Raw genomic sequence first — 72089 nt, forward strand, 5'->3', positions numbered from 1 at the left:
GTGGCCGAATCTTGCTTGGAGAAGAATGTGGCTTAGGTGGATTCTCATCTCGGTAGATCATTGCCCACACAACGCCCGGGACAAGAAGAGGAATATGGTAGAAGATCAAGAGGTTATTTGCTTACAAAGAAAGATATAACTAGTAATCGTTTTCCGCATCATACTAGTTTTCTTTGTGTAGTTATTTTTGGAAATACCAAACACAAGAGGCATATGATTCTAGAGTTTTCGGATTTGTTTCGAAGTTGTGTTTTTTTTCTTTTATTTTTCGAATTTGTGATTCGATTGTTCTTTTTGGTTAAACCTAGAGTTATTTAAGGAAATTAAATATTAGCTTTCCTTAAAAGGCTTTGTCTAGGCGATGGTGGTTGCTCCCATATCCAAGAAGGTCATGTGCCTCGCCATGCAGTCCTAGAAGCCAATTTTGGAAATTAATATTTAATGAAATTAATAACATAGGTGGATTTGAATAAATAGTGTTAAGTTCCGCTTGCGATTCAAATCTAAACCATTAAGAATAGATAAGTTAAATTTGGAATCAATGATGTTAAGTTTCGTCTACGATTCCTAATTTAACTTCTAAAGAACACAATAGGTTATTTAAGGAAAGGTTCGACACTTGTACAAAATTTTTGTACAGTGAAACCGGTATGATTTTCCTAGGACTAACCAACAGGCGAGGCACTAGGCCTTCTTGAATATGAGAGCAACCACCACTTCCTAGACAAAGCCTTTTAAGGAAAGCAAATATTTAATTTATATAGGTTTAACCAAAAGGAACAATCAAATCACAAATTCGAAAAACAAAAAACATAAACTCGAATAACAAATTCAAAAAACTAGAATCTAATGCCTCTTGTGTTTGAAATTCATACAAAGAAAAATAACTAACATGATGCGGAAGAAAATTACTAGTTATACCTTCTCTTTGTATGCTAATGACCTCGAGATCTTCTGTCGTATTCCTCACCTTGCCTTGGACGTTGTGTGGGCGACGAACCTCCAAGATGAACACCACCCAAAGAGCTTCTCCTTCTTCTCTATGTTTAGGCCACCACCACCACCAAGGAGCAAAAGAGAGCAAAGGGAAAAGAGAGGGAGAGAGGGTCGGCCACAAGAGGATCACCAACAAGAGAATAAGAATTGTTATCTCATGAGGACTCCCCTCTCCTTCTTTTATATTACTTGCCCAAGGCAAATAAGGGAAGACTTTTTACAAAAATTAAAATCTTCCTCTTGTTTTTCCTTTTTCCTTTTTATTTTTCCTTTTCTTTCCTCTTGATTGATTCAATCATCAAACATAGTTTGATTGTCTTGATTGGCCGACCCTTGCTTGGGCTCCAAACAGGGGTGGCTGACCACATCATCAAGAAGGAAAAATAATTTTTATAAAATTTTATAAAAGAAGAAATCCTCTTATAAAATTTTACAAGCTCTCTTTCTTACAGTGAATGTTAAAAAATGAAAATTTTAAAAATTAAAATCATGTTTTAAAATTTAAAACTTCTCTTCTAAAAATTTCCTTTTTTAAAATGGTTACAAAAATAGAAAATTTTAATTTTAAAACTTCTCTTCCTTTTTACTAAAACCATGAGGATGGTTAAAAAAGAAAAGTTTTAAAATTTTTAAAACTCTCTATTAAATCATGTGACCTAATTCAAATAAGGAAAGTTTTTCATTTTAAAATTTCTCTTTTAAAATTTATAGTTTTCTACAAAGAGAAGATTTTAAAAATTCAAAACACCCCTTCACTTTTGAATTAATATAGTCGGCCCCTTCTTGCTTGGGCACCAAGCAAGGGGCCGTCCCCTTAAGAGAAGATGGTGGCCGGCCCTTGGCTTGGTCACCAAGCCTTGGGCCGACCCTCTCTTGGACACCAAGAAGGGCTTTTATTTGAATGGACTTGAGGCTTTAATGATGCTACGATAGAGACCTAGAGGAGAAATTGGTTTTGGCCTTCCGATGAGCTTGAGTATCCCGTGTTCGCCCCGAACACACAACTCAAGTTCATCAATAATAGCTCATTCCACTAGAGAGTTATTATTGCACTACCGCACCAATCCCAAATTACATTATGGGCTCCTTCTTATCATGAGTGTGCTAGTCTCCCTGTGTTTAAGATAACGAATGTCCATTAATTTAATTGAGTTACTAACAACTCACTATAATTAATGTCTTAGTCCAAGAGTAGTACCACTCAACCTTATTGTCATATCGGACTAAGTCCACCTGCAGGGTTTAATATGACAATCTTTATGAGCTCCTCTTGGGGACATTCTCAACCTAGATTACTAGGACATAGTTTCCTTCTATAATCAACAACACACACTATAAATAATATCATTTCCTAACTTATCTGGCCTATTGTTTTATGAAGCTAAATCTCACCCTTTGATAAGTTAAAGAAATAAATACTAAATATATATGTTTGTTATTATATTAGGATTAAGAGCACACACTTCTATAATAACTAAGGTCTAGTTCTTTTATTAAGTCAGTATAAAAAGAACTTACCTAAAATGGTCATACTCAATACACTTAGACTGTACTAGTGTAATTTATTAATCAAGATAAACTAATACCTAATTACACTACGACTATTCCAATAGTTTATTCCTTTCCATCTTAGTCGTGAGCAACTATTTATAATTTATAAAGAACTGATAACATGATCTTCTGTGTGTGACACCACTCACCATGTTATCTACATTATAAATTAATTGAACAACTACACTTAACAAATAAAATGTAGACATTTGACCAGTGTGATTCTTTTATTTCATAAATAAATATTTACAAAAGCTAGGCTTTTAGTATACACTCTAACAATCTCCCACTTATACTAAAAGACTAAGCTACCATATCTGCTGCCATACATTTGATTCCCATCCCCTCCACATGCCGATCAAAAGCTTTCGCCGGAAGGGCCTTAGTGAAAGGATCTCGCGAGTTATGCATCTTGACTTGATGTAACTTCTCTTCCTCGCTTGCGATGTCTCAGTGGTGTACTATATGTATATTACTCGCCTTATGGGCTCGTGGTTCCTTCGAGTTTTGCATACCCTATTATCACAATAAATTGTGATGATTTTGCAATCAGAATCACATCTAAGTCCATTAGGAAGTTCCGACATACAACTTCTTTCGTGGCCAGGACCTTCACATACTCGACTCATGGTTGAGTTAGAAATGCTTAACACCTCCAACACTCCTAATAGCTCCACCTTCTAAAGTAAACATCAGGAGATTTCTTCATGTTGTCTATCCTGGAAGTCTTAATCCGTAACCCACGAGCAAATCTTGCTTAGTACTAGCATACTCTAGTCCTTCTAAGGTACGAAGCATCGACTTGTCAGGTTACTCGATATCTACTAACCATGCCCACGATAAAGCAGATATCGTCGTCAAGCATAGCATTGGTACATTAGGCTTCACAAGCATAAGAGGCTGCTTCATGTCCTCTATCTCCTTTGATGTCTTGAGACATCTCTTTAGATAAAGCTACTCCATGCCTAAAATGTAAGAAACTTCTTTGGAGTTCTGCATGCTAAAACGAGCAAGGAGTATCTATATAAGCTTGATAGAATGACACACATTTTCTTGTGATCCCTTATGACTTTGATCCCAAGAATGTGCACATTCTCAAGTCCTTCATATCGAATTGTTTGGATAACCATACCCTACGTCTAACACTTTGACATTGTTTCCAATTAACAAAATATCATCTACATATAGTACAAGAAATACCACCACGTTTCCATTACACTTCTTGTATACACAAGACTCATCCGGACACTGAATAAATCTATATGGGGGATCACTTCATTAAATCGGATGTTCCAAGATCTTGAAGCTTGCTTTAGTCCATAAATAGATCGATTCACTTCACACTAGATACTCTTTTGCCCTTTCAATGAACCCTCTCGTTGTTTTATGGATGTTTTCTTCAAGACTTCCATTAAGGAAAGTCTTCTTGTGATCCATTTGCCAAATCTCATAATCCATATGAAAAGAATGAATAAAAGTATCCGGATAGACTTTAGCATAGCTACGAAAAAGTCTCCTCATAATTGATTCCTTTTCCGAGTATACCCTTATACCCTTCGCAACAAGCCTTGAAGGTTTCTACCTTCCCCATCTCCTTCTTTTGTAGATCCACTTGCATCCAATGGCTTTTACACCATCTGGTGGTTCACAAGCTCGCACTTTTATTAGAATACATAGACTCTATTTGAATTCATTGCATATCATCTATATCTTGGATGTGATTATGTTGATGTTCGTGTGGATGCGGGATCCAAGTCCAAGACTCCCCAACATGAATCTCTCAGGGTTGTTTCTCATAACCCTCCCACTACCGAGATACTATCGGTTGGGTATCGTATGTGACACGACAGTCTCTTGTGTACTTTGCTCTTATACCGTTGGTGCACAAGTGGGCATGTCCTCTTAGAACAATTTTACTTTTGGGCTTGTCCATTATATAGTCTTCTTAAGCGGGTATTGTGAACAATGACCTTTCCCGTCTTTAGACTATTAAACCACACCTTCGCTCCTCTAGGATAACCAACAAAACACACGAACTTGCTCAGATTCAACGCTTCGTACTCTGTCTTTAGATTACCCAAACCAATATCTTAGATCGGGCTTACATTCTCCATTGGGGTAGAGAGTCTTGACTTTAGAAGGTACTAAGTTTAGAACTCGCTTGCTTTCCAGCGTATCCCCAAAACGAATTTGGTTGAATAACTCATCATCGATCTAACCATTTCTATAAGAGTCCTATTCCTTCGCTTCACACCATTCCGTTGAAGTGTACCAAAGGTGGACAGATTAAATCACCTCGATAAGTAATTCCTAAACTCTAAGAGGTATTCGCCACCACGATCGGACCGTAGTGTTTTGATACTTTTACCAAGATGTTTCTCCACATCTGTACTCTTTGAACTTATCAAAGCACTTAGACTTACGCATCAAGTAAATGTATCGATTCCTCGAATAATCGCTCATAAAAGAGACAAAGTATTCGAAACCACCTCTTTCTGGATAACATATTCGAAATGAATGAACCAATTCTAACACATCTGGCTTCTCCTTGCCTTAAAGGTCTCTTGGTCATTTTACCTTCTAAGCAAGATTCACATTGGAAAGTTTTCCAACTCTAATATACCCAAGAGTCCATCACCTAAGCCTTTGAATCCTACTTGTATTATATGACCAAGCCTTAGATGCCAAATATATGTTTGTCATCTAAGATTCTTTTATCTTATTAGAGTTAGATGTGTTATTCATTTCATTTCCATTTGTTGCTTTATGAAAGAAATTGATTTAAAGTGTATATAAATAACCACCAATGTACCGTAAGATAACTCTATTTTTCTTTATAACCACATCGTTAAAAGAAAGCAGAATATCCATCCAAATACAGGTTTAGAAAGCGAAATTAAATTCTTTCTAAAACGTACATAAAGACAATTTCTTAAAATCAAGCTTCTATTCCTATCAAAAGATAAGTAGACATCTACTACAACTGACCCACCAATTGCCCATGTAGACAGCGCTATCTCTCCTTCAAATAGTCATCGGTTTCCTAACCCTACAAAAGAGTTGCAGTGAGTGATCAAGTCGTGATTCTAAAAAGTAGATAACATTGCTAAATATATTCCAACTACTAGAGAATAAGATATACCTTTATTGTTCTGATTCCTATGAGGGCAGTCTGCCTTCCAATGTCCAGCCTGCTTGCAGATGAAGCACTTGCCCTTCGGCTTCTTCATTCCAGCTTTTGGTCCTGTCCCTAGAGGTTTATTCACCTTCTTTGCTGAAACAACTTGTTTTTTTTTCTTCTTGCCTTTCGACTTAGAAGTAAAACCATTTTCAGTATAGTGAATCTGAGCACTGTTACAAAATATACCTTCTGCTGCCTGTAGTTCTGTCAGAAGTTCCGCCAACGCATACTCCCTTTAGTTCATGCGGAACTGCTCAAAACTTCTGGGTAGCGTTTGGAGAATAATATCGACCTGGGTTTCCCTATCGATTTCACCTCCAAGAACTTGTATTTCGTTCAAATAAGCCATCATTTTGAGAATATAATCCGTAACGAGTGTTCCCTCCGACATGGTGGTTGTCATCAACTTTCTCATTGCCTCTTGCCTAGCAGTCCGACTCTGGTGCCCAAAGAGTTCTTCGAGATTGTTCATTATATCATAAGTCGTTGGTAAGTCCTGATGTTGATGTTGCAATACATTTGACATTGAAGTCAAAATGTAACACCACGCCATCTCATCTGCCTTTACCCATTTCTTATGATACTCAATCTCCTCTGGGGTAGAATCATTGTTAGGTGTTTCTGGGTATACCTCTGACAGTACAAACTTATAGCTTTCAGCAGTTAAGATAATATCCAGGTTTCTTTTCCAATCTATAGAATTGGGACCAGTAAGTCCGTTCTCTTTCAATATAATGTATAGTGGGTTGAAAGTCATCCTAAGAATCACAAAATAAACTTTGGTCAGGACTCTAAATTTAGAATAATATTGATTCCTCAAACAATACTATTTTAAATTAACCAACACCTCAAATCACCGTGAATTTTGCATGCCACGATAGTGTGGACATATACAAAATCAAACATTTGAAAGAGAAGGTTTTACCCATTAATTTTATTCTTGTCATCCTAACTTTTGACAAATAAAATTAATAGTTGATTTTTCTTTGGTCACACAAATAATAGCAGTGACTCCGATGGGGAGGACACTATTAGACGTGCCTAAGTGTATACCATTACTTAACACTTAGTCCATTAATAAGATTGTGTCCCTTCCGATGGGGAAGATCACACGCTCTTGATTAATTTCCTATAGTCATCCAAAATGGAAGTTTGATCTAGTGATCCACAAACAAACTCATCCGATATGGAGGAAGGCAATCAGAGCCAACGCGCAAGTTTGTTTGCATCACTTACAAACCAATAATGGAGACCGTGGAATTTATTAAAATTCCTCTCCCACTTAGTTATTTAAAATTGAGGATTTTAATCTATGCTAGCAAATCATGCACACATACATCACAGTAAATAAAAGTAATAAATTTGAAAATTAATTTTCCAACTATTATGATCTTTTTCATCACTGTCTTCAGTATGCTCCAACCCTAGCTACTGCCATCTTTAGCCATCGCCATTGGGTCCAGTCATCGCATCTATCTTGCTTCTTATTCCACTGCGCCTCTGGTCTTCCAATAGCACCACGCCTTGCAAGAATACGCTCCGCGACAAATATAGAATTTTACATATATCGATCATATATTCCACAAAGGAATGTACATGTAATCTAGATCGAAAAATAAAATTCTAAAAACCTAGGGCTAATATAGCTCCTGTTATATTAGTTAAATACAATCATGCACACACAAAATAATACCCTTGACATGTCCAATGGTCCAATCACACACAATATCTATATGTCATAATAGTTGGAGCCTGCAACCACAAAGTTAGCACATCCTACTATTATCCTGCCTAAATTATGTATGACATGTGCATAATTTATTTGAAAACTAAACGCATAGAGGCAAACCCTAGCTCTGATACCAATTGTTGGTTAGTCCTAGGAAGATCGTACCGGTTCCACTGTACAAAAATTTTGTATAAGTGTCAAAACTTTCCTAAATAACCTATTTGTATTCTTTAGAAGTTAAATTAGGAATCGCAAATGGAACTTAACATTATTGATTCCAAATTTAGCTTATCTGTTCTTAATGGTTTAGATTTGTATCGCAAGCGGAACTTAACACTATTGATCCAAATCCACCTATATTATAGATTCAATTAAATATTAATTTCCAAAATTGGCTTCCAGGTTAAACATGGCGAGGCACTAGGCCTTCTTGAATATGGGAGCAACCATCATTTCCTAGACAAAGCCTTTTAAGGAAAGCTAATATTTAATTTCCTTATATAACTCTAGGTTTAACCAAAAGGAACAATCGAATCACAAATTCGAAAAATAAAAAACACAAACTTGAATAACAAATTCGAAAAACTAGAATCTAATGCCTCTTGTATTTGGAATTCATACAAAGAAAAATAACTAGCATGATGCGGAAGAAAATTACTAGTTATACCTTCTCTTTGTATGCTAATGACCTCGAGATCTTCTGTCGTATTCCTTGCCTCGCGCTTGAACGTCGTGTGGGCGACGAACCTCCAAGATGAACACCACCCAAAGAGCTTCTCCTTCTTCTCTATGTTTCGGCCACCAGCACCACCAAGGAGCAAAAGAGAGAATAAGAATTATTATCTCATGAGGCCTCCCCTCTCCTTCTTTTATATTACTTTCCCAAGGCAAATAACGGAAAACTTTTTACAAAAATTAAAATTTTCCTCTTGTTTTTTCTTTTCCCTTTTTATTTTTCCTTTTCTTTCCTCTTGATTGATTCAATCATCAAACATGGTTTGATTGTCTTGATTGGTTGGCCCTTGCTTGGGCACCAAGCAAGGGTGGCCGGCCACATCATCAAGAAGGAAAAATAATTTTTATAAAATTTTATAAAAGAAGAAATCCTCTTATAAAATTTTACAAGCTCTTTTTCTTAAATTGAATGTTAAAAAATGAAAGTTTTAAAAATTAAAACCATGTTTTAAAATTTAAAACTTCTCTTCTAAAAATTTCCTTTTTTAACATGGTTACAAAAATAGAAAATTTTAATTTTAAAACTTCTCTTCCTTTTTACTAAAACTATGAGTATGGTTAAAAAAGGAAAGTTTTAAAACTTTTAAAACTCTCTATTAAACCACAGCCTAATTCAAATAAGGAAAGTTTTTCATTTTAAAATTTCTCTTTTAAAACTTATAGTTTTCTACAAAGAGAAGATTTTAAAAATTCAAAACACCCCTTCACTTTTGAATTAATATGGCCAGCCCCTTCTTGCTTGGGCACCAAGTAAGGGGTCGTCCCCTTAAGAGAAGATGGTGGCCGACCTTTGGCTTGGTCACAAAGCCTTGGACCGACCCTCTCTTGGACACCAAGAAGGGCTTTTATTTGGACGAACTTGAGGCCTTAATGAGGCTACGACAGGGACCTAGAGGAGAAATTGGTTTTGACCTTCCGATGAACTTGAGTATCCCGTGTTTGCCCCGAACACACAACTCAAGTTCATCAATAATAGCTCATTCCACTAGAGAGTTATTATTGCACTACCGCACCAATTCCAAATTACATTATGGGCTCCTTCTTATCATGAGTGTGTTAGGCTCCCTGTGTTTAAGATAACGAATGTCCATTAATTTAATTGAGTTACTAACAACTCACTATAATTAATGTCTTAGTTCAAGAGTAGTATCACTCAACCTTATTATCATGTCGGACTAAGTCCACCTGCAGGGTTTAACATGACAATCCTTATGAGCTCCTCTTGGGGACATTCTCAACCTAGATTACTAGGACACAGTTTCCTTCTATAATCAACAACGCACACTATAAGTAATATCATTTCCCAACTTATCGGGCCTATTGATTTATGAAGCTAAATCTCACCCTTTGATAAGTTAAATAAATAAATACTAAATATATATGCTTGTTATTATATTAGGATTAAGAACACACACTTCCATAATAACTAAGGTCTAGTTCTTTTATTAAGTCAGTATAAAAAGAACTTACCTAAAATGATCCTACTCAATACACTTAGAGTGTACTAGTGTAATTTATTAGTCAAGATAAACTAATACCTAATTACACTACGACTATTCCAATGGTTTGTTCCTTTCCATCTTAGTCGTGAGCAACTGTTTATAATTTATAAAGAACTGATAACATGATCTTTTGTGTGTGACACCACTCACCATGTTATCTACATTATAAATTAATTGAACAACTACACTTAACAAATAAAATGTAGACATTTGACCAATGTGATTCTTTTATTTCATAAATAAATGTTTACAAAAGTTAGGCTTTTAGTATACACTCTATCAGATAGGACATTAGCAAATCCGCTGATGAGCATGGGAGCTAGCATCCTGTTGTTGTATGGAGTTTTTTTGTAGTAGGGTCCTTGGTTATTTGTATACATGAGTAGTTGACATAGGTTATAGTAGTAGCTGAGTCCATTTCGAGCATTTTTGGTACACCACATAAAGATCTGCTGACCATACATTGCTCTAACACAGATTGTATAAAACTGGGGAGGCTACTCTAGTTAGCACCTTGTCAAGCTAAGGTAAACAACCTTGATAATTTTTTTTAAAAAAATACATAATTTAGGGATAGCAACATCATGGGATATCATTTGGAGGGGTATGTGCATAGACAGTTGGAGATGAGGCATCTCACTACACTGACATGGCCGATGGAGTATACCTCCTCATCAGATACACCCAGATACAGATGCTTCAGATATAAGGAGACCACTTTAAAGATAGCATATATGGACATTGGAGACTGGAGTGGGCATACAGATGGACATCTAGAGTAGAGAGCTAGATAAGATGGAGGACACTTCAAGGAGCATCTCGTCGACATTGATGAAGTTTCACTAGATTTTTTTTTTGAGAGAGTGTAGTGTGAGAGATGAGGAGAGAGGCCACGCCAGAGCATAATGTGGAGTGTGAAGACTCTATGAGGGAGAGTCTTATCTTGATGATGAGGATGTATAGTGAATATATTCACCTTGAAATGATCTATCTAGTCAGCAATAAACGACTTATGGTAAAGATGTTTCAAATCCGTTTATGATTGAGATTTTGTCAAAAAACCTAAGAGGGTGAATATACTCATCAAAAAAATCTATCTAGTCCGTAGGAAATGGCTCATGATAAAGACATGTTAAATCCATTGATAGTTAGTGACTTGCTAAAAGTGACTATGGGAACGTTGTGGATGCAATTTTTGGATGCTCCCATGTATGTCAGTCGAGACCTTGGCTTATGGCTTGAGCTAGGGGATGACACAGATACCATACTTGTAGAAGATGGAGGATGATAGAGATGATGCTAGACCACATGTGGGATAAACATAGATGATGTTAGGCCATATGCAAGATAAACAAAGATGTAGAGACACATGTGAGTTAGAGAGGAGGCGATGTTTCTACTTTGAACTAGATACGAAGCTTGGTCGACACCTCATCTTCTATTCCCATATCAAAGATGAGTGATGATACCCGAGTGAGTACATGCAGTCGTGTAACTAGTGCTAGGTTGCATTGGGCTTCAACTCAATTTATCCCTATAATTTTTAGACTTTAACTGTTCCTTTTTCGCCAGTTGAGAAGCATGACGTTCACCGACACCAATTACCTCGCGCTCTTTCCAACGCTAATTGTTCGTAATTTAGCCCAAGATAGAAAAAGATCTTTGCTACGTCATTAAGCACATATACATTATACTACCGTTTGTCTCCCAGATTTGATACATAATATGAAGGGATCTTGGTTGCTTTACATGTATGTGTATTTTCTTTAATAATGTATATTTATCTTTTTCTTAAAAAAATAAATCAAGAATGATTTTTTTAATACAAATTAAATATAATTAAAGAGAAATCCTAGTAACCACTCGTCCCAACACCTTCAGCATTAGGGATGATAATTTTATCCATGGGTTTGGAGCCCCGTGGAGAAAATCCGAAATGAGGACAGGGATTTTCGATTTATTCGAGGATGGGGACGAGTTCGAGGACTTTTTCGGAGATGGGGTCTGTATGGGGAAATTGTCCTCATTCTCGAATTCATTTCGAAAATAATAATAATAATAATAATATAATATTATTTTTAAAATATTAATATTAAAAATTTTTAAAATATTAATAATAAAATAATAATAATATAAAATTAACTTGAGAATGATGGTAGAGATGAAAACGAGGATGAGGATTTAATCCATGATAATTTGAATCCTAAAAAATAAAGATAGGGACAAGGATAGAGATAGAGAGATAGGATGAAATTCGAGGGCAAAAATATAGATGATAAATCTACACTACTGAATCGAGGGAGGCCCTTTCTCTCTCGTGTCTCTGCCATCTCCCTTTTAATTTTACCCTCCAGACTCAACTAATCCACATCTCTCTCTTCTTCTCTCTCTCTCTCTCTTTTTAGGCTGCCTTTGAGTTCAGCCTTTGTGTCGGACCACGGTCACTGAAGGCGCTGCTCTCCGGCTAACTTCCAGCAAGCGTCTCCCGATGGGGACCCTTCCCTCCGACGACGACGAGGAGGAGTTCGTCTCCGACCTCCACGGCGACCAGTGCGGCACCTACAGCCCCAGCGCCGACGTCAGCGAGTCCGACTCCTCCAGCTGCTGCCTACCCTCTGTCTCATCTACTGCCGTCGCCGCAGGCGCCTCTAGCTCCTTCACCTCTTCGCCCCTCGCGCCTCCCCTCCCCCCTCATTTCCTCTTCTGGGACCCCAAGTTGGAGAAGAGGCCGACTGATTTCTCCGGTTTGTGTTTTTTACTATGTTCTTCGCCTCTTCTCTACTGAACTGCGTTTGGCTTCGAGATCTGAGGAAGTTATGCCCTCCCGACCTTTCTTCTTCAGAAGTGGAGATGATGAAGGAGAGATTCGCTAAGCTTCTTCTCGGAGAAGACATGTCCGGCGGTGGGAAAGGAGTCTGCACCGCCCTTGCTATCTCTAATGCCATCACCAATCTTTCTGGTGAGATCCATCTTCCTCCATTTGCCTTGCATCTCTCTTTTTATAACACACACACACTAAATTTGTGTACTCAGCCACCGTGTTTGGGGAGCTGTGGAGATTGGAGCCCCTGGCGCAGCAGAAGAAGGAAATGTGGGTGCGGGAGATGGATTGGTTGTTGTCTGTGAGTGATTCCATTGTGGAACTCATCCCTTCCATCCAAGAGTTCCCTGGTGGGGGCACTTTTGAGGTGATGGTCTCCCAGCCTCGGCCTGACCTCCACATGAACCTTCCTGCCCTCAAGAAGCTTGACGCCATGCTTATTGGGATTCTGGATGGGTTCTTGGACACTGAGTTCTGGTACGTGGATAGGGGGATTTCGGTTGCTGCTGATGCAGATGAGGATGGGAATGGATCCTACCCATCTTCTTCCTTCGGCAGGCCATCTTTGCGACAGGAAGACAAATGGTGGTTACCTTGCCCGAGGGTCCCACCCAAAGGATTGCCAGAGGATGCAAGGAAGAGGTTGCAGCAGTGCAGGGACTGTGTGAGTCAGATACTCAAAGCAGCCATGGCCATTAATAGTGGGGTGCTCATGGAGATGGAAATCCCTGATGTCTATATTGAGACCTTGCCTAAGGTAAAGTTCAATTATGATTTACCTTATTGTTTGATCCATTCTACATAGAATTCAAAGCAATATTCGAATGACAACTTAACTTTGTAGTCTTTGGATGTGCCTGGTGGCATATTTCGCATGGCTTTGAAGCTCAACAATGTTCATGATTGCCCAAGACCTATTGATTATCATTATAAGATTCTATGAAGTGTGGTTGTAGATATTATTGTTCATCATACCAATAAATTAAATGTTGTTGTATGCAACTCAGATCATACAGCATATTTTTAGACTATTCGTAGGTTATCTTTCCTTTGTTTTATCTGCTGAAGGCAAGAGCAAAATTCACCTTATGTTGTCAACAACTTTGGTGATAATATAATATTAGACCCGACAATAACCTTTTGTATGCTATGTATTACCTTCGAGGTGAGTTCATTTTTAAGGCATTGGAAAAAAGGGTGTAATTATATGAAAATAAGTTCTATTAAATATTATTGATCAACTTGATAAGCTAAGGACATAACATGTTTACTGAGTGGTAGCGGAGCTAATTCCAAATGCAGTAAATGTGTTTCACAAGTTGGTCTGAATGGCAATTAATTCACTTGGAAATTGGTGGCATCTGTTAGATTTCATTTAATTACCCAATCATATACAAAGAAAAATGAAGTGTAGAATTTGATAATTAACGGACAAGTATAGTCCCATTATTTTGGTTTTTGAGGATGACATGAAAATTCTTTTCCTAAGCAATGTGAATTGGTCGAAAGCAACATTATTAGATTGTCCTTGTCCTTTGAAATGTGAATCGTGAAACTGGTTGGTTCTAATTTTACAAATGTGATGTGATAAGGAGAGTAGGCTGATGAAAACATGAGATGTTGAAATGCTGCCAGCTTCCCATTTTATGAAATACTCATGCAGGATACTTGAAATTGACTCAGATTAAGAAAGGGGAACATGCCCATGCTACTGGAAGAGGAAAAACTGCAGATGGATCTAGGTTGGTGCTATAGTGCTGCCTTTTAGCAGGTCTGCATTTGGATTAAGGCCAATGTGCATGTCATAACCTTTTCCTATAGTTAAAATTTAAAGCGGAAAATGTGTTTCACATGTTAGTTTCATCGATAATGTTAAATGAGACTAGCTTCTCTTCACTTGCAAAAAGAAATCACTGAGGAATCTTGAGGAATTTGAATCTTTGAAATAAGATGTTGAGCATGTAATACTAAAACCACATTAAGTATTAAACCAGATGCCATAATGATTCAGGTTATTAAATACAAGAACAAGCAAATCTTAAGTAGGGAAACCTTTAATAATAGATAGCTGCATGTAACATTGGTTAGCAAAGTTATCTGCTAGGCTTGGACCTAGTAGGAGCATTGAGTCATTCAGTTGAGAGTACGACTACCAGAGATTCATAACCTGGTTCCTGAAATTTGATAGGTCAAGTGATGAGTATGGCAACTGGAAATAAAACAAAAGCCCAAATTTCAACACGACCATGGAGTATCTGCCTACCGTACATTTTGGCCTCTTTAGTGTTCCTATATGTGTCTCCAAATGTTAGTTCAAACCAATTGTCAATAATTTGCAATATCTAGTGCCTTCAGAAAAACCTAGTTTCCTATTAAATGAGAATTTGCAGAAGTATAATTTAATTGAAAGAATGTTTATGTTAAAGAATATTGTTATATCATATAAACTTGAGCACGACCTATCTTGTTTAATTCTAACTATGAAGTACAAACCAAATGATTTCTTAAAGTTACTACATATCATCTAAATTTTATTTGCTTGGTTTGAAACAACAAATGTTGAATTTAATATCTCTTAAGGTGGGCTCACATGTGTCAAGAGACTTGCGATACCGAAACCTGTCAAATGATTTAACTTAAGGTTATTGGGTTATCGGATGTGGGTTCAATGTGTAGGACCCTTTCGTTCAATCCGTTATTATCTATGCGCTGATAACGGATTGAATTCCTATATAAGGGTTTAGGGTAATCTTGACAGAGCTTTTGATTCCCTATTGACCTAGAGCTTTTGGGCACCGTCATCCCCTAAGCCCCTTGAAAGACCTTCCTTTCTACTGCATCTTCTTCCACAGGAATTAAGTCGACGACGCTAAAGACAAGGAATGACTCTTCAATCAGGTTCCTTGTCTATTATGCTTTCTTATGTCATGTCATGTTTACATCATAACTAGATTTTGATTAGGTTTCTTGTTTTTCTATTTGGAATTCTTTATTTGTTCTTAGAAATCATTAGGTTAAGGAAAACAATTAACTCTATTCATGATAGTAAAGGTTGAGTTTTGCATCGATCTTTATTTTTGTATGCTATATCAAGTTCTTTTAGTATAACACAATTTTTTTGATTATCGAAAAATATGTAAGAAAGAACTAGAATAGACTTATTTTCTGAGTTTTTCGTGTTTATTTGAAGAACACAAAACACGAAGAACGACGGAAGAACTGCCACATTTAACCTAATTTTTAGGTCAAATTGCGATGGCTTAATCGATTGGTTCGGTTGGACAATTGATTACCAAGCCTAAAATTATGAATTGAATCATCCGGGATCGATTGAAAATTTTTCCAATCAATTAAAAGTCTTGAGTCGCGATAAAATCTTGTTGTTAATTGATTAAGAATTTTTCCTAATCGATTAATTGGTTAAAATCATGACAGACTCGATTGGAATCGATCAACTAATCGATTAGTGCCTTCAATCAATTAGGATTGAAGTCTAATCGATTAAACAACCTTAATTTTGCGACAGATCGATTATCAATCGATTAGTTGTTTTTTAATCGTCCATTGATTTTTAACTTATTAAAAGTTAAATGGTAATCAATTAAGATTGTTTTAATCAATTAAGTTTGCTTTTAATCTATTAAAAGAGTATTTTTACGTGAAACAATGCAATGCATGCATGTGAATCGATTATTAGATTTCATGAATCGATTAAAAACATTAAAATAGTGAAAATGCTATTAAAAGACATTAATAATGTTTTAATGAACATGCATGATAATAAACATTGTTTCATGAGATTAATTGAAATTAAATAATGATTAACTTATAGAACTTAAAGGAAGCTTTTTCAAGTACCCCGAGATAGTTTTGATGTGGTCAACCGAGTTAAGTTAGGTCCTGTTATGTTTGATCTTTGTGTCTAAGTTGCAGTAGCTTAGGAACATAAAAAAGTCTAGCGGAAGATATAGCTAGTGAAAAGGATGGGAGTCGACGAGCTTGGTGCATCCGAGGCATGAGATACTGCAGAAGAGTACACCGACGGACGAGAAGGACGTGCACGACGTTTTAGGGGCGAGAAGCCGGGAAGGAAGTCTGCTTGAGGAGGTCGTTGGGTTCGGGTGAGCTCAACTCCGGTTAACGGGAGCATCACCTACGCGAACAAGATCAGCTAAAAGGCTAATCTAGTTTATGGAAGGCGCCTTCAATAGATTGGAAGGCGTCTTGCATGAACAGTGTGAAGACGTCTTCCAACATGTTGGAGGCGCCTTCAATAGCCGTTCGCTGAAGATAAAATTTTATCTTTAGCGGATAAAACTTATCTTGTTGGAGATGCCATGGACCTCCTTGGAGGCACCTCCGAGCAATGGATAATATTTTTTAGGAGCTATAAAAAGGTCATTGGAGCTAGGAATTAAATAACAACTTTAGTATTTATTTTCTAATATCTTTCTGAGCTATTAAAGAGTGTAAGAGACTTCTTCGCCTTCAACGAAGGAGATTTTTCTAGTGCTTTCATTTGCCTTGGATTAACAATCACTTAGGTTGTAACCAAGTAAACTCAGACCTTTTTTCTTATTATTTTACTAATGTTAATTGCTTATAGTTGCTTAATCTAATTGTGCATCCTTGCTAAGTAAAAGCAAAAGATTGTTTTATTCTAACTTTGATCGTAGGCTATTCACCCCCTCTAGCAGGTCACACCGGGATCAACAATTGGTATCAGAGCGAGGACGCTTAGAAGGATTAACCCGCCGACTGAAGCATATAAGAAATGACCGGACCAAGCATCTATCCGCCTAAGTTTGACGGGAAGTTCATGACTTGGAAAAAGAAGATGGAGATATTTTTCAAAATTGATTTTGAATTATTGTTAATAATGAAATATAATTTTGTAGCACTAAGGATCAGCAAGGAGCCAATAAATAAGAATATCAGTGGACGTAGAAGGAGCAAGCTGAGTTTGTGGCAAACGACAAGGCATAATTCCATCTGCTGAGTGTTTTACCATCATAAGAAATCAACCGGATCGAACTCTACGAGTCAGCCAAAGAACTTTAGGAGAAATTTTTGGAATTTCATGAAGAGACCTCGAAGGTGAAACTTGCAAGACGGGATTTGCTCTGGAACCAAATCAACAACTTCCAGATGAAAAAAGGTGAAATAGTTGCACATCTACACGCGAGGATCAAAGAACTGATCACCGGACTCATGAATCTCGGAGAAACGGTAACAAATCGAGACTCAATAAGGTACGCATTGAATGAATGAGCGTTGATCGTAGACGCCTATTATATATCCAAGGACCTAGAGGTTAGTAGTTTAGAAAATCTATTTTTTACCTTTGAACTACATGAATCTAGATGTGCAGGAATTAGAAAGAACAAGGCGCCAAACAACGTCACCCTGAACAAGGGTTGAGTTAAACACTGACACTTCTTTCGACGAAACGAAAAGGCTTGTAGTAATAAAATTCTCAAATTTTTTTAAAATTAATAAATTCAATAAGTCTCAAGCTAAGAAGTTTACACGGAACAAAAGACTAGTTCGATGCTATAACTGTAATGAAGAAGGACATAACAAGGATGATTGCCCAAAGCTGGAGACAAAGGAGAAGAAAAAAGAACCAACCAAATCGAAGCACAAAACCTTAAAGGTAACATAAGACGAGTCATCATCAGAGTCCGAAGTTGAAGAGTATGTCGGACTAGCACTGATAGCAAGTTACCCAGAGAAGAGCATCGACAAAGGGGGAGCTACTTCAGAGGAAAGCAGCAGTGAAGGGGAAGAGTTAAATTTCAAAATTGACATGGTAAGTGAGGTATGCCTACTTCCTCCCAATCAAGTTTACGAAGATATTAAGTCCATGTCTAAATTGTTATGCAAATTAAAATAAAAAAATAATAATTTGAAAAATAAAATTTTAGAATTAAAGGAAATTTTAGCACATTCATGCCCATTAGAAATGTATGGAAAATAAAAATTGAAAATAAAACTTTGAAGGATTAAGAGGAAAACAACAGTGAAGGGGGAGAGTCAAATTTCAAAATTGACATAGTGAGGTATGACTACTTCCTCCCAATCAACTTTATGAAGGTATTAAGTCCATGTCTAAATCGTTATACAAATTAAAATAAAAAAAATAATAATTTCATAAAAGGAATTTTAGAATTAAAAGAAATTTCAGTACATTCATGTTCATTAGAAATGTATGAAAAATTAAAAATTGAAAATGAAACTTTGAAGGATCAATTTGAAAAATTTTAAAAATAATTTTGCATGTTTTAATCTAAATATTTCAAGAAATTATAGAGGTCTAAATTGATACTTTAAATTTTATAAGGGTTAAATTAAAAAAGTATCACAAAAATATGTTCTAAAGTAATTCCTTATTAATTAAGTAGGTAAAAATTTATTTTTGGTCCCTAAATTATACTTAGTTTAAATAAAAAATTATGCATATATTTTAATTTTGTTGGCAAAATTAATTTAGTACACTTACAGTCCAGATTTTTTGTTGAATTTTTTTCCATATTGTAACAATAAATAATCTGTTCATATAAATTTTTTTGGGAATTTTCATCGATTAAATTATTTTTTTAAAAAAATTTTAATTGATAAATTATAATTTTAAATTTCAAATTTTTTATTTATTTTGAAAACCTGATTTTTCTTATAACTAGCGTTATATTTTGAACATTTCAAAAAATTAACCAGATTTTAAAATAGAAAAACTATTTTTAAACATTCATTTTCAAAAAATAATGTTATCTGCTTAAAATATTTTTCGTGCAAGTTTTTTTTTTAGAATTTCTTATTCAGAATTTTTTGGTAATAAAAAAGATGATTCTTTGTCTAGAAATTTTTTTCGATATTTTCTAGTCTTTAATAAAATTTCTATGGATTATTTACATAACAACTAATTTTAAGTATAAAAATTATGTCTCTTTATAAAATAAATTATTTCTGTTAAATTATTTGGATATTTTTCATGAAAATTTTTTATTCAACGTTAAGGAAAATTTTTAGAATTTGGATAAATATGGTTATTAATCTTAGTAATTAAGAAAAGCTTTAAAAAATTTTCTCTCATGTTTTTTCCCAATTTTGTTTTGATGTGATTAAATGGTGAGAATTGAGCTTAAGTCTAGGGGGAGGTTAACTTTGTAATTTTGTAGTTTGTAAAATTCCAATTCTTATTGTCAATTTATTGGTAAATTCTATATCTTTACCTAATTCTAACTTGGGTTGATGCACATCAAAAAGGGGAAGATTGTAAGTACACCGAGGTAGTTTTGATGTGATCAACCGAGTTAAGTTAGGTCATGTTGTGTTTGATCCTTGTGTCTAAGTGTGCAAGAGCTTATGAACACAAGAAGCCCAGTAGAAGACACAGTTAGCGAGAAGGATGAGAGTCAATGGGCTCAGTACATCCCGAAGGACGAGGTGTTGCAGAAGAGTTCATTAGTGGACGAGAAGGACGTATGCGATGTTCGAGGGATGAGAAGCTGAGAAGGAAACCTGCTAGAGGAGAAGGTCGAAGTTGAGTTCGGGTGAGCTCAACTCCGATTAAATGGAGCATCACCTACGTGAACAAGATCAGCTAAATGACTGATCTACTTCATGGAAGGTGCCTTCAATAACTTGGAAGACACCTTGCATAAACAGTGCGACGACGCCTTTCAGCTTGTTGGAGGAACTTTCAATAGTCATTCGTTGAAAATAAAATTTTATCTTTTGTGGATAAAACTTATCTTGTTGGAGGCGCCTTGGATCTCCTTGGAGGTGCTTCTGAGCAACGAATAATATTTTCCTGGAGCTATAAAAAAGTCCCTGGAGCTAGGAATTAAATAACTTAAGTATTCATTTCCTAGTATCTTTCTAAGCTATCAAAGAGTTTAAGAGACTTCTTCGCCTTCAACGAAGGAGATTTTTATAGTACTTTCATTTGCCTTGGATTAATAACCATCTAGGTTGTAACCAAGCAAACTCATGTCTTATTATTCTTTTTAAGTTATTATTTTTATTAATGTTAATTGCCTATAGTTGCTTAATCTAATTATGCATCCTTGCTAAGCAAAAGCAAGATATTGTTTTATTCTAACTTTCGCAGGCTATTCATCCTATCTAGCTGATCGTATCGGGACCAACAACTTTAGCTTCTTAAGTGAGGGTTATATATATAATCATGTAGTCGCATATTGGAAACTTTCGGATTGATTGGGATAATTGATTGGATCATACTATTTTATTATCATAAGGTACAATTGATTAATAAGTCTAATTTTGTATTGTTAAAATTGATTAATAATTTCTGTTCGAATAAAGTTCCTAAGGTTTTTTTCTACATAACGTGCTATTAAGTTGAATTAATGTGTCGGCCTAAATGAAGACACCTTAGATAGGTTTAATGCGTTTTGTGTTGGTAAACGTATATCTATGCTAAAAGTAATCGGGTAAAGGAAAGTTACTTTTATACTAGATATATGCTCAAGGTAGCTTATAATTATAGAACAAAATTTTATTTTCTTCAGATTATGTATAAAATATGTCGATTCAAAGGAAGATATATTATGTTGCTGATTAAAGTTTTAAGATATGAACTAAAATGTAACTCATATAAAGTATCATATTATGTGGACAATGGGTCGACCAAAGGAAAACACATTGTGTGACCAATTAAAATTTGAGTTATATTAGAGAGTCTGCTAACAAATTATATTTTTAGTCTATAGAGTAAAATGCAATATTGTATTTGGTATCTCATAAAAAGCTTATATATATATATATTTAAAATTTGATTTTATTTGCATAATTTTATATTATACATGTTCTTGACTTTAGATAAATCGTGAGCTTAAATTATTTTCTCTTTTATTATTCCAGTGATCTTAATAACATCCCCACATTAACTTGTTCGAATTTTACTAAGTGGAAAAAATACGTTATCGTACGTAGTCTTAGGCTGCATGAACTTAGATTATGCATTAAGGAACGATCGCCCCACACCTCTTACCAATGCTAGCACTATAGCAGAGGGTTGAATTTCAACTGTGGCAGAGATCAAATCGTATATGTTTAAGTATTATGAGATTTTCTATACCGGCACAACTTAAAGGCTCAATAACTATGGGAGAGGATGTTAGGATTTTCCTTAGCCAATTAGCAGATCGTTTTGTAGCAAATGAAAAGGTCGAGACTACCACACTTCTTTCGAAGTTGACAACCATACAGTATAATGACTAGGGAAACATAAGGGAGACACCTATAAGTGCTCACTTAGCATCTAGGTCCCAAGGCTCGAGCAAGAAGAGGAAAAGGATCAATAAAGAAAAAGAAAGCAAACTGCATATGCTATGACTATAAGGTGCAAAAGAAACAAGATAAAGAGCCTACTTGTTTCTTCTGCAAGAAAAGGTCATATGGAAGTCAATTTAGCTATTATATCCACTGTCACTTGGTGGATAGATACTGGTGCTACTATTCATATAAGTGTCATTATACAGGGTTATCTTAGGAGCTGACTTTCGTTTGATGGTGAAAGATACATCTATATAGGAAATTGAAAGAACGCTAAAGTCGAGTCGATTGATGTTTTTAGATTTTGTTTAAGGATCGATGTCTTTTTAGATTTAGAAAATACATTTATTATAGCTTCTTTTCAACAGGATTTAATTTCAATTTCTTGTTTGGACAAATCACAGTATTTTCTTTAATTCAGTGTTGGTTGGCAATGGCTCCTTGGTTGATAAGCTTTATAAATTAAACACATTTACTTCTACGATTGACAACATAATAATGCATAGTATAAGTACAAAACGTAAATTGATCGATGAGAATTCTTCCATGTTGTGGTATAGGCGTTTAGGATATATAACTAAACAACGTCTAGAAAGGTTAATGTCACATGAAATTCTCGATTCCCTTGACAATTCAGACTTTGATGTCTGCATAGAGTGTGTTAAGGGGAAGACCACGAACAAAAGGGAATAAGAGGGCTAGTTGTTGTAGTGACATTTTAGAGATAATACATATAGACATTTGCAGATCATTCCCTAAGACATCTTGGAATGAATACATATTTTATTAGCTTCATAGACGACTATTTCAGATTTGGTTATCTGTGCTTTATTTATGAGAAGTCACAATTTTTAGATATGCTCAAAATTTTTAAAGCCGAAGTTGAACTTCAATTAGATACAACAACCAAGCCTTTTCCCACTAAGTGGGGTCGGCTGTATGAATCCTTTTACGCCATTGAGCTCTATCTCCTATTATATCATCATCTATATTTAAATAAATTTTATCTTGTTTTATTGTTGCTAACCAAGTCTTTTTTGGTCTTCCTCTTCCTCGTTTTATATGCATGTTTATCATAGTTTCACATCGCCTAACTGGAGCATTTATTGGTCGTCTAAGTACATGTCCGTACCATCTTAAACGTGTCTCTCGGAGTTTAACTCTTACTTTCTCTCTAATGCCTCATTTCTTATTTTGTCCATCCTCGTACGTCCACACATCCACCTTAACATCCTCATCTCTGCAACTCTCACGAGTCATAGCCCAACATTCAGCTCCATATAACATAGCAGGTCTAACTGCTGTTTTATAGAACTTACCTTTAAGTTTAAGAGGTACTTTACGGTCACATAAAACACTCGACGCTCCCCTCCATTTCACCCATCCTGCTTGTATTCTATGTAAGACATCTCTCTCAATCCCTCCATCATTTTGTAAAAATGATCCTAAATATTTAAATTTCTCGGTTCCAGGCAACTCGTCCTCTCCTATCTTAACAATTATTTCATTACTTCTAATATTGCTAAACTTAAATTCCATATATTCTTTTAATCTACTAAGCTTAAAAACATTTCCCTTCTAGTGTTTCCTCCAAGATTCTAGCTTAACATTTACTCCTTCACGTGTCTCATCTACCAAAATAATATCATCTGAAACAACATGCACCACCATACTATGTCTTGAATGTGCGTGAGTTCATCCATAATTAATGTAAAAGATAGGGACTTAGGTGATCCTTGATGTAACCCTATCTTTATTGGAAATCCTTCAGTTACTCCCTGGTCGTTACATCCTCATACATATCCTTAATTAGTTCAATATGTTACGCTAACACCTCTCTTTCTAAAATTCTCCATATAATTTCTCTTGGGACTCTATGCTTTTCTAAGTCAATGAATACCATATGTAGATCTTGTTTTGCTCTCGATATTTTTCAATTAATTGTAAGATGTATAACTTCTATTGTCGACCTTCCAAATTGATTTTCTCACTACGGTCTCCTTCCTTAATCTTTTTTCTTTTTTTTCCCAAAGTTTCATAGTATGACTCATTAGTTTAATACCCCTATAGTTTTTTGTACGTCTTCCTTATTCTTATATAAGGGAGTACTTATCCTCCATTGATCGACGTTTTTCGCTTTCAATATCACGTTAAATAATTTTGTAAGCCATTCAATACCTTGTTTCCCAAGCACTTCCATTACCTATCGAATATCATCGGTCCAACTTTTCCTGTCAAGATCTCATTTAAAGCTTTTTTACGTTTGAATTCTACGATAAAATTAAAATTTCGATGCTCATTTGACCTAATTAAATTACCTAAGTTAAGTTGGTCTCCTAAATCTTCATTAAAAGTTGATGAAAATACCTCTTCCACCGCTCTTTTATTTCTTCATCATTTACTAATACCCTATTACATTCATCTTTAATACATTTTATTTGGCTAAGATCTCTTGTTTTTCTTTCTCTCGCTTTAGCTATTTTATAAATATCTTTTCTTCTTTTGTATCCAATTTTTGATATAACCGCTCAAAATTTCATTTTTCTTCACTCACTACTTTCTTAGCTTCTTTCTTGGCTATTGTATATTTTTTTAAATTTTCCCTCAAATATATAATTCCTTATAAGCTATTCGCTTTTCCCTCACTTTCTCAGACTTTCTCATTCCACCACCAAGATTCTTTACTTAGCGGTGTACGCCTTTGACCACCGGGACACTCTTAGCACTATTTTAACTTTCGATACCATTATTTATACGTGAGTCATCATCACGATATTTCACCTAACGCTTGTATACCTTCTCTTTAAATATATATTGCTTCCATCCTTTAACTTCAACCACTTAATTCTAGGAATTGTATATATTTTCTTTCTATCGATACTATGTTTGAGGCGTATATCCTTCTAAGCTTTCTCCAGGATGACCTTGCAATCTTTACAAATCTTTCTATCCTTCTTCCTAACAATAAGAAAGTCAATTGCGATTTATTATTCCCATTTTGAATGTGACTAAGTGTTCTTCTCTTTTCTTAAAAAATGTATTAGCTAATATAAGGTCATATGCTATCGCAAAATCTAATATAGTTTTCCTTCCTCATTTCTCGCTCCAAACCCATAACTCCCATATACTCTCTCATATTCCTCATTTTCACTCCGACATACTCATTTAGATCACTTCCTATTAAAATCATTTCATTTGGTAGAATATTTTATAAAATTTCATCTAAGTCCTCCCAAAACTTTAATTTGGTAGCTTCATCTAATCCTACCTGTGGTGCATATACGTTAATTATGTTCATAGTTTCTTTCGTCACTATTATCTTAAGGGCTATAATTCTATCCATTTTTCTAACTACTCCTACAACTTCATCCTTTAACAAATTATCTACAATAATACCCACTCCATTTCTTGCTTTACTCTTTCCAGTGTACCATCACTTAAAACCCGAGTTCTCAATCATCTTTGCCTTCTCGTCTATCCATTTTGTCTCTTGTACACACAAAATACTAATTTTTCTCCTAATCATCATATCTACTACCTCCATTGATTTACCAGTGAGAGTTCCTATGTTCTATGTTGCAAATCTTAACTTATTAGTTTTCCTATCATATTTGTTATTATCCAACCTATGGTGTGAGAACTCTTGTCATTTAACACTACACCCAAGTTCTCATGAAGATGTAGCGACCCTTGCTGAGACGTTACAGTCGGACCCTATAACGCGAACTTTTGCATATTTAACACTACACCCGAGTTCTGAAGATGTAGCGGTCCATGCCGAGACATTACAGTCGGACCCTACAACGCGTTCCTTTCGGGGAACAACCTAGCATTAGCACAATAGTTTAATGGATTCATTCATGAAATTTTGCCATAGTTTGACGCTGGCTGGCAACCTAACGCAACCCTCCTCCTTTATCCGGGCTTGGGACCGGCCATGACAGGTTATCATGGGCGAACTTCTCAAATAAGAATATGAGAAATTGAGTCATCTGATTAAGTGAATATTATGTTCGATATGATGGATCGTGAATGACAATGTCTACGCTTCGAATTATCATCTTGTTGTGGATTGAACATTATCATATATTCTTAATATTCAAAGGTGTAGTTGAACGTCGCAATTATACCCTAAAAAGCATGGTATGATGATTTTCACTTCTCTTCCTGAGTCTTTGTGAGATGAAGTATTCAAGATTGCAGTCTATTTACTCAACAGAGTACCTATTAAGACAATAACTAAAATTCCATTCGAAATATGGACGGGTAGGAAGCCTAACATGAGACATTTATACGTCTGTGGTTGTCCGGTTGAAGCTAGGCCTTACAGGCCTAATAAAAAGAAACCAGACTTAAGAACAGTTAGCTATAATTTTGTAGGTTACTCTGAGAAGCCAAGAGGGTATAAATTTTATGATCCCTCTAATAGATCCTTCTTCGAAACGGGAAATGCCAAATTCATTGAGGATAGTGGGAGTGATAAGGTCAAGGAAGTATCTTTTCTGGAATGCATTGATGATCCTCCTGTTGTCACTATTAGTGTGATCAGTAGTGGTGTCGGTACCATACCATATATTGTAGGTATCACACATCCACTGTAGTGAACCAAGATATTTCCATGACATCTCCAATACAATTGGAGGAGCCTACAAATGAAATTGAGGTATTACCTCATATTCATAAGCAAATATTTCAACAACACAAGTGCCTTTAAAATGATCCACAAGGGAACGGAGAACCACGAATTCTCATTATTATGTTTATCTTCAAGAACATGATTGGTAAGTGATCATATATCTTTCTAATAAGTCAAATAATGTTCTAATCCTGAAAGGTGGATTAACGCTAGGGTGTAATCAAGCCGAGCCGAGTCGAACTCTTGGATGTTTGAGTTTGGCTCGTTTATAATCGAGCCGAGCTCGAGCTTTATTTAACGAATATATTCATGGCTCACGAGCTTATTCGAGCTTTTATCGAGCCTAAACGAGCTTAATAAATATAAATTATAAATTTAAATATTCATTAAAAATTAAATTATATATTTTTTAAAAAATATAATATTCTTGTTAAAATTTAAAATTTTATTCTAATAAATAAATTTAATATATTTATCTATGTTTTTCATAAGTAGAGTGTAAAATCTATAAATTCAATATCAAAATTATTATTATTTTTATTTAAAAGTTGATTTATAAGTTTAACGAACATGTTCACGAGCTAACGAGCCGAATATTGTGAAGCTTGAGCTTGGTTTGTTTATCTTAACGAGCCTCATTAATCGAGCTCAAACGAGCTTTTATCGAATCGAGCTTCGAATAGCTCACGAGCTGCTTGACTCATTTACACTCCTAATTAACGCCATGCAAGAAGAGTTGAAGTCTATGACAGACAATGATGTTTGAGAACTTGTCAAATTGTCTGAAGGTAAGAAGCGCGCTGGTTGTAAATGGATATTTAAAACCTAGTGGGATTCAAGGGGCAATGTCAAAAAGTATAAGACTAGTCTTGTTGTCAAGAGATTCACTCAGAAAGAAGACATTGATTACAAGGAGACTTTCTCACCTATGTCGATGAAAGACTTTCGTAGAATAATTATGTCACTAGTAGCTCATTATGATTTGGAGCTTGCATTATGATGCAACCAGAGAACTTTGAGTCTAAGGACTCAAAGCACCTAGTATGTAGATTAAAGAAGTCTATTTATGGTTTAAAATAGACATTTCGGCAATGGTACCAAAAATGTGGTTATCTCATATGGTTTTAAAGATAACTCCATTGATCAGTGCATATATGTCAAGTTCAGTAGAAGCAAGTTTGTTATACTTGTTTTTGTACATGGATGATATATTGCTTGTCAGCAATAATAAGGGTTTGGTGCATGAAACCAAGTCATTTCTATCTAGTAATTTATAAATGAAAGATCTTGGTAAGCATAATTTGTTTTAGGCATACAGATCTATCATAATCGTTTAAGAGATATTCTTGGATTTTCACAATAGACCTATATTGAAAAGTGCTTATAAGGTATGGTATGAAGAACTGTACACTTGGTGAGTATCTTGAGGTGATGAGTTCAGCTTGTAGCAGTGTCCACGACTTGAACTTAAAATAAAGGAGATGAAATAATTTTCATATGCATCAGTAGTGGGAAGTCTCATGTATGCATAAGTTTGTACTCGATCAGATATAGCATTTATAATGGGGATGTTAGGCAGATATGTTAGTAACCTAGGATCGCCATATTAGAAGGCGGTAAAGAGAGTGATGTAGTATTTGCAAAGAATGAAAGAACACATACTCATGTATCGGAGATCAGATCATCTAGAGGTGATTGGATATTTAGACTCAGATTTTGTTGGATGCTTGGATAGCAGAAGGTTCATATTTTCATACTTGTTGGAGGGAGTATGTCTTGGAAGAGCGTCAAGCAAACATTAGTAACTACTTCTACTATAGAGGCAGAGTTGGTAGCATACTATGAAGAACTTCATCACAACATTGCAGATTGTTGATGGCATTGACTGGCCACTAAGGATCTATAAAGCCACAAAACTTTATGCCAAGAACAACTTCAGTTCGTCGAAGTCCAAGCACATCGACATCAAGTTTCTAGTGGTTAAAGAAAGAGTTCAGAGTTGTTAGATCATAGTAGAGCACATTAGCACATTCCATGTTGGCCAATCCACTTACTAAAGGCTTGGTGCCTATGGTGTTTCATACATGTTGTGGATATGAGAGTCCTTCTTATGGAAGAAGAACTCATCTAGTGGGAGTTTGCATTTATTTTATTGCTATATATTTGATAATAAAGATAAACATTTTGTTTTGATTATTGTATGTACTTAAAGTTCAAAACATCCATGGAATTTTATTTGTTTGTTGGACACTTTGAAATACAATATCATGATTTACTGTTGCTGTTTAACATTTGGTTTTTTGTAAATATGTTATAGATTTCATTTAGGAATTATAAGATTTAGATCCTGATTTGCTATTGCAGTTTAACATACAGTATTTGCAGACCCTTTTGGGTCACTTAGGATTAGTTGGAAATTGATATGTATTGATCATATTTCTTGTAATTTTCACTCTACACATCGATATCTTGATCTATATCATTAATGACATTGGTGTTGTGATTACTATTGGGGCTTGTTATGATCATATACCGTAGTTATGACCTCTTTATTCCTATAGCAATGAAATTAATGGACTAGATTATTTACAAGGGTATCTTGTACCCATAAAATTTGATATCAACTAAAGTTGCATTCGTGTGTTGTCTAAAATCACATATAGGCCAAGTGGGAGATTGTTGGATTTAATATCCCTTAATGTGTGCTCATATGTGATTTAAAAGACTTGCGTTATCGAAACATGTTAAGTGATCTAACTTAAGGTTATTGGGTTTCGGGTTATTGGATGTGAGTTTAATGTGTAGAACCCTTTAGCTCAATCCGTTATTATCTATGGGCTAATAATGGATTGAATTCCTATATAAAGGGAAGGTACCCAAGGGTTTAAGGCAATTTTGATAGAGCTTTTGGTTTCCTATTGACCTAGAGTTTTTCGGCGTCATCATCCCCTAAGCCCCTTGGAAGACCTTCCTTTTTGCTGCATCTTCTTCCACAGGGATTAAGCCGACGACACTAAAGATAAGGAATGACTCTTTAATCATGTTCCTTTTCTATTATGCTTTCTTATGTTATGTCATGTTCTACGTTGAAATTAGATTTTTTTGTTCTTATTTTTTCTATTCGAATTTATATTTCGGTTGTCTAGAATACATGCTGCTTAGGTTTTATAAGAATTAATAGCAAATCCCTTGTTGAAGTGGTCAGTATTTTTTTGATTTAGTGGGGAAGCATGTTTATGTTAAAGCATATTGTATGAAATGGAATAATGATTTCTTAAAGTTACTATATATTGATAAGTGTATGTTGTTTGCCAATGTAAACATCATTGACCAATAACGTCGGACAGGATAGCGATTATCCTACGGACTAATGAAAGGAGGAAGAATTTAAAAAGAGAGAGCATTAAAAAATAAGGGAAACTCTTTAGATTTACCAGAAAAAGAAATTTTGTTTAATAAAAGAGGGATCAATTCTCATACAAATAGATAAGTATTTATATAGACTCTAGATCTAAGATAAAGAAAGGAAAGAAATCTATCTTAATTCCAATGTTGTAAAGAAAAAAAAGAGATCTTTCCAGAAAAGGAAATCTCTTGACAGAAATTAAAATTAATAAATTATGATGTTGTTATAGACTAATTATGATCCATAATTACCAGGAATACCAAACATATCCAAAATATCATAAAATTAGAAATTACTAAAAATATAGTAATAAAATCTTCGGAGATTCGGTTGAGGGTCTAAACGGTGGAATTTGGATCCGAAAATTGACGATTATGGGTATCTTGTAATAAATGTAGATTTTTAAATTCTGTATGTATGACCACCGACAGAGCTTGATTCCGAGTTTCGAGTCAAAGGTTATGACTATTTAAAGTTCAAGGGATCATGTTGGGTTGGACCTGCATCATCCTGCCACCACACAGACCTGTAACTACAGGATGTTTGTATCAGCTGATATATAAGCTAAACATTTGTTATTGAATTTAAGTCATATCCTTGGCTCAACTGAGTTAGCATGGACAGTGATGCATTTACCATATGATATCATCAAAATTTTCTGGGGGTGTCCTAATATTGTCTCTCTATTCCATTCACAAGACATGTATGCACTATTGCTATAAATCCTAAAATATTAATCTCTTCAAATCTTCTGCAAGTGTAACTTCACTCATCACTATAATTACCTTTCCACAGACTGGAAGATCATGCTTGGGTGAGATAATATACCACTATATAACGGCTGAACAGTTTTCACCTGATTGCCTTCTGGATTGCTTGGACCTTTCATCCGAACATCATACTTTAGAAATAGCAAATAGGATTGAAGCAGCAATTCATATGTGGAGGATGAAAAGTCATAGGAGGCATCCCCAAGTGAAGACCAAAAAGACTTCTTGGAGAGGAAAAGTGAAGGGTCTTGTTGCTGACACTGAAAGAAGTCAATTTCTGGCAGGACGAGCAGAGTGTCTTCTGCAAAGTTTAAGAATTCGTTATCCTGGACTTCCTCAGACTGTTCTTGATATGAACAAAATTCAGTACAATAAGGTATTTTATTTATGATTGGTCAGTAGTTAGTAATACTGACAAGGTCTGTTCAAGAAATATCTATTTATTCGCGATATTATTAGGATAGATTGAAGCCTACTAATTTGCAGGATGTTGGGCAGTCTATCCTTGAGAGTTATTCCAGAGTCATGGAGAGCTTGGCATTTAACATCATGGCCAGAATTGATGATTTGATCTTTGTGGATGATGCAACCGAAAAATGTGCCACTGCAGAAGCAGTTTCTATATTTAACCGGGGAGGATTAGGACTGCCAGTTCAAAAAAAGATCTCACCCAGTCCCTTCTCGATTCAAAACACACCTTATGCTTCACCCTTTGCAACTCCTGCATATTGTTCAACTCCAGTAAGTGGGAGCCCTGGAAGGCTGCAAGATTCACAAAGCAAGAGAAATACATTAATTCAACCAGAGGCCAAGACAGATAAGATCATCCCGGGTGATCTGGAGAAGGTATGGTCATACACCAGCAATGTGAGTGCTAGGAAAGATGCAGGAGATGCCCCTGAAAGGAACTGACTCAAAACAACGGTTCAGTTGATACGAATGCAAGCATAGAGAGGAAAATGATTGTTACCCATCAAGGTGCTGCTTTGTTTTGTACAGATGCACAAATTCAGATATCAGGTTTGTTTTGTTTAGAATTAACTGCAAGTTTGAATCCCTTTAGTTGTGTATCGATCTATTATGAGTGCAGCTTAGATGCTGTTTTGAAGAAAATTAAATCTTTATGAGCCTTTGGTGCAACTTAAAAGCTGACCTTGGTCGATCCCTGTGTAAAATTAAATAAACTCATTAAATTTGGGCCTAGTATATATTTCCAGGGTGTGTTCAAATGGAGGTTATTACTCATTTGTGTGATATGTTCTCGTACTATCTGCGTGATTTTCCTTGCGAAAACGTTGAAAATTTAGGGGACTTGGGGCAATGGAGCATCCGAAAGGGATGAGATTAGAGTTTCCAAAACAGATCTTGATTACAAGATCTCCACCTTGGAAATGATTAAAGCTTTTCTACTATGATGAGATTGATATTCAAATTCTGGTCATCCAATGTAATGGGTCGACTAATTAGAAAATTTTAATCAACTAATTCTAGAACTGCAGATAAACAACAGATTTTCTGAGAATTCAATTTGGTTTCCGATTGTCGTTATCTGGTTTTAAGTTTGTGGAAGAAACAAAACGAAACGAAAGCTAACAAAATCTTTTAATGTAGTTCAGAACCTAGATTTCTATGCCATGACCTACGACGTGAAAGGTGGGTCATTCCTCGAATCCTTGATACACAAATAAGTTCTTCAAAGAGGTGGAAAAACATCGTTCAAATTTTTTCTTCTATAAAAAGATTTAGTACAAAATAGAAAGTAAATATCAAAAAATGAATGTCTCGAGAAGCATTTCATTAGGGCGATGAAAGCACTTCCGAATAGACAATATAAAAAATTTGATAATTTATTAAAAGACGTACTTAAATTTTTAAATTTATCAAAAGATGTATACTATTTTAGTATTTATCAAAGGACGTACTATTTTACAGTGGTCTTCCTATTCTACCCTTCCGATTTCCCCTTTTTTTCTTTGTCATTTCTCTCTCTTCTCTTTCCTACTATGCATAAAACTTATCTTCTCTTTTTTTTTTCTTTTTTTTTTTCAAATTTTTCTTAAACTTGTTATAGGATATCAGACCCACGTTGGACCTGATATCTCTCTATATCAGGCCTAATGTGGGCCTGATATGAGGAGATATCAGGTCTAACAACAGGTGAAAAAGAAAGAAAGATAGATTTAGGTTTTTCAAAACCTCTGGTCCACCACTAGGAATATCGAAAATAACAATGGAGATCATATTTAGACTCCTTGCAATTTTAGAAATCCACAGAAACTGAAATGGGTGCAATCAGAGCTCTCTAGTCCAAATATACTCTCTATTGTTATTTTCGACATTCCTAGAGATGGACCAGGGGTTTTAAAAAATCTAATTTTTTTTTTTTTTTATTGGGCCTAATATCTCCCCATATCAAGCCTAATGTGGGCTTGATATGGGGAGATATCAGGCCTAACAAAAGAAAAAAAAAGAAAAAAAAAAGAAAAATAGAAAGAAAGAGAGATTTAGGTTTTTCAAAACTTCTGGTTTACCATTAGGAATGCCAAAAATAATAATGGAGAGCATATTTGGGCTCCTTGCAATTTTAGAAATCCACGAGACCTGAAATGACTGCAATATGAGATCTCTAGGTCGATCAGTGAGTTTCGGTCAAAATCCACTAATGGACCTAGAGAGCTCTGATTGCATCCATATCAGTTCCTGTGGATTTTTAAAATTGCAAGGAGTCCAAATATACTCTTCATTTTTATTTTTGACATTCCTAGAGGTGGACAAAAAGTTTTGAAAAGCCTAAATCTCTCTTTCTTTTTTTATTTTTTTTTGTTATTGGCCTGATACAAAGAGATATCAGGCCCAACATGGGTCTGATATCTCTTCATATTAGGCCCAATGTGGGCCCGATATCTCTTCATATCAAGCCCAATGTGGGCTTGATATGGGGAGATATCAGGCCTAACAAAAGAAAAAAAAGAAAAAAAAAGAAAAAAGAGAAAGAGAGATTTAGGTTTTTCAAAACCTCTGGTCCACCACTAAGAATGCCAAAAATAACAATAGAGAGCATATTTGAGATCCTTGTAAATTTTAAAATCCACGAGACCTGAAATGACTGCAATCTGATGTCTCTAGGTCGATTAGTGGATTTCGGTCAAAATCTACTGATGGACCTAGAGAGCTTCGATTGCACCATTTCAATTCCTGTGGATTTCTGATATTTCAACGAGTTCAAATATGCTATCTATTATTTATTTCAACTTCTAAAAGATGTTAAAATAAAAAAAAAAAGAATAAGCAAAACAATCCCCATACGTTTTAGGTTTTTCAAAACCTCTAGTCCACCACTAGGAATGTCGAAAATAACAATGGAGAGCATATTTGGACTCCTTGCAATTTTAGAAATCCATAGGACCTGAAATGAATGCAATTAGAGCTCTCTAGGTCCATTAGTGGGTTTTGACCATATTTGGACTCCTTGTAATTTTAGAAATCCACAGGACCTGAAATGACTGCAATTAGAGCTTTCTAGGTCTCTTATGGGTTTTGGTCAAAACCCACTTATGGACCTAGAGAGCTCTGATTGCAGACATTTCAGGTTCTGTGAATTTCTAAAATTGCAAAGAGTTCAAATATGCCCTCCATTGTTATTTTCGACATTCCTAGTGGTGGACCAGAGGTTTTAAAAAACCTAAATCTCTCTTTCTTTCTTTTTTTTTTCTTTTTTTTTTGTTATTGGGCCTTATACAAAGAGATATCAGGCCCATGTTGGGCCTGATATCTCTTCATATCAGGCCCAATGTGGGCCTGGTATCTCCCATATCAGGCCTAATAAAAGAAAAAAAAAGAGAAAAATAAAAAAATAGAAAGAAGAGAGATTTAGGTTTTTAAAAACCTCTCGTCTACCACTAGGAATGACAAAAATAATAATGGAGAGTATATTTGGACTCCTTGCAATTTTAGAAATCTACAGGACCTGAAATGGGTGCAATCTGAGTTCTCTATATCGATAAGTGGGTTTTGACCGAAACCTAGTGATGGACCTAGAGAGCTCCGATTGTATCCATTTTATTTTCTGTAGATTTTTGATGTTGCAAGGAGTTTAAATATGCTATCTATTATTTATTTTAACTTTTAAAAGATGCTAAAATATAATAAGAAAGAATCAACAAAATAATCCCCATACGTTTTAGGTTTCTCAAAACCTTCGGTCCAACACTAGGAGTGCCGAAAATAACAATAGAGAGCATATTTGAACTCCCTGCAACATTAGAAATCCATAGAAATTGAAATGGGTGTAATCGGAGCTCTTTAGGTCAATTAGTGGGTTTTGACTGAAATCCACTGATCGACTTAGAGACCTCAGATTGCAGCCATTTCAGGTCTTGTGGATTTCTAAAATTACAAGGAGTCCAAATATGCTCTCCATTATTATTTTCAGCATTCCTAGTGGTAGACCAGAGATTTTGAAAAACCTAAATCTCTTTTTTTTTTTCCTTTTTCCTTTTTCTTTTTGTTATTGGGCCTGAAATGAAGAGATATCTAGCCTAATGTGGGCCTGATATCTTTTCATATCAGGTCCAATGTGGGCCTAATATCTCCCCATATCAGGCCTAACAACAGGAAAAAAAGAAAAGAAAGAAAGAAAGAGAGATTTATGTTTTTCAAAATCTCTGGTCCACCACTAGGAATGCCAAAAATAACAGTGGAGAGCATATTTGGACTCCTTGCAATTTTAGAAATTCATAGGACCTGAAATGGCTGTAATATGAGGTCTCTAGGTCGATCAGTGGGTTTCGGTCAAAACCCACTGATGGACCTAGACTGCTCTGATTGCACCCATTTCAGTTCTTGTGGATTTCTGATGTTGTAAGGAGTTCAAATATGTTATCTATTATTTATTTCAACTTATAAAAGATGTTAAAATATAATAAAAAATCAGCAAAATAATCCCAATACGTTGGGCCTGTAAGGAAATAGGTTGCTAAACACGCAAACGCGCAGTGAAAAAACCTATTTCCTCTAGAAGATCCATGTGAAGGGAGAAGAAAAAATATACTAAGTTTACATAGGAACATGAGAGATTATACCTTTGTAGCGTGCTCACGGACTCCCGACAACTGGGATCACAGCACGATCTCACGTTCATGCCTCTACGGTATCCACACGAACAAGCATTCATTTGTCTCACAAACTCACAAGATGGAGAAAGGTTATGCTAGCAACCTATAGAGTGGATTTCGGCCAAGAGGAGAGGAGCAATGAGAATGAAGAGAATTAACCCAAAATGAAGAGAAAAACACTTAAGTATTTTCATCCAATGAAAACACTTAATTAGCATTAATAGCCTTAATGAGCATTTACACTCCATTAAGGACCATACACTTGTAACTCCTCATTTCAAATTCAATTTCAAAAATTGAATCAAATGAATCATTAAATTTCGAAATTCAATGAATATCTCATTAATCCTCACTTGAGTCTAACTCAAGTCTCCTCACTTGAGTCTAACTCAAGTCTAATTCACTTGAGTCTAACTCAAGTTTAATTCAATAGAGTCTTACTCAATTAATCTCATACAATTCAAATTCAATGAATCACATTTCATTAATTTGAATTGACTCCTTGAGTTTAGTTTGAATTGGACTTAATCCAACAATTAGATCCAATTGAGTCTAACATAATAAGTCCAATTCGGATAAGACTTAATCCAATGATTCATCATATGAACCCATCTCCAAATCTACTTGTTCTTTGTGTGTGACCCAATAGGTTCTCGTAACATTGGCAATGTACCTAAATCAACATTTAGATACATAAGCAATGAGTGACATCTAGCAAGGCATCATTGCCACCCAAGTGACGAGAAGGTCAAGATCCGACCTAACCTGTCCGTGACTATTATCTTGTATGACTTGGTCCTTCTATCCTTGATATCTAGATTGATCAATGAGGCATAGACCGTGTCATCCTCTTATCAACCTTTGTGTTTCTTGATCTCTAAGTAGACACACTCAATCAAATAAGCTCAATATCTTATATTGACTTATTTGAGCATAACCATGCTTTCTTTGTGTCCTACTAATCAAGGGGCCCATAGATATCGATTCCGTCATATGGAAGGGATAGATCCCATCTACATCACTCACATCCCTCCGCATAATTCATTGCATATCCAGTGATCGACTTTATTATCCACCTTGTTACAGGTAACGTTTGTCGATACCAAAGTACACAACTCCTTATGTAGGGAACCGTAGTGACTTCAGGTCTAAGGACTATTCATATCAATAGTCACATGAGAATGTTTATGACACTCATATAATGATCCATGAAACATTCTCATGGTGGGTCATTCAGTATATATTCTCTAATATATACCCATGTGTCAACCTGATATCTCATATCCATGACTTGTAAGATCAAGTCATCCGTTGACCTACATGCTAGTCTCAACGCATTAATATTGTCCTTGTATATTAATGCTCAACTAGAAATAGTTAAGAGTAGTGTTCCCTACAATATCTCACTATCAATTCAACCAATTGATATACTGTAGATAAGAACCAACTACCCAAAGACATTATTATACTTATTCAATTGTCACTGAACTGAAATAAAATTAATAACCAACTTTGCCTTTTATTAATAATGTATATGATACAAAATGAGCCCTTTACAATCATCTCATAATTAATACTAGGGCTAATACTAACAATCTTCCACTAGCACTAGTGCCAATCATTGAGATATTGAATACCCATTGACCTAGTGTGACCATCATGCTTTCTCTGTGCTAAAGCCTTGGTCAAAGGATTTGCAATGTTAGCATCGGTCGATACTCTTCATATCTTCACATCAACTCTATCGATGATCTCTCGAATGAGATGAGCCGTAGTATGTGTTTGGATCTCTGATGAGAATGAGGTTTCTTAACCTGTGCAATAGCCCCATTTTATCACAATAGAGGTCTATTGGACTCGCTATACTAGGAACAAAGCTCTGTAATGAACTTCCTGATCCAAACAACCTCCTTTGCTGCAGCTGAAGCAGCAATATACTCGGCCTCTGTTGTAGAATCAGCGACTGTGTCCTGCTTTAAACTCTTCCAGCTCACAGCACTACCATTTAAGCAAAACACATACCCTGACTGCGATCTATAATCATCCTTGTCTGTTTGGAAGCTAGCATCAGTGTAACCCTTTACAACAAGCTCTTCATCACCTCCAAAGATCAAGAAATAATCTTGAGTCCTTCTCAAGTACTTAAGAATATTCTTGACTGTTGTCCAATGACCTTCACATGGATCTGACTGATATCTACTCGTCATGCTTAACGCATACGAGACATCTGGGCGAGTACAAAGCATGGCGTACATGATACACCCTATAGCAGATGCATAAGGAATCTGATCCATGCGGTCCCTTTCTACCTTAGAAGAGGGACATTGAGTCTTCGAAAGACTCACACCATGTGACATAGGCAAGAATCCCTTCTTGGAATTCTCCATGGCAAAACGTTTAAGCACCTTGTCAATGTATCTACTCTGGCTTAGGCCAAGCAATCTTTTAGATCTATCTCTATAGATCTTAAGGCCTAAAATATAGGCTGCTTCACCTAAGTCTTTCATTGAAAAATAATTCCCAAGCCAAGTCTTCACTGATTGAAGAGTAGGGATATCATTTTCAATGAGTAGTATGTCATCTACATACAATATGAGAAAGATGACTGTGCTCCCACTAACCTTCTTGTAGACACAAGGTTCATCTTCATTCTTAATGAAACCAAACATTTTGATCGCATCATCGGATCGAAGATTCCAGCTTCTAGAAGCTTGCTTTAATCCATAAATGGATCTTTGCAACTTACAAACCTTTCCAGCATGCTTTGGATCTACAAAATCCTCAGGTTGTGTCATGTATACATCCTCGAGTAGATTTCCATTAAGAAATGCAGTTTTGACATCCATCTGCCAGATCTCATAATCATAGTAAGCTGCAATAGCAAGTAAAATTCGAATGGACTTAAGCATCGCAACTGGTGAAAAAGTTTCATCATAGTCTATACCATGAATTTGCTTGAAACCTTTAGCTACCAATATGTTAGTTAGAGCCTTAGAGCCAATCATTTGATGATTGTTGTTGTTAGCTAGAGCCCTAGAGCCAATCATTTGATGATTGTATTTTTAGACTTGTTGTATCATATTCTATATAAATAAAGGCATTTGATTTTTGGTTATTATACTTACTTATATTGGTGCCAAATAAACTAAGTATAATAATGTCCTTGAGTAGAAGGTTCTTACCTATATCAATCGATTGGTTAAATCGATAGTGAGATGATATAGGGAACACTACTCTTAATCATTCCTAGACGAGTATTAACATTCAGGGACAATGTTAATGCAATAAGACTAGCATGTAGGTCAACTCGATGACTTGATCTCACAAGTCATGGATATAGAGATATCAAGTTGACACATGAGTATGCATTAGAGAATGTATACTGAATGACCCGCCATGAGAAAGTATCATGGATCGTTATATGAGTGTCATATACTTTCTCATGTGGCTATTAGTATGACTACTAGTCCTTAGACCTGAAGTCACCATGGTTCCCTACATAAGGAGTTATGTACTTTGGTTTCGTCAAACGTCACCCGTAACTAGGTGGACTATAAAGGCGATTACTAGGTATGTAATTAATTATGCAGAGGGATGTGAGTGATGTAGATGAGATCTATCCCTCCTATATGACGGGAGCGACATCGATATTCTTGATAGAGTGAGACCACGAAGTGCATGTCCATGCCCAAATGAGTCAATATAGGATATTGAGCTCATTTGATTTAGTGAGTCTACTTGGAGTTCAAGATTTAGATTGATTAGAGGATGACACGGTCTGTGCCTCATATTGATCAATCTAGATGTTTAGGATAGAAGGACACTTGTCATATATTGTGAGGAGTCACAATTAGTAGTCACAAGGTGATGTTGGATCTCAACATTCTTGTAACATTGGGTAGTAATGATATGTTGCTAGATACCGCTCATTACTTATGCTCCTAAATGGGTTTAGGGGCATTGCCAACGTTACAAGAACCTATAGGGTCACACACTAAGGACAATTAGATGGAGATTAGGTTCATATGATGAACCAAGAGGATTAGATTCATTTGATGAATCAAATTGGATTAAGAGTAATCTAAATTGGGCTAATTGAGTTGGACTCAAGTTGATTCATGTATTCAATGAGTCTAATTTAGATTATGACTCATTAAATCAACTTAATTCAATGAATTAGATTTATTATATTAAGTTGGCTTGAATCAAATGGTTAGATTAGATCAACCATGGAAGAGATTTGGTCAAGTTTGACTTGACTTGAGAGGAAGAGGAAGAGTCAAGTTTGACTTGACTAATTGCCACATCATAAGTGAGATGGCAAGATGTGGACCAATGATGATGCTCCACATCATCATGGTGTGCCACTTCATGGAGGTTACAAGCCTCCTTTCCCATTAATGTGGCCGGCCACATTAAATGAGTGGGAGTTACTCAAGTGGCCGGCCACACAAGAGGATGAATGGGAATGAATTTTCATTCAAGACTCATTCACTCCATCTTCTTCCTCTAACTCTCCTTCTCCCTCTCCTCCTCAACTTGGCCGAACCACACAAGGTGCTAGCACACCCTTTGTGTGGTTTTTCTCCACCTACGTGTCTGTGTGGATACTTTTAGAGGGGTATCTATTTTGATACTCTCGAGATCCGACACCGTTTGGACGAGCGGGAACGCGAAGGGCTTCGCTTCAAAGGTATAACCTTTTCTTTTGTAGATCTAAGTGTAGATCTAGGTAGAAACTCATATTCGTGTGTTTTTTGAACTCTTTCTTTGCACGGATCTATTGGCTAGGGGCTTTCGGGGTTTCCGCGACGCGAAAAAGCGGTTTTTGCGGCCCGAAAAACCCAAAAGTGGTATCAGAGCCACGTGCGAAGACGAATACGAGTTTATTTTGTGTTTTATGAAAACTTTTCAGTTCTGTAATATTCTGTAAATTTATGATTTTTATAGTTTTTAAGGGTATTTTTCTCGTAGAAGCGAAGCACAAGTGTTTCGGCACTTGTAGGCTTCGACTACCGAGAAGTTTTTCCCAAAACGGCTAAGTTTCGTCCCAAAATTTTTTGGGACAGCGGGCTAAGGCGTTGTTAGATCGCAAAGGAACCCTCGCGATGGTTAGATCGCGGGTAGGGGCGCATCCCCTGGCCCTGCAAGAGGATTCGTTCCGCGATTGCGCCCGAAAACCGCTAAACTGAACCGCCGGGAAATTGTACTCGTAAAAATTGTAAAAATTATAGAAAAAATTACAGAAAATTATAGAAATATATAATTTCGAATTATATATTATTTTTGTGATAGTCATGGCCCAAAGACCCAATTCGATTGGATAATTTGTGTTTTAATTCATAATACGGCCTGCGTGCCGTGATGTGATGTGCGTGTTGTAATTTTATTTTTCGCGACCTGCGCGTCGTGCCTTTCTCTTTTATTCTTGTTGTAAATTAGTTTAGACTCGAATGTAACTCGAGTTTCAAAAATGTAATGTACAAAATTTGAAGCGGTGGAAGGTCCACTCAAGACGAAGTTACGAGGAAGGCGCGAGCAACACAAGGTGGTCAAAAGGAAGGCGCTTGAGAAGCTGTTGACCTTAGGTTGACCATCCGATCTTCTCATTGGCTTGAGAAGATCGTAGTAGGTGTTGGAGGATCGGTGGCCGACTTGAAGGGGGGTTGGATAGACGACACCACCAAATCGTTAGCTTCCTACACTATTGTTAGCTTGCGCAGCGGAATACAAATAAAAACTAACAAGCTAAACTAAATACAAGACAAAGAAAGGAAATGCAAACCAAACCGCTAACACGTTCGATGTAACGTGGTTCGGAGATGATGCTCCTACTCCACGACTGTCCGTAAGGTGGACGCTCCCTCAATCCGTCGGTGGATTAGTCCCCGGAAACTCCGGCTAGCTCAAACCTCCTTATGGGTGGAGAAACCTCACCACAAACTCACCAAGACCTCTTGGACACAAGGGAAACCTTGAGCACGTTTGTGACTACTAATTAGGCTTTAACCAAGTCTAATTTTGTCACCTTGGCCGGCCATACCAAGCTCCTTCTTATAGAGCTTGGAACAAATCAGAACCTGATTTGCCCGTTACCAGTCGACTGGTCCTTGCACCAGTCGACTGATTCCAGCCCAACGACTCTCTCAACGGCTATCTGCTACAGTGCATCACACGACTGGTCCATGCACCAGTCGACTACTACAGTGCGCTACAGTAACTGCTACAGTGCGCTACAGTAACTGCTACAGTGCGCTACAGTAACCCCTAAAACTAGGATTTTACTCCGAGTACAATCTCTCATGCACTCGTACCCTCACGACTCATTTGACTCTTCTTTGCAGCCTTGACCTCTTTCCTTCAAGCCTACTTCCTTTGGCTCTCGTCCCTCGGATGCATCCAAGCCCGCGGCTTGTCTCCAATGCCATCCTTCGCGTATGCCTCGAAGTCGCTTCCCTCGGCCATTGTCCTTGCTGCCTTGTCCATGGTCCCTCGGATGCTCCATCCTTCACCGGACCCGAAGCTGTCAACCTGAGTCACATGTGTCACCTGCAGTCCTGCACAACTCAAGTACACATATCAAATAACAGGGTGAACCTAACTTAAACCCTTTGCCCAAACACCAAAACACATGGTCCCACGAACCATTGAGATTGCTCCAACAATCTCCCCCTTTTTGGTGTTTGGCAATATGCTTAAGTTAGGGAAAACAAATAGCAAATAAACATGCTAATACAATGGACTTACGATGCCAAGGCTACACACTTGCCCCTACACCTACGCTCCCCATTGAGCTAGGATTTTATCACAGGGATTTTTAAGAACCTATCCCAAGGCTCCCCCTACCCAAAGGCACTAAAGGTTTTCCCAACTAAACCTTAATTCTCCCCCTTTGCCTAACATCCAAAAAGTTCTCCAACAATATCCCAATTGTTGAAAATTTCTCATCCAAACTGACCCTAAACTCATGTATTAATCCCCCTTGGATCCCATACATCTAAGTGAGTTGACATGGTCACAAACCAATGCTGAAAACAGTTTCAGACTGGTATCAGTCGACTGCCCCAAGTGCCAGTCGACTGCCCCCTTCGACAGAACCTTACAGAAGCATTCTATGGTCGAAATCTACTGTTACCAGTCGACTGGTATCGGCACCAGTCAACTGGTATCGACAAAATGAGTTTACAGACACATTCTGTGCTCAAAAACATTGTTACCAGTTGACTGGTATCTGTACCAGTCGACTGGTACCCTATTTCTGAAAAAATCAGCCTTTTTAGGCCAACTTCAGAAATGCACCAGTAATTCCCTAGACCTCCAAAAATTCTCAAATTTTGTGGAGAGGTCTATTGTACCCTTGTCTACCTGGGAAAAATATATTAAAAATATATATCTATCATCAATCCCAAGATTGACACAAAATCCAAAACTAGCTAAATAGTTCGATTGAACCTTGACCTAAAGTCCTAGTTTTAGCTTCCTCTTGATGTATTTGCCCATACCAACCCACAATGCATCCCTAGCATTGGTTTATATGGCATCTATACATCCAAAACCAATTATCATGCTATATGACCCCAAATGTCATATTTCTTGCATGAAACACAAACCATGTGTGCCAAATCCCTAGGTTTGAGACTCAAGTCTGTCTCCAAATCATTTGGCACACTTTATGGCTCCTCTAGACTCCCAAGTGGTACCCACCTGAGATCCATTGGCCATGGGTCTCAATTTGACTCTTTGAGCTCCCCCTAGAGCTCTTTACCTTGGTCACCTCCCTAGGTGACTCATCTATTGTGACCAACCCACAATGATGTCCCTTAGAAGATCTCCTTATCTTCTTGACCTTGGGCACATCATCCTTGCCATAATCATATGCAACCCTAGCATATTTATTTTTGGCCTTGGATGACTCTCCCTTGCCCTTATCATGTGCCACCCTAGCACATGGTCTTCTTTTAACCTTGGAGGGACTAGATCGGTATCCCAAACCCGATCTATCATTGTTGGGTTTTTGACTCCCCAACACCATACTTAATACCTTAGATCCAATATTGAATCTCTTAAGGAATTTCTCTAAACCATCAAGCTTTGCCTTCAAAGCTTGATTCTCCCTTTCGAGGTTCCTAACCCTAGAGTCAACATGTCCACCTTGGACATTCCTAGACCTATCCTTTCTAGGCATATGTCTCCCCTTCTTGGGATTAATGCCTTGGGTCTCCTTAGGTCTACCATTTCTAAATTTATCATGCATAGATTTCCTAGGGTTATGATCCACATTTACCCTACTCCTATCATGATATCTAAATCCAAAATTTTTCATTGCTACATAATGATAATCATTATTTCTCCTAGCATGCATGGGAACATAAGAATTTGAATTTGAATTACACTTCAAATTAGGGTATACCTCCCTTACCCTTGAAGCTCCCCCTTGACTTGAGCTCCTCTTCTTCTTCTCCCATTTCTTTAGATGCTCCAACTTCTTGAACTCTCCCTTCCTCGAGCATCTTGTGTGGTAGTGTCCAAGTTCTCCACATATGAAGCATCTAATGTGCTTCTTCTCCTTCTTTTTCCTATCACTCAAATTAGATTCTAAATGAATTGAATTGAGTTTAGGAGATACCTTTTTCTTACCCATAGGACATCTACTCTTGTAGTGTCCCTTCTCCTTGCAACCGAAACAAATTATGTTGTTCTTTGACTTCACTTCGATGGAGGTGCTCACTAGGTTGACCTCCAAGACCTCTTCTTCACTTGTCTTGGACTCTTCTTCAACCCTTGAGGATGTTGATGCTACTTCATCCTCCTTCTCCTCCTCGGATGTTGAGCATGGCTCAACTTCCGTTTGCTCCTCTTCAACTTGAGCAACTAGACCCATCTCAATGGGTTCTTCTTCCTCTTGTGTAGGTTTAGGTTCTTCTTGTAGAACCATCGTCACCTTGCTCCACAACTCGTGGGCGTTCTTATACTCACCTACACCATTTATCACATGATTAGGCAAAATATCAATCAATATAGATATTACCTTTGAATTTGCCTCCGATCGTGTGGTTTGCTCTTCCGTCCAATGTCGTGGTCGGAGCTTCTTCCCTTTCTTGTCTTTAGGGACTTCAAATGGCTCTTCCACCACCATCATTGTGTCCCAATCCGTCTCGAAGAAGTTCTTCATCTTCACCATCCAAAAGGTGATGTCCCATAAGCTTCCTCCTTCGAACTTTGGCGGTTCTATCAAGCCGGTCATCTTGTGCATCCTTGGCGGTTAGTCCAACGGAGAGCGGCCTCGCTCTGATACCACTTGTTGGAGGATCCGTGGCCGACTTGAAGGGGGGTTGGATAGACGGCACCCCCAAATCGTTAGCTTCCTACACTATTGTTAGCTTGCGCAGCGGAATACAAATAAAAACTAACAAGCTAAACTAAATACAAGACAAAGAAAGGAAATGCAAACCAAACTGCTAACACGTTCGATGTAACGTGGTTCGGAGATGATGCTCCTACTCCACGGCTGTCCGTAAGGTGGACGATCCCTCAATCTGTCGGTGGATTAGTCCCCGGAAACTCCGGCTAGCTCAAACCTCCTTGTGGGTGGAGAAACCTCACCACAAACTCACCAAGACCTCTTGGACACAAGGGAAACCTTGAGCACTTTTGTGACTACTAATTAGGCTTTAACCAAGTCTAATTTCGTCACCTTGGCCGGCCATACCAAGCTCCTTCTTATAGAGCTTGGAACAAATCAGAACCTGATTTGCCCGTTACCAGTCGACTGGTCCTTGCACCAGTCGACTGATTCCAGCCCAACGACTCTCTCAACGGCTATCTGCTACAGTGCATCAGTCGACTGGTCCATGCACCAATCGACTTCTACAGTGCGCTACAGTACTGCTACAGTGCGCTACAGTAACTGCTACAGTGCGCTACAGTAAACCCTAAAACTAGGATTTTACTCCGAGTACAATCTCTCATGCACTCGTACCCTCACGACTCATTTGACTCTTCTTTGCAACCTTGACCTCTTGCCTTCAAGCCTACTTCCTTTGGCTCTCGTCCCTTGGATGCATCCATGCCCGCGGCTTGTCTCCAATGCCATCCTTCGCGTATGCCTCGAAGTCGCTTCCCTCGGCCATTGTCCTTGCTGCCTTGTCCATGGTCCCTCGGATGCTCCATCCTTCACCGGACCCGAAGCTGTCAACCTGAGTCACATGTGTCACCTGCAGTCCTGCACAACTCAAGTACACATATCAAATAACAGGGTGAACCTAACTTAAACCCTTTTCCCAAACACCAAAACACATGGTCCCACGAACCATTGGGATTGCTCCAATAGTAGGGCCATGACATAATCACAAAATTTAGTTAATTACTTGTGTATGTGATGCATGTTTAATTAAGTAATTAATTAGTGCCTAACGATTAATATTAGATCTAAATCGTGCACAAGATGCACCCTTACGATTAGATTAGATGTACATCGTGTACAAGATGCACCCTATTGATTAGATTAGATCTATATCGTGTATATGATATAACATCGACGTTTAGATTAGATCTAAATCACGTCAACTCTAATACCTACCGTGCCGTGATACCTACCACTACCTCGATCGCATGTTGTTGTTGAATCTGCCAAAGCAGAGCAACACATACTATCTTGGTAGGGTACGGAGGGACAATCTTGGTCCCGCCTATCAACGCATGGGTGAGTACAACTCAATTAGATTTAGTAACTAGTTAACTCAATTGGATCGAGTTTAACTATAGGCATTCTTCCAACGGTTGGAAAGGTAGGACAAAATCACATTTATATTAATTCTCGGGCGTATTAGCCAAAGCTAACTTGAGTTTTAATATCAGTGCGGATCTTGATCCTATAAACAAGAGTTGAATAGAGATGTAATTGATAATCATTACCTACCGATCATACTAAGTCTTGGGCGTATTAGCCAAAGCTAACTCAAGTGTTAGTATGATGTGGATCTTGTCCCACATGAATTATAGAATTCAGTGGGAGCATCATTTAGTTAAAGGCCTGATTAAATGATTAAGAATATGATATTTATTTCTGCATTTATTTCTGTTGTAGATTACCATGACGTCGAATACGAACACCTTCTCCCTGCGATCTGTCCTCGAGAAGGACAAGCTCAACGGAGCAAACTTCCTGGACTGGTATAGGAACTTGAGAATAGTTCTCACCCAAGAACGTAAACTGTACATTCTGGAGCAGCCCATTCCGGAGGCTCCTCCTGCCAATGCCCCGCGAGCTGACAAAGATGCTTACAAGAAGCATCAAGATGATGCATTATATGTGTCCTGTCTAATGCTCGCGACCATGAACTATGAGCTTCAAAAGCAACACGAGATAATGGGCGCTTACGATATGGTTGAACATCTTCATCAACTGTATCAAGGACAAGCGAGGTATGAGAGATTTGAGATCTCAAGGGCACTGTTTCAGTGCAAGATGTCAGACGGGGCTCCTGTAGGCCCATATGTACTCAAAATGATTGGGTACATAGAGAACCTACAAAGACTGGGGTTCCCACTTGGCCAAGAGCTGGCCACTGACCTGATCTTGCAATCCTTGTCGGATAGCTACAGTCAATTCGTTCTAAACTACAATATGAATGAAATTAACAAGCCATTGCCCGAGTTGCTTAGCATGTTAAGAACTACTGAGCTGAACCTTAAGAAGGCTAAGCCCAACACTGTTCTGATGGTTCAGAAACATAAGGGCAAGGGCAAGCCCAAAGGCAAGCCCAAAGGCAAGGGAAAGTCCCAAGCCAAGGGCAAAGGCAAGGCACTGAAGCCTAAAGGAGGGGTCGCCAAGGATGCTACCTGCTTCCACTGCGGTCAGACCGGGCACTAGAAGAGGAACTGCACGGTATACTTGGAGGATCTTAAGAAGAAGCGAAGTGAGACTTCCACTTCAGGTATATATGTTATAGAAGTCAATATATCTATTTCTACATCATGGGTATTAGATACTGGATGTGCTTCTCACATTTGTACTGATGTGCAGGCGCTGAGAAATAGTAGGGCATTGACAAAGGGCGAGGTGGATCTACGAGTAGGCAATGGAGCACGGGTTGCTGCTGTTGCTGTAGGGACTTACTTTCTATCTCTGTCCTCTGGGCTTGTACTAGAGTTAGTCGATTGTTGTTATGTGCCTGCATTAACTAAGAACATTATATCAGTTTCTTGTTTGGATAAGAAAGGTTTCTCGTTTACAATAAAGAATAAATGTTGTTCCGTCTATTTAAATGATATGTTCTATTGTAGTGCACCTCTGATAAACGGACTCTATATTCTAGATCTTGAAAGCTCTATTTATAACATAAATACTAAGAGGTTCAAGTCAAATGACCTGAACCAAACTTATCTCTGGCACTGTCGCTTAGGTCATATAAATGACAGATGCTTATCCCAGCTCCATAAGGATGGTTTGCTGGACTCATTTGATTTTGAATCATATGAGATATGCGAGTCATGCCTACGAGGCAAGATGACCAAGACTCCCTTTAGTGGGCACAACGAGAGAGCGACTGATTTGTTAGGAGTTATACATAGTGATGTATGTGACCCTTTCAATGTCGCTGCTAGAGGCTGTTATAGATACTTCATCACATTTACTGATGACTTCAGTAGATATGGTTATGTGTACTTGATGACACATAAGTCTGAATCCTTTGAAAAGTTTAAAGAATTCAAGAATGAAGTACAGAACCAGCTTGGCAAGAGTATTAAGATACTTCGATCAGATCGAGGGGGAGAATACCTTAGCCATGAGTTTCGTGACTATCTAGCTGAGTGTGGGATCCTATCCCAACTCACTCCTCCTGGAACACCACAGTGGAATGGTGTATCCGAAAGGAGGAATCGTACCTTATTACATATGGTACGATCTATGATGAGTCACACAGATCTTCCGACATACCTTTGGGGTTATGCTTTAGACACGACAGTTTTTATACTCAACCGCGTTCCATCTAAGGCCGTGATAAAGACACCATATAGGATATGGACTGGGAGAGATGCCCAGGTGTCTTTCATGAGGATTTGGGGTTGTGAGACTTACGTTAGACGTCAAGTCTCAGACAAATTAGGACCCAAATCTGACAAGTGCTACTTTATTGGATATCCCAAGGAAACTAAGGGATATTACTTCTACAATCCCAGTCAGCACAAGGTAGTTGTAGCAAAGACTGGAGTCTTTCTAGAAAGGGACTTTGTTTCTAGAAAGACTAGTGGGAGCACGTTCGATCTTGAAGAAGTTCAAGATGCGAACAATAGCACTGATGCCTCGATGGAAGTTGAACTGGAACCACAAAGTGTTGTGGATGATGTTGTTCCACAAAGAGTTGAGGAACAACAACCAGTTCAAGTAGACCTACCTCTTCGCAGGTCTGATAGGGTACGTCGTCAGCCTGAGAGATACTCATTTCTCTTGTCTGACCATGATGACGTTGTGCTCATAGAAGATGAGCCTACCACCTATCAGTGAGACCAGATTCTGAGAAATGGCTAGAAGCCATGAGATCCGAGATGGAATCCATGTACACCAACCAAGTATGGACTTTGGTTGATCCACCTGAAGGGGTAAAACCCATTAGGTGTAAGTGGGTCTTTAAGAGAAAGACTGACATGGATGGACTTATCTATAAGGGTCGCTTGGTAGCTAAAGGTTTCAAGCAGATTCATGGTATTGACTATGATGAAACCTTTTCTCCAGTAGCGATGTTTAAGTCCATTCGGATCATGCTTGCTATTGCAGCCTACCATGACTATGAGATATGGCAGATGGATGTCAAAACTGCGTTTATGAATGGAAACCTGCTCGAGGATGTGTACATGACACAACCTGAGGGTTTTGTAGATCCACAGCATACTAGCAGAGTATGCAAGCTGCATAGGTCCATTTATGGACTAAAGCAAGCTTCTCGGAGCTGGAATCTTCGATTCGATGATGCAATCAAACAATTTGGTTTCATCAAGAACGAATATGAGCCTTGTGTCTATAAGAAGGTTGTAGGGGATATAGTTGTCTTCCTCATATTGTATGTGGATGACATACTATTCATTGGGAAGGACATCCCTATGCTTCAGTCTGTCAAGACCTGGTTAGGGAGTTGCTTCTCATTGAAGGACTTAGGTGAGACATCCCACAATCTAGGGATACAGATCTATAGAGATAGATCTAAGAGATTTCTTGGCCTAAGTCAGAGTACATACATTGACAAGGTACTCCTTCGGTTTACCATGTAGAACTCCAAGAAGGGGTTTCTGCCGATGTCACATGGCGTGAGTCTTTCGAAGACTCAAGGTCCCTCTTCTAGAGAGGAGAGAGACCGCATGGATCAGATCCCTTATGTTTCACCCATAGGATCTATCATGTACGCCATGCTATGTACTCGACCTGATGTCTCGTATGCTTTGAGCATGACGAGCAGATACTAGTCAGATCCAGGTGAAAGTCACTGGATAGCGGTCAAGAATATTCTTAAGTACTTAAGAAGGACTAAAGAATATTTCTTAATATATGGAGGCAATGATGAGCTAGCTGTAAAGGGTTACAGTGATGCCAACTTCTAGACCGATCAGGATGATTACCGATCGCAGTCAGGGTTCGTATTTTGCATTAATGGTGGTGCTGTTAGCTGGAAGAGTTCGAAGCAGGACACAGTAGCTGATTTTACAACAGAGGCCGAGTACATTGCTGCATCAGAGGCAGCAAAGGAGGTAGTTTGGATTCGCAAGTTCATCACTGAACTTGGGGTGGTTCCTAGCATTGCTGACCCTATTGAGCTCTATTGTGACAACAATGGAGCTATAGCACAGGCGAAGGAACCTCGCTCACACCAGCGGACCAAACACATACTACGGCGCTTCCATCTCATTCGAGAGATCATCGAGAGAGGAGATGTGAAGATTTACAGAGTACCTACAGAGGCTAACATCGCAGATCCCTTGACCAAGGCTTTGGCACAGAGGAAGCATGATGGTCACACTAGGTCATTAGGGCTTAGAGCCTACACTGATTGACACTAGTGCTAGTGGGAGATTGTTAGCTAGAGCCTTAGAGCCAATCATTTGATGATTGTATTTTTGGACTTGTTGTATCATATTCTATATAAATAAAGGCATTTGGTTTTTGGTTATTATACTTACATGTATTGGTGCCAAATAAACTAAGTATAATAACGTCCTTGAGTAGAAGGTTCTTACCTATATCAATCGATTGGTTGAATCGATAGTGAGATGATATAGGGAACACTACTCTTAATCATTCCTAGTCGAGTATTAACATTTAGGGACAATGTTAATGCAATAAGACTAGCATGTAGGTCAACTTGATGACTTGATCTCACAAGTCATGGATATAGAGATATCAAGTTGACACATGGGTATGCATTAGAGAATGTAAGGTGAGTGGCGCAGCAGTCTCAATAAACACGCTTAAACACACTTATAATTAAGAGAAGTAAGGAACTTACAGGGTTATATACTAAGCAAGCAGAACACTCAAGTAAGGTTCAGGTTGCTTAGTATATAACCCTGTAAGTTCCTTACTTCTCTTAATTATAAGTGTGTTTAACCGTGTTTTATTGAGACTGCTGCGCCACTCACCTTTGGTATCAGAGCTTATACATATTCTTGATTGTTTGGGCTTGTTGGTATTAAGCAACCTTGAGAAGCAAAAGGATAGATCTTAACTTGGTTAAGAAAGGCAAGGAGGCCTGAAAGAAGACCAAGGTCACATCTATATGAGATTCTCAGGGAAGGAACTGCCCTCGCCCGAGCTTCAGAAATCCCTGTAAGTACTGATCCTTTTATGAATAATTATATTATCTCAAGAAACACTTCCTCTTATAGAGAATCCATTTCTGCAACCGATCCTATAGAATCCCCTTCTACTGGATTTGCCAAACCAAGTGATTACCAAGGAACTACACCTAGCATTGCAACAATCATTAAGCAAAACAACACTCAAATTCAACTTCTCATCCAAATAGCTGAAACCTTGAAAGAAATTCAGTCCACCTTACAAAAACAAAACCCTACCCCTTTCCCACAAGACCTAATTACCAAACTCCAGAACCTATCTATTTCACCCTCTAAACCCAAGGAGAAACCTGGCAAACTTTGTGTCTTCAAAGATCCTTATAAAATTTTGAAGGAAGAACAGGAGAAATTAAAGGGATCATGGCAGCCACAAGAACAAAGCAGCAGCAAGTAACCACAACACCTTTATTTGAGGATCAAATAAGAGGTTACAGAAGAAATCAACGAAGATTGTACAATGCGCAACAGACGGCAAGACGCGTTGGGCAAGCACTTACTGGTGGTACTTCTACAAGACATACTCTTGAGCAACAAATAGAACCAGAGGCACAATTGCAATTATCTATGCAGGAACGAGCCTCTATAGTACCTGCAGAGGTACTTTACCACTCACGAAGAGATGATGCTCACCACAGAGTATATGTGCATAGATCGGAAGAAGCCATGCTTGTTACTGACAACCACCAAGCAGACAGAAGCTTTATTCAGGAAGAAAGCTTTAATCAATTACGACGCAGTGGAATGCAATATATCCACCTAGGAGTCCTCCAGGTACGAATACAAATATTGCATAGACAGCATGAAGGAACAATGGCGCTTATTGTCTTTCGAGACAATAGATGGCAAGGCGACCAAGCAATTCTGGCAACAATGGAGGTAGATCTAACTCATGGAAGTCAAATGATTTATGTTATTCCAGAAATTATGATGACAATTGGTGATTTCTATCGAAACATCCAAATATCCATTCTTACAAGAGGTTATGAAGCTTGGCAGAATAGTGAAGCTAATCTGCTAATCACCAGAGGACTGGTAGGTAGGCTTTTAAACACACCTAATGTTGGTTTTGCTTATGAAATTCAAGGTGTTGTAGATTATTTAACATCTCATGGAATTAAAGCCCTACCCGGAAGAAGCTTTTCAACAAGCAGACTGTAAGGCTTAAATTGGACTATCAATCCAACTCAAATAGCAATTCCTATGCAACCAGCTGAGGTAAATAGCCAAACTTTGATGGATGGACGAATATCGCTGAGCTTTAGTAATTATGCAGCAGCACAACCAACAAAGCAACCAATTTTTAATAAAAAGGACGAAGAAGTTTATGAAACCATGGCAGTTCTTATAGAAACTCAGCCAGGAGTTTTTACTAACTGTGATGAAGCAGCAGAAGAATGTTACCATACAGAAAGGCGAAAATCAAAATATAAAACAGGAAGATGGGATACGCTTGGGCAGCCAAGCGGAAGGTTTGATTACTATGTTAACTATGACATTCCAACAAGTTCTCTTAATCTTGAACTGCCTCCTCCAACCGGTTGGGATGATGATGAGGATAATGAAACTATAAAGGCAAGATCTGCAACAAATAGAAGAGACATCTAGTGAAAGGTATTCCTCAACAACTGAACCCCATATCCTTATTAACAAAATATCTCCATATGCAGTTACACCAACAAGGCAAACAGAGGGATCTGCTGGACTGGATATAGCAGCAAGTCATGCCTCTATTATTGAACCATACGGGAGGGATCTTATACATACTGGACTTCGGATAGAGATTTCGTACGGACATTATGGCAGGATAGCTTCACGATCCGGATTAGCATGGAAAAGCGGAATTGAGGTCGGAGCTGGAGTAATAGATTCAGACTTCTGAGGGGAGGTACAGGTTCTTTTATTCAATAGAACTAACCTTCCAATATTTATATCATCACAATAATGTATTGCTCAGCTAATCATTGAAAAAATAGCTATGCCAGAAGTCTATGAGGTTCCACACCTCAGTCATACTGAACGAGGTAATAAGGGCTTTGGATCTACTGATCATCATGTGTTCTTACCAGTAGATAAAGCTTCATCTTCTCAGGAACCACAGAAGCTAACAACCCAGGGCATCTTTTCTCTCCTTTTACCCCAATAACAGATAGCAGTCTTAGTAGAAGGAGACTATTTCCAAAATAGTTTTGAGCAAGACCATGCAGCGACTACAAGCCCAGGGGCCTCTGTACCGCATTCCATGGACACTACTCCTAGCTATGAGGAAGATACTGACTCCTACTTAGACTACATTCAATATTTGTCATCACTTTCAAGTATTGAACCAAAATGGGATACATCTTCAACATCTGATACTGAATGGACTAATCCATTTGCAAGTGAAGGTGGTGGGAGACAAGAATTTATCGAAATAAATCCAACACATTGTGAAAAAATCGTTCAAATTATTGCAGCAAATTGCGAAATGGAGTATCCAAGTATTCAGAGGCTGACAGAAAATACTTTACCAGGAGAACAGATATATTCAACCAGTACTGTTATTTCTTCATATAGACCACCTACAGATACAGCAATGGGGCCACCCGGTTATCCACCAGCTAATAACCCTTCGGGACCTCCCAATTTTCAGCCAATATATGAACAGCAGCCCCCCAAGGCCAGATTTAAAGGAGGAATGAACAACAAGTTATGGACTTTACCCTCTGCACAACAACAAAGTGGGACCCTTTTTGTAATTCCTGAGCAGCTAAATTTATTTGATGATGCCTTTTCAAGATGGGAATCAATTACAAAAAATTTCGTGGCATCACAAGCTTTCTCGGACTCAAAAGAAAAAATAGAGTTTATTGAAAACTTGCTGGGAGAAATTGAAAAAATTAGATGGATACAATGGAGAATGACATATGCTACTGAGTATGATGCTCTTATATCCATTAGTGAAGGTCGTGAAGGTACACAGAATATTTTATCCCAAATGAGGCGAGTATTCTCTGCAGAAGACCCAACTCAGGGTTCAACTGAAATCCAAAACTCAGCTTACAGAGATTTGGAAAAATTAGCATGTGACAATGTGAAGAATATTATCCAGTATATTAATGACTACATGAGATTAGCAGCAAAAATTGGACGCCTCTTTGCGGGACCTAAGATTTCGGAAAAATTCTGGTTAAAAATGCCAAGAGACCTTGGAAATAGAATCAAGGCAGCTTTTGAAGCAAAACACCCTTGCTTAACAGTTGGTGTTTTTCCAAGGATTATTTTTGCTCATAAATTTCTTGAGCAGGAATGTAAAGATGCAGCATTTAAGCGATCTTTGAAAGATCTATCATTTTGTAGCCAAATTCCTATTCCAGGATATTATCAGAAGACTGGATCTGGATCTAAGAAGATGGGAGTTCGACAATCCAAAACCTATAAAGGTAAGCCACACAATACTCATGCCAGGATAGAAAAGCGCAAACATTTGTTAAGAAACAAAAAATGCAAATGTTACTTATGTGGCCAAGAAGGGCACTTTGCAAGAGACTGCCCAAATGAAAAAAGAAATGTCAAAAGAGTTGCTATTTTTGAGCAACTTGACCTCCCTGAGGATTATGACATCCTATCCGTGCAAGAAGGAGAAGCACAGAGCGATGCAATTTATAGCATCTCTGAAGGAGAAGACGATGTTCTTGAGGTACAACACTTTATCCAATCCTTGCAGTTAAATTCTATATATATGCTTGGATTAGTAGACGGAGGCTACAGACAGCAAGTTAGATTAACAGATGAACAGTCAAACTGTCTGCATCAATGGAAGCATAATGAAAAAATTATTACTCCACAAACGCACATATGTACCTGTTGCAAAAGAATGACTATTCAAAGGGCGAGGATCCACTGCCCTGATTGCTATCTTACAGTATGCAACCTATGCGGACCATATTATTGTAACAAAGAGGTACCTGTGACTCCTGCACCTTCCACTCCATTCTACCCTATGACTTTAATACAGGAACAAAGGAACTATATTATTTGGTGCGAGGAAGAAATCAAAAGGTTAAAGGAAGAAATTGCATACTATAAATCACGATGGGAGGCCTTGCAATTAGAGCAAGATTTGCAGAAAGATTTCCAAGAACTTGAAGAAACTGCCAACATGCTTATAGAAGAAACAGTTGCGACTACATCGAGTCCATGGTTAGTAAAAAACATGCTCTATAATTTAATTGTGGAATTTGATATCCCAGGTATTCCTAAATTCAAAGTAAAAGCAATCCTGGATACCGGTGCAACAACTTGTTGTATTGATCAAAGATCTGTTCCAAAAGAGGCCTTAGAGCAAAATACATTTGTGGTGAACTTCAGTGGTATTAATTCACAGCAATCTGCCAAGATGAAGCTCAAAAACGGATGTATGATAATCGGAGACAATATTTTCAGAATACCATATACCTACAGCTTTCCAATGGTACTAGGTGACAACATCCAGTTTATTATTGGATGTAATTTTATCAGAGCAATGCATGGAGGACTCCGAATTGAGGGTAACACAGTCACCTTTTATAAAAATCTCACTACTATCAATATGTTACCTTCTGTGAATGCAGCTATTGAGGAACTTGACCTTGAAGAAGAAGAATACATACAAATTAAAGAAATGGTAATGTATTCTGGAAAAATCAATCTGACATTTGAGCAAAAATTTGGCCCTTTATTGCAAGAATTGAAAAAGCAAGGAGTTATTGGGGATAATCCCCTCCAACATTGGCAGAAGAATAAAATCTTATGTCAATTGGACATTAAAAATCCTGAATTCATTATTGAAGATAGGCCTTTAAAGCACTTGACTCCAGCCCAAAAGGAAGCATTCTCTAAACATGTAAAGGCTCTATTAGATTTGGGTATTATTCGGCCCAGCAAGAGCAGGCACAGAACAACGACCATTATAGTTAACTCAGGCACCACTATTGATCCAGAAACTGGGAAAGAAAAGAAAGGGAAAGAGAGGCTTGTATTTAACTACAAGCATCTCAATGATATTACTCATAAAGACCAGTACAGTCTCCCGGGTATCAATACTATTTTGAAAAAGGTTAGTAACAGTTGTATATTCTCAAAATTTCATCTTAAGAGCGGATTTCATCAGGTTACTATGCACCCTGACTCAATAGAGTGGACCGCTTTTTGGGTACCCGATGGATTATATGAATGGCTTGTTATGCCATTCGGTCTTAAAAATGCCCCTGCAGTATTTCAAAGGAAAATGGATATCTGTTTTAAAGGAACAGAGGACTTCATCGCTGTTTATATCGATGATATTTTAGTCTTCTCCCCTGATGAGAAAAGTCATGAGCAACACCTTCGACAAATGCTTAACATTTGCCAGCTGAATGGGCTTGTCTTAAGCCCCACAAAAATGAAAATTGCAGTATCAGAAATTGAATTTCTGGGAGCAATTATTGGAAATTGCCAAATCAAACTTCAACCGCATGTGATCTCAAAAATTGCTGACTTCAAAGACAATGAACTCAAAACTACCAAAGGTATGCGGTCCTGGCTTGGTCTTCTAAATTATGCCAGAAACTATATTCCTAATCTAGGAAAACTTCTGGGACCACTATATGCCAAAACCTCACCTAATGGTGAGAAGAAGCTAAATCAACAAGATTGGGATCTGATACACCAGATAAAAGAAAAAGTTAAGCAGCTCCCAGATCTTGAGATACCTCCAGCAGAATGTTATATTATTCTGGAAGTTGACGGATGCATGGAAGGATGGGGAGGCATATGCAAATGGAAGAAGAATAAATTTGACTCAGTATCCTCAGAAAAAATCTGTGCATATGCAAGTGGAAAATTTAATCCCCCCAAATCAACTATTGATGCAGAAATTCATGCTGTTCAAAATACTATGGAAGCTCTGAAGATCTATTTTATTAATAAGACTGAACTTCTGATAAGAATGGACTGTCAAGCTATTATAAGTTTTTTTGGGAAAACGGCCAATCACAAACCCTCCAGAGTTCGATGGCTCTCATTTACTGATTATATTACTAGAGCTGGACCCTTGAACATATTGATGGCAAAAATAACCAGGTAGCAGACTCTCTCTCTCTCGCCTAATTTCAGTGTTAATTTTTACAGAATGGCCGGAGCAAGACCTGAGCAGATTAGCCTTGGTACCACTAGCACTCAAGGAGCTAGAGAAGAAGCCCAACCAGGAGGCCCAGGAGATGTTGATCAAGGCCCTGAAAGCCCTCTCAGCCTCGCTGAACAGTACCAACGGGAATCTAATAAACGTCATTGCCGTCCAGTCCCACTCGATGAGTTCCATTAAATCTCCGAAGATATGCATCAACTAGAGCAACGAGCAGGAATGCAAGCTATTAATGCGTTACAACAGTTACGACTCATCCACTCATTAAAGCGTTAGGAATGCAATAGATGTAGAGGAAAAGACAACTGGTGGAATGACTGGTACCCAGCTGTCAAACAGTGTGATGATCAACTTTCACAAGCAGCATACCTACTACAAGATTGCGTATCTCGGATGAGAAACTTTAAAGTTTAATGCAGCAACATGGTGGACCCAATGAAAGACATAAAGAAGAATCATTACAAGCCTTCCACTTTACTTTAAGTAAAGTTACTTTTATTAAAGTAACTTTAGTAGACATGTAACAATAATTGTCTAGATTCCTTCTTATCTTCTTACTGATGAACGTGATGATGGGGCCCAATGAGCACCCAGCGTCATCTATAAGAAGAACTCTTGCAAGGAATTCAGGCATAACCTGAACCTTTCTTGAGTGTTCTGCTTGCTTAGTATGTAACCCTATAAGTTCCTTACTTCTCTTAATTATAAGTGTGTTTAAGCGTGTTTTATTGAGACTGCTGCGCCACTCACCTTTGGTATCATACTGAATGACCCACCATGAGAAAGTATCATGGATCATTATATGAGTGTCATATACTTTCTCATGTGGCTATTAGTATGACTACTAGTCCTTAGACCTGAAGTCACCATGGTTCCCTACATAAGGAGTTATGTACTTTGGTTTCGTCAAACGTCACCCGTAACTGGGTGGACTATAAAGGTGATTACTGGGTATGTAACGAATTATGCAGAATGATGTGAGTGATGTAGATGGGATCTATCCCTCCTATATGACGGGAGCGACAACGATATTCTTGATAGAGTGAGACCACGAAGTGCATGGCCGTGCCCAAATGAGTCAATATAAGATATTGAGCTCATTTGATTTAGTGAGTCTACTTGGAGTTCAAGATTTAGATTGATTAGAGGATGACACGGTCTATGCCTCATATTGATCAATCTAGATGTCTAGGATAGAAGGACACTTGTCATATATTGTGAGGATCACAATTAGTAGTCACAAGGTGATGTTGGATCTCAACATTCTTGTAACATTGGGTAGTAATGATGTGTTGCTAGATACCGCTCATTACTTATGCTCCTAAATGGGTTTAGGGGCATTGCCAACGTTACAAGAACCTATAGGGTCACACACTAAGGACAATTAGATGGAGATTAGGTTCATATGATGAACCAAGAGGATTAGATTCATTTGATGAATCAAATTGGATTAAGAGTAATCCAAATTGGGCTAATTGAGTTGGACTCAAGTTGATTCTTGTATTCAATGAGTCTAATTTAGATTATGACTCATTAAATCAACTTAATTCAATGAATTAGATTTATTATATTAAGTTGGCTTGAATCAAATGGTTAGATTAGATCAACCATGGAAGAGATTTGGTCAAGTTTGACTTGACTTGAGAGGAAGAGGAAGAGTCAAGTTTGACTTGACTAATTGCCACATCATAAGTGAGATGGCAAGATGTGGACCAATGATGATGCTCCACATCATCATGGTGTGCCACTTCATGGAGGTTACAAGCCTCCTTTCCCATTAATGTGGCCGGCCACATTAAATGAGTGGGAGTTACTCAAGTGGCCGGCCACACAAGAGGATGAATGGGAATGAATTTTCATTCAAGACTCATTCACTCCCTCTTCTTCCTCTAGCTCTCCTTCTCCCTCTCCTCCTCAACTTGGCCGAACCACACAAGGTGCTAGCACACCCTTTGTGTGGTTTTTCTCCACCTACGTGTCTGTGTGGATACTTTTAGAGGGGTATCTATTTTGATACTCTCGAGATCCGACACCGTTTGGACGAGCGGGAACGCGAAGGGCTTCGCTTCAAAGGTATAACCTTTTCTTTTGTAGATCTAAGTGTAGATCTAGGTAGAAACTCGTATTCATGTGTTTTTCAAACTCTTTCTTTGCACGGATCCGTTGGCTAGGGGCTTTCGGGGTTTCCATGACGTGAAAAAGTGGTTTTCGCTGCCCGAAAAACCCAACAGTTGTATGGACTTATTGTATCATATTCTTATATATAAATAAAAACATTTGTTTTTGGTTATTATACTTACTTGTATTGGTGCCAAATAAACTAAGTATAATAGCATCCTTGAGTAGAAGGTTCTTACCTATATCAATCGATTGGTTGAATCGATAGTGAGATGATATAGGGAACACTACTCTTAATCATTCCTAGTCGAGTATTAACATTCAGGGACAATGTTAATGCGATGAGACTAGCATGTATGTCAACTCGATGACTTGATCTCATAAGTCATGGATATAGAGATATCAAATTGACACATGGGTATGCATTGAAGAATGTATACTGAATGACCCGCCATGAGAAAGTATCATGGATCGTTATATGAGTGTCATATACTTTCTCATGTGGCTATTAGTATGACTACTAGTCCTTGGACCTGAAGTCACCATGGTTCCCTACATAAGGAGTTACGTACTTTGATCAATCTAGATGTCTTGGATAGAAGGACAATGTCATTTATTGTGAGGAGTCACAATTAGTAGTCACAAGGTGATGTTGGATCTCAACATTCTTATAACTTGGGTAGTAATGATGTGTTGCTAGATACCGCTCATTACTTATGCTTCTAAATGGGTTTAGGAGCATTGCCAATGTTATAACAACCTATAGGGTCACACACAAAGGACAATTAAATGGAGATTAGGTTCATTTGATGAACCTAAAGGATTAGGTTTATGTGATGAACCAAATTGGATTAAGAGTAATCCAAATTAGGCTAATTGAGTTGGACTCAATTTGGTTCATGTATTAAATGAGTCTAATTTGGACTTAGACTCATTGAATCAATTTAATTCAATGAATAGAGATTCATTAAATTAAAATTGACTTGAACCAATAATTAGATTAGATCAACCAAGGGAGAGAAGTGGTCAAGTTTGACTTGACTTGAGAGGAAGATGAAGGGTCAAGTTTGACTTGACCATTTGCCATCTCATTGGTGAGTTGGCATTAAGTGGCTAATGGTGATGTGCCACATCATCAAGGCTAGCACATGTGTGTGCCACCTCATGAGGGAGATCAAGAGTTTTTGACTCTTGAAATTCCATGGAGTATATAACCCCTCATGAAAAGTGGCCGGCCACTTTTAGTGCTTGTGGAGTTTTAATTTTGGTTTTATAACTCCATCTTCTTCCTCCTCTCATCCACTTCTCCCTCTCTTCCACCTTTGGCCGAAACTTCATAGAGTGCTAGCACACTCTAAAGTTTCTCCTCCATCGATTTGTTCGTGTGGATACTCATAGAAAAGTATCTACCTTGATACTTTCGAGATCCGACGAACCTAGGACGAGCGGGATTACGCGAAGGGCTTCGCATCAAGGGTAAACTCTTCTCCTTTGTAGATCTAGTGTAGATCTAGGTTAGAAAACTCATACTCGAAGTTTTACTACTTTTATTCTTCGCACGGATCCGGTGGCGGGGGTTTCGGGGTTTTCGCAACGCAAAAAGCAATTTTTGCGGCCCGAAAATCCCAACACAATCTACCTTTATAGGTATGTTTATGCCCATCCATGTCAGTTTTCACTTTGAAGACCCACTTACACCCAATGGGTTTGGTCCCTTCAGGTGGATCAACCAAAGTCCATACTTGGTTAGTGTACATGGATTCCATTTCGGATCTCATGGCCTCTAGCAATTTCTCAGAATCTGGGCCCTGTACAACTTCCTGATAAGATGTAGGCTCATCAAGACCAATAAGCTCTACATCACCGTGGTCAGACAAGAGAAATGAATATCTCTCAGGTTGACGGCGGGTCCTATCAGATCTGTGTAGAGTGTGTGCTACTTGAACAGGTTGTTGCTCCACAACTTCTTGTGGTGTCTGTTCAATTTCCATCAAGGCATCGGTGCTAGTTTGTGTATCTTGAATTTTTTCAAGATCGACTTCACTCCCACTAGTCTTTCTAGAAATAAATTCCCTTTCTAGAAAGACACCAGTTCTGGCAACAAACACCTTGCCTTCTGTGGGATTATAGAAGTAATATCCCTTTGTTTCCTTGGGATATCCTACAAAATAGCACTTGTCTGATTTGGGTCCAAGTTTATCTGAGACCTGTCGTCGAACGTAAGCCTCACAACCCCAAATCTTCATAAAAGATATCTTGGGACTCTTCCCAGCCCATATCATACATGGTGTCTTTATGACGGCCTTAGATGGAACTCGGTTAAGTTTGAAAGTGGTTGTCTCTAGGGCATGCCCCCAGAAGGAAGTAGGAAGATCTATATGACTCATCATTGATCGTACCATCTAATAAGGTGTGATTTCTCCTTTCTGATACACCATTCCATTGTGGTGTTCCAGGTGGAGTGAGCTGAGATATGATCCCACACTCAATGAGATGGTCATGAAACTCTTGGCTAAGGTATTCCCCACCTCAATCTGATCGAAGCATTTTAATACTCTTACCAAGTTGGTTTTGTACTTCATTCTTGAATTCTTTAAACTTTTTAATGGATTCTACCTTGTGTCTCATCAGATACACATAGCTGTATCTACTGAAATCATCAGTGAAGGTAATGAAGTAATAATAGCCTCCTCTAGCAGCTATTCTGAAAGGCCCATATACATCTGCATGTATGAGTCCTAACAGATCATTAGCCCTTTCGCAATGTCCACTAAATGAAGTCTTTATCATCTTGCCTCGAAGACAAGATTTGCATGCCTCATATGATTCAAAATCAAATGAGTCCAAAAGTCCATCCTTATGGAGTTAGGATATGCAACTCTCATTTATGTAACCTAGGCGACAATGCCAGAGATATGTTTGGTTTAAATCATTAGACTTGAACCATTTGATATTTATGTTATAGATTGAGTTTTCAAAGTCTAGAACATAGAGGCCATTCATAAGAGGTGCACTACAATAGAACATATCATTGAAATAAACGGAACAATATTTATCCTTTATTACAAATGAAAAACCTTTCTTGTCCAAACAACAAATAGAGATAATGTTCTTTGTCAAAGCGGGCATATAACAACACTCTTCTAGTTCTAAAACAAGCCCAATGGGCAAAGATAAAGAATATGTTCCTACAGCGACAGTAGCAACTCTTGCATCATTGCCTACTCGTAGGTCCACTTTGCCCTTGTCAATGCTCTACTATTTCTCAGCCCCTGCACATTAGTACAAATGTGAGATGCACATCCGGTATCTAATACCCATGAAGAAGAAATAGATAGATTGACTTCTATAACATATATACCTGAGGCAGAAGTCTCACTTCTCTTCCATTTCAATTCCTCTAGGTATACTTTACAGTTCCTCTTCCAGTGTCCGGTCTCACCACAATGGAAACAGGTTCCTTCCTTAGCAACCCCACCTTTGGGTTTCAGTGCATGAGCCCTGCCCTTGCCTTTGGCATGGGTCGTACCCTTACCTTTAGGCTTCCACTTGCCTTTGCCCTTAGACACCATTAGAATGGAACTAGGCTTTGCCTTCTTAAGGTTTAGTTCAGTAGTTCTTAACATGCTCAACATCTCAGGCAGTGGTTTGTCAATTTCATTCATGTTGTAGTTCATGATAAATTGACTATAGTTATCGGGCAAAGACTACAAGATAAGATTAGTGGCCAATTCTTAGCCTAGTGGAAATCCCAACCGCTGTAGGTTTTCTACATACCCAATCATTTTGAGTACATATGGCCCTACAGGACTTCCTTCTTGCATTCTGCATTGAAACAACGCTTTAGAGATCTCAAATCTCTCACGCCTTGCTTGTCCTTGATATAGTTGTCTAAGGTGTTAAACCATATCATAAGCATCCATGTTCTCATGTTGCTTCTGAAGCTCAGAGTTCATGGTGGCGAGCATAACGCATGACACATCTAATGCATCATCTTGATGCTTCTTGTAAGCATCCCTATCAGCTCTAGTGGCAGTAGCGGGGGTGCCTCAGGAATGGGCTGCTCTAGGACGTACAGTTTTCGTTCTTGCTTGAGAACTATTCTCAAGTTTCTGTACCAGTCTAGGAAGTTAGCTCCATTGAGCTTGTCCTTATCAAGGACAGATCGTAGAGAGAGTGTTTGGCGTATTTGATGACATGATTATCTACAACAACATAATGCAGAACTTAGTATCATATATCGATCATTTAATTAGGCCTTTAATTAAATTATTCTCCCACAGAATTATAAAGCTTGGTTGGAGCGAGTCATGGTTGTGGTTTACCCACTTTACTAGCTCCAATTCCAATCGCGATAACATTCATGTGGGACAAGACCCACATTATACCTCACCTTGAGTTAGCTTTGGCTAATCACCCAAGACCCGTATAATGTAGGTAGGCATCTTATACCAATTGCATCAAATGCAACTCTTGTATAGCTATATGAACAATACTATTTGTTCATTTGCCCATCTTATGAAATCATATTATAGCTCATCTTAAGTTAGCTTTGGCTAATCGCCCAAGACTAGCACAATTTTAATTTCATCTTATGGGATATGCCTCTAAACTCTCATTCTAAATGAGACAACTTAGTTAAGTCGCACCCAAATTTAATAGTCGGACATCATAATTGTCCTGTCATACTCTAGCAAGATAAATTGAGTTACTTTGCTTTGGCGAAACCTGACTACAATTGATTGAGCTAGATGTGAGTATTAAACTTTTGGTAGGCATATTCTAAAAGGACCTAATTATATATATTAAACATGTATCGAATACATCACAAAGCACACATCACACATATATGCATAAACCAAAATGTGACACGGTTATGACCCCCATAAACTACGATCTTCTCAAGCTAATGAGAAGAGCAATGAGTCCACCAAGGTCAAAGCAGCTTCTCCAAGCGCTCCCTTTTGTCGTCGTGTGTTGTTGTCCTTCCTTCCTTCCTTTTCACCCATCGTCCAGTAGACTAAATTTCTAATTTGTACATTACAAAATCTAAATAAACTTGATTTACATTCGAGTGTAGTCTAAAATTACAACTAGAATGAAAGGGATGAAGGCACGACATGCATGCCGTATTATGAATTACAACAATACACACAAACACATAGGGGGTTCAAGGGCCATAACCATGCACCATGCCATATATATTCACAATATACCTACGACATAAATTTACTATGATTGCAACTACAAATTATGAGCCGCAACGCCACGGTGGTCCCGCTATGTTTCGTTCCGAACAAAACACCTTTGGTCGAGACCTTGTTGGTCACATATCAACTATGTTTCGTTCTCAACAAAACACTAATTTTTGGCCAAAACTCATAATTTTGCAGATCATAATAAATCTATCATGTTTTTCTATATCACATATAAAACTCTAAAACTTAGTATATCCCTTTGCAAGTGGCTCTGATACCACTGTAAGGAAATAGGTTGCTAAACACGTAAACGCACAGCGGAAAAATCTATTTCCTTCAGAAGATTCATGCGAAGGGAGAATAAAAAATATACTAAGTTTACATAGGAACATGAGAGATTATACCTTTGTAGCATGCTCACGGACTCCCGGCAGCTCAGATCACAACACGATCTTGTTAGCAATTTCGAGCCGCAAAAACCACTTTTTGCGTTGCGGAAACCTCGAAGCTAGCCACGAATTCATGCGAAGATAGATAAATAAAAGTTCATGTACATGTTTGTCTACACTAGATCTACCTTAGATCTACATTAAAAGGAAGTATTACCATTGTAGCGATGCCCTTCGCTTTTCCCGCTCGTCCAAATGGTTGTCGGATCTCGTAGAGTGTCAAGTGTACACTCCCCTACACGTATCCACACGGAAAAAAGGTGGAGAGAGCCACTTAGAGTGTGCTAGCACTCTTGAGAGGTCTCGACAATGGAGGAGAAGGAGAGAAAAGAAGAGAAGAAGAAGAAGAGATCTTGAATAAGCACACCCTTGCTTCACACTTATGTGGCCGACCACTATTAGAACATTTTATACCTCCATGTAATACCAAAAGTCATGGCTCTTGGTCTTTCTCATGAGGTGGCACACAATGATGTAGCCTTGATGATGTGGAACATTATCATTGGTCGGCCCATGCCAAGTCACAATGAAGTGGCATTTGGTCAAGTCAAACTTGACCCTTCATCTTCCCTCTCAAGTCAAGTCAAACTTGACCTCTTATCTCCCATGGTTGATCAAATCTACCCTTTGATTCAAATCAATTTAATTTAATGAATCTCTATTCATTGGTTTAAATTGACTCAATGAATCATAGTCTAAATTAGACTCATTCGACAAATGAATCAAATTGAGTCCAACTCAATTAGTCTAATTTGGATTACTCTTAATCCAATTTGGTTCATCACATGAACCAAATTCTCTTGGTCCATCATATGAACCTAATCTCCATCTAACTGCCCTTTGTGTGTGACCCTATAGGTTCTTGTAACGTTGGCAATGCTCCTAAACCCATTTAGAAACATAAGCAATGAGCGGTATCTAGCAACACATCATTACTACCCAAGTTACAAGAATGTTGAGATCCAACATCGCCATTGTGACTACTAATTGTGACTCTCACAATATGTGACAATGTCCTTCTATCCTCGACATCTAAATTGATCAATTGAGGCATAGACCGTGTCATCCTCTAATCAATTTATATCTTGAATGTTAATAATTAGCCCTAAGAGCCAATCATGAGATTATTAGGCCTTTTGGTTACTAATTTAGTTAGACTCAAATGAACCCACTCATTGGATTGAGTTCAATCCGAATTAGACAAATTGGATTGATGGGTTACACTCAATGGGTTAGACTTAATGGTTATTGGATTAATGGTTAATCTAATATAATAATCTAACCCATTAAAAGGAATACAAAGAGACAAAAACCCTTCATATTCATTGGATGAATATATATAGGTTTTTGGTGAGATTTTTCATTAGATGAGATGGGTGTCTCTTGACCTTCCTCCTCCTTTCTCCTTCTTCCATGGCCGAATTTTCTTCCTTGGCCGAACCATACTTCTTGCTAGCACAAGAAGATGGTTCTTCTCCGAAGGCTTCATTCGTGGGATGAACGAAGGATATGTTTGTGTGGATACCATAGAGGCAAGGGCACTTGAACGCGCTGAGATCTGGATATAAAGAAAAGGTTGCTGTCGGGATTGCGAAGGGCACGCAACAAAGGTATAATCTTATCATGTAGCTTAGCATAGATTATTTGTCATGAAAATTATTTTATTCCCTTTGTATGGATCCACTGGATAAGAGAATCTAGTATTTTTCTGCTGTGCTTTCGCGTGTTTAGCGCGCTAGATCCCAACATTGAACTCCAAGTAGACTCACTCTAATCAAATGAGCTCAATATCTCATATTGACTTATTTGGGCATGGCCATGCACTTAGTGGTCTCACTCTATCAAGAATCATGATATCACTCCTGTCATATAGGAGGGATAGATCCCTTCTACATCACTCACATCCCTCCGCATAATTTATTACATACCCAGTAGTCGCCTTTATAGTCCACCCATTTACGGGTGACGTTTGACAAAGCCAAAGTATGCAACTCCTTATGTAGGGAACCATGGTGACTTCAGGTCCAAGGATTGATAGTCATACTAATAGTCATATGAGAAAGCATATGACACTCATATAATGATCCATGATACTTTCTCATGCCGGGTCATTTAGTATACATTCTCCAATGCATATCCATGTGTCAACTTGATATCTAATATCCATGACTTGTGAGATCAAGTCATCGAGTTGACCTACATGCTAGTCTCATCGCATTAACATTATCCCTGAATGTTAATACTTGACTAGGAATGATTAAGAGTAGTGTTCTTTATATCATCTCATTATCAATTCAACCAATCGATTGATATAGATAAGAACCTTCTACTCAAGGATGCTATTATACTCAGTTATTTGACACCAATACAAGTAAGTATAATAACCATAGAGAAAAGCCTTTATATATATATATATATATATATATATATATATATATATATATAGGAATATGATACATCGAGTCCAAACAATAATCATCACATGATCGGCTCTAGGGCTCTCACTAACAGATCTCACGTTCGCGCCTCTACGGTATCCACACGAACAAGCGTTCGTTTGTCTCACAAACTCACAAGATGGAGAAAGGTTGTGCTAGCAACCTATGCAGTGGATTTCGAACAAGAGGAGAGGAGCAATGAGAATGAAGAGAATTAAGCCAAAATGAAGAGAAAAATACTTAAGTATTTTCATCCAATGAAAACACTTAATTAGCATTAATAGCCTTAATGAGCATTTACACTCCATTAATGTAATACCCACTAAGCTTGTAGGATGAATATATGAATGTGGGATTTTGCCTTAGAAAATAATAGGAAGTGAGTTGAACCAAAAAGGAAATAAAAAGAAATAAAAATAGGGAGAGGTCAAGGATTGAACCTTGAACCTCTTATATGATAATTCATAGAATTTATTTGTAGAAACCAATTGGGATAGAGAGAAGATATTGATAGCAAAGGAGGAAAACTTATGATAAAGGTAAGAGTAAAAGCCAACCAAAAGAAAATAAGAAAAGAGCAAGAGAAAGGCAACTTGCCTTCCTCCCTTTCTCTCCCTCTTCCTCTTTGGTTTTGCCGAAATGTTTAAAGAGGAATTAAGGGGATTCATTCCCCCTTATTTCACCATGAATGATGAGGATAAATAATTAAATAAAAATAAAAATAAAATAGAAAAAAAAGGCTAAGGGAGAAGGAAAGCAAAAACTAAGTTTGCTACCTCTTCCCCCTTAACATACAAGAGAATATGTAAAGGGAAAATTCTATTTTCTCTCATTTTTCTCATTCTCTCCTCTCCCTCACCAAAACCTCAGTTCCCCCTCTCCTCCATTTTCGGCCCCAAGCCAAGGTTTTCTCCTAAGAAAACCTAAGATACAAGGAGGACTTAGCAAAGGAATCATGGGAAAGGAACTAGAAGAAGAGGCTACTTCTTCTTCACCATACCTTAGATCCACAAGCGAAAAGGATGTAAGCTTCCCCTCACCTGTGGTACAAGGCTTTTATGTGCTTTTCGGATTTTATGAAGATTTTTAAAACCTAGAAACAAGTTTAATAAAATTCGGCCAAGAAGAGCTTTCAAAAATCTAGTGATGTTTAAAACTAGTCTTCATTTCATGATAGATTTTCTATGCTATGTAGAAGGGTTTTTCTTCATGTTTTTATACCTATATGATACTTGATCAGTGGGGTACTTAACCCTAGAATTTCGGCCAAAAATATTTTAAGGAGGCTAGGGAAATTATTGTTTTACCAAATTAGTACAAGATTCTCCCTATGAAATATTAAGGATCTTGTATTAGTTTTCTTGCTTAAAAGATATTTGAAACTAAAAGAAAACCTCTTATATGTTTCGGCCAAGAAATGGTTTAGGGTTAGGAAGACCTTTAAATTTAAATAACCATGCTCATGTGATAGAATACAAAGATCTTAAAGGATTTGTATGCTTGAATATTGCTAGAATTTCATGAACTCCTTCTTAGGGTTTTTCGGCCATGATGAGATGGATAGCTTAGAAATGCTTAAACAAAATTTTAATATGCTCAAGACCTCTGTGCTATTTAGATATGGAAGTTGTTCAATGCCCTCATGCTTAATTAGGGTGTAGAAAAATTAGTTGCATGACATATAACATGTATGACCACAAGGGGTCCTAGCTTATTCATGAACCAATTTGTATATATGTTTCTTAGTAACTTTTGCCATGAAACTTACTTAGGTTTTTCATGCTTTAGGCCACTTAAGAACCTAACTAAAGAATGGTAGGTTTCGGCCATGAGAAAAAAATAAAAGAAAAAGAGAAAAAGAAACCTAGAAAGCCTAAGACACAATTCATATGTATACTCATTATGCTTGTCCTTATACATGCTATGAAACTTGTATAAATTCTCATGCTTTTAGGCTATTTGAAGCAAGTTTATATTCTGTGAGTTTCGGCCAAGTAGGGTTTAAAAGACCTAGAGGCCTTAGAAATGAAACCAAATGGGTTAAAAGTACTTCTTATGAAAATAGGATAATGTGTTGATTGTTTCACATGCTTGTATAATTTTTCCATGACCTAAATGAACCCTTGCATGTTTCGGTCATGAAGGAATAGATGCCCTAGAAACCCTAGGACTTAAATTAAATATGCTCATGTCACTCTACATGAAATATGATAAGTAGAAAGCCAAGGTTCAATTGCTATATGTTGTTTTATGACCTAAAATGATGCTAGGGTATGTTTCGGCCATAACTATTGTATGATGCCTTGTATGAATTTATACATAATGTTAGTCCAATTTCACATGCTTGTATGCTTGTTTGTAGCCCTAATGAGAACTTGTTAAATTTTGGCTATGACATATGTTAAGGGCTTAAAGAACTTAGGAACTAATTCAAATGTGTCAAATGTGTTTACCTTGTTCCTTGGTAAAAATGTTATAAATATGATTTAAAGTTGTCCATGCTTTTATGTTATATGGAACCTTGTTTCACACCTTAAGGTTTCAGCCATATGAAATTAGGGACTTGAGGAACTTAGAAACTAAGTTAATCATGTTTATAATGCTTCCTATGAAAATGTTATGATGATAATTTTGGTGCCACATGCTTGGATGTTGTGCTTAACCTAAATTGAGCTCTAAAGGGTTTCGGCCACAAGGGTTTAGGAAGCTTAAAACCAAGATAAAAATGATACCATGTTTCCTATGATAGGATATTCACAAGATACACCTTTATGCTTAATATGTATGCTTGTGATTTATGACTTATGATATGAGATATGCATGCTTTCATGATATGATATGTGCTTAAGAAATATGCATGCTTTTATGATATGATACGTGCTTAGAGACATGCATGTTTTATGATATGAAATGTGGTTAAAAATGCATGCCTTGATGATATGTTAAGTGCTTAAAAATGTGCATGCTTTAAAATGTGATATGTGGTTAATATATGCATGCTTGATAATATGTTAAGTGCTTAAAAATGTGCATGCTTTAAAATGTGATATGTGGTCAATATATGCATGCTTTGATGATATGTTAAGTGCTTAAAAATGTGCATGCTTTAGAATGTGATATGTGGTTAATATATGCATGCTTTGATGATATGCTAAGTGTTTAAAAGAATGCATGCTTTATGTTATGATATGTGGTTAAAAATGCATGATTTGATGCTGTAATGTATGCCTAAGTGATGCATACTTTTATGAAGTGATGTATGCCTAAGTGATGCATACTTTTATGAAGTGATGTATGCCTAAGTGATGCATACTTTTATGATGTGATGTATGCCTAAGTGATGCATACTTTTATGATATGATGTGTGCCTAAGTGATGCATGCTTTTATGATACATGATATGTATAACATGTACTTTACTTTCTTTGTGAGAGGCTTGTACCAAGGGTGGGCTCCATAAGCGCCCCGGGGACTAAGGACCTCGTTAGGGATGGGCTCCTAAGTTCCCCTAGGACTAAGGGCCTAGTATGTTTACCTCGTAGGGTTCAAGACTTGCTACCTTGGACCTACAAGGTTGCGCGCAATATGTAAGTGGTACATAGCCGGGATCCCCCTTATGTTGAGATTACTTTCAAGTATATATATATGTAAAAGAAAATGGTTTTAAAGATCATGAGACATACACATGTTTTTCGGATACATGTTTTCCAAAATCATATTGCATACACCTTATGATTATGATATGTTTCATGTTATGCTCTTGATTATGATATGCCATGATAAGGTATGATTATGTTATGCTCATGCTATACCTTATAGACATGTTTTCGACTATGGATATGTTGATGCTTGATATATAGATTTCGGCCATGGATATGATGATGCCTTGATGTACATGTTTCGGCCATAGTATGATGCTTTGATATACATGTTTCGGCCATGCTTTGATATACCATGATACTTGTTTGTTATGCCATGTCTAGCTATGTTTTAAAATGCACTATGTATATATTTCGGCCATGGTGATGCTTGTTATGCTATGACTAGTTGTGATTATATTATGATGCATGATATGCTTGAATAGAATGCTATGTTATGCCATGATTAGTTGAGATTATGACTTGTTGATGCATTCTTGATTATGTGCTGATTGTTGGTTTT

The 72089-nt window shown here is 37.5% G+C and overlaps 1 protein-coding gene across 1 annotated transcript; it reads left to right on the plus strand.

Annotated features, from left to right (window-relative positions):
• The first annotated feature begins 12009 nt into the window (after positions 1 to 12009).
• LOC122034375 (rop guanine nucleotide exchange factor 1-like) lies at positions 12010 to 31837 on the plus strand. Its single transcript, XM_042593607.1, has 5 exons — positions 12010 to 12438; positions 12537 to 12653; positions 12728 to 13272; positions 30653 to 31003; positions 31114 to 31837. Exons 1-5 carry the CDS (start codon positions 12183 to 12185, stop codon positions 31537 to 31539), a joined length of 1695 nt encoding a protein of 564 aa, XP_042449541.1. The 5' UTR covers positions 12010 to 12182; the 3' UTR covers positions 31540 to 31837.
• Positions 31838 to 72089: the final 40252 nt, after the last annotated feature.

Source organism: Zingiber officinale, chromosome 11B (assembly GCF_018446385.1).
Source record: "Zingiber officinale cultivar Zhangliang chromosome 11B, Zo_v1.1, whole genome shotgun sequence".
Lineage (NCBI taxonomy): Eukaryota > Viridiplantae > Streptophyta > Magnoliopsida > Zingiberales > Zingiberaceae > Zingiber > Zingiber officinale.

Bases quoted from the DNA above. Each gene is read 5' to 3' on its own strand.
- LOC122034375 (XM_042593607.1), top strand. From the start codon at position 12,183: ATGGGGACCCTTCCCTCCGACGACGACGAGGAGGAGTTCGTCTCCGAC. The intron at 13,273-30,652 runs GTAAAGTTCAAT...ACCTTTCCACAG, and splicing joins ATATTGAGACCTTGCCTAAG to ACTGGAAGATCATGCTTGGG. The intron at 31,004-31,113 runs GTATTTTATTTA...ACTAATTTGCAG, and splicing joins ACAAAATTCAGTACAATAAG to GATGTTGGGCAGTCTATCCT.